A 72,089-nucleotide genomic window follows, 5' to 3' on the forward strand; every position below is an offset into this window, starting at 1 on the left:
TCTGGGTGTCAGGCTTGGGCACTGAGGGTCTAGGCATATAAATGAGTGTAAGAACGGCCACACTGGGTCAGACCAAAGGTCCATCTAGCCCAGTGTCCTGTCCAATGACTGTGCCCAATGCCAGGTGTCCCAGTGGGGGTGAACAGATCAGGCAATCAAGTGCTCCATCCCCTGTTACCCATTCCAGAGTCTGACAAACAGAGGCTAGGGACACCCTCCCTGCCCATTCTGGCTAATAACCGTTGAGGGACCTGAGCTCAGTTAATTTATCCAGCTCTTTTGTGAACCCTGTTATAGTTTTGGACTTCACAACATCCTCTGGCAGCGAGTTCCATGCCTTGACTGCATAGTGTGCAGAGAAAAACTTCCTTTCGGTTGTTTTAAACCCACTACCTATTCAGTTGGTGGCCCCTAGTTCTTGTGTTACAGGAGCAAGCAAATCACTCTTCCTTCTGTCTGCACACCACTGATGATTCTGTCAGCCTCTGTCATACCCACTGTTGCAGGTGGAGCAACCCTGTTTGGGAAAAAAAGTGTAGAGGGGCTATTTCCCTTTCTAGCTATCCCTGCACCTTGTCCCCAGTGGTAGGGCCTGTGGCCTCAGTTTAGGACAACACTCTCCTTCCTCAAGGCAGTGTGGCCTAGTGGCTAGAGTCCATCTCAGAACTCCCTTCCTGGAGGGCAGCATGCTGCCCAGTAGCCAGGCTCAGCAATAAAGCCCCATTCCTGCCAGTAGCATGGCCTAGTGGCCAGAGTCAGTCACAATGGGTGCTGACCCTTGCATGAAGTCAGTGGGGTCAAGAGACCTAGGCCCTTCCTCTCCACTGGGTCCCATTCCAGGGCCCTGTCTGCAGGGGACTGGTCCATCACTAGCTTGGTGAGGAATCCCTCCAAAACAAGCTGAGTACCCTGGGTGCAACTCCTCATCCTGGGCTATTTCCTACCAGCTTCTCTTGCACAGTCCTTATTGCCTCTTCCCTCCACACTGGGGTGGGGCTTTGCCTGTCAGTCCCCACTGACTGACCTCTTCATCCTTGTCCATTGTCAGTTCCTCCTCAGGAGCTCCAGCAGCATCTCCTCCCCTGTCAGCAGTTAGGCCAGACTGAGCACTTCTCAGGCCTTTTATACTCTGGTTCCAGCTGGCGAGTGCCCAGCAGGTTTGTGGGAGGCGGGACCTCCCCAGCTAGATGAGCAAGGTTAACCCTTTCAGTCCCAGAGTGGAGTTGGTACACCCCACCACACCCAACTCCTTTCCTGAGTCCCAGTCTTTTAAATCGGTCTTCATATGGCAAAGCAGCGGGAATGTAGCACTTTAAAGACTAGCAAAATGATTTAGTCGGTGATGAGCTTTCGTGGGACAGACCCACTTCATCAGAGCTGTCCCACGAAAGCTCATCACCGAATAAATCATTTTGTTAGTCTTTAAAGTGCTGCATTTCTGCTGCTTTGTTTTGTTGGAGTACAGACTAACACGGCCACCTCTCTGTTACTGTTCTTCATACAGCAGTCTTTCCAAACCCCTAATAATGTTTGTTACCCTTTTCTGAACTTTTTCCAGTGCCAAGATATCTTTTTTTTTTGAGATAGGTAACTACAGCAGCACACATTGTTCAAGATACAGGCATACCGTGGATTTAGATAGAGGCCATACGGCATCTTCTGGTTTATTCTCTATCACTTTTCAAATAATTTCTTACTTTCTACTTGCTTTTTTTGACTGCTGCTGCATATTCAGTGAATGTGTTCAGAGAATCACCCACAGTGACTCCAAGACCGTTCGTGAGTGGTAACAGTTGTTTTAGTCCCCGTCATTTTATACATAGACTTGAAATTAGCTGTGTCTACACGTGCACGCTACTTCGAAGTAGCGGCACTAACTTTGAAATAGCGCCCGTCGCGGCTACACGCGTCGGGCGCTATTTCGAAGTTAACTTCGACGTTAGGCGGCGAGACGTCGAAGTCGCTAACCCCATGAGGGGATAGGAATAGCGCCCTACTTCGACGTTCAACGTCGAAGTAGGGACAGTGTAGACGATCCGCGTCCAGCAACGTCGAAATTGCCGGGTCCTCCATGGCGGCCATCAGCTGTGGGGTTGAGAGACGCTCTCTCCAGCCCCTCAGCTCACTGGTGGCCGCGTGGAACGGCCCCTTAAAGGTCCCCTCCCCCTCCCTGCCTCTGCAGGAAGCTGAGGCAACGTGCAGGCTGCAGCCTGCACACGCGGGCAGCCTGCTGCACCCTCAGCCACCCACCCAGCAGCGATGGCTAGCCGGCAGCCCCCCCAGCGCCCCCAGGGGACCCCCCCCAAGGGGAGCCAGGGCAGCCAGCCCAGCCAGAGGGCCAGCCAGGCTGGGAAGCGGCAGCGGGGCCCCTCCTGGACGGAGGCCGAGCTGCGGGACCTGCTGGGACTCTGGAGCGAGGAGGAGGTGCTCCAGGTAATGGGGAGCAAGAGGCGGAACGCGGATGCGTTCGCTCGGCTGACCGATGGCTTGGCTGCCCGGGGTCACCCTGCCCGCACTCCTGATCATGTGAGGAGTAAGGTGAAGGAGCTGCAGCAGGGTTATGCCCGGGCCCAGGATGCAGCCAGCCGATCTGGGGCCGCCCCCGTCACTTGCCCCTTTTACAGGGAGCTCAGGGACATCCTGGGCTCCCGGCACACCTCCTCCCCTCCGGCCACCCTTGACACCTCGGCTGACGAGCCCGAGCAGGCCCTGCAGCCAGAGTCCGCCCCGGAGGCAAGCCCTGCACCCCGGGGGCCCCCCCCGGAGGCCATCCCCGGGACATCGTGGCAGGAGGAGGAGGAGTAGGAGGAGGGGGGCTCCTCCTCCGCAGAATCCAGGCTGCAGATCCTCCTCCTGCCCTCCCGGAGCAGCAGCAGGGCCTCCGACCCCCGGGGATCTCCGGACCGTGGGAGCGGACCGACAGGTAGGTACCCCCCTCTGGTGGACACCCCTGGGCTTGAGGGGCAGGGGTAACAGAGATGTGTTCAGGGCCCCCCACATGCTCACATGGCCATGGCCCCAAGGACACCAGGGCCATGGCCCTCACAGCACTGCAGCCATCAGCCCGTGCCCCCCACCCACCCTGCATGACAGTGCCATGCCCCATCCCCGGGCCAGGGGGGAGCGGAACCTCGAGGGGCCCCCAGGCGGAGTGGGTGGGACACCCCGCAGCAGCAGCATGTGATGGAATGGGGGGAGTGCCAAAGGGAGACTCAGGCTACATATGAGCCACAAGAGCCGAAGAGCTCCCAGGGCCAAAGGAGGATCCTGGCGCTACAGCTGGCAGGTGACACCTCTGCCCTGAACAAACAGGAGGGAGGAGCCGAGCTGGCTTGGAATTGGGGGGCGAGGGCGGGGCCCACAGGTAGAGGCTAGGGGAAGGGAGAGCTGGAAGGCAGCCAGCCTGAGGAGGGGGAAAGCTGCATCCCAGAGGGGCCCCCCTTGGGGTCTTCTCCCCAGGACGGGTTGGAAGGACTGTCTCTTCCGACAGCTGGTGCTGACACTCCTGCCAGAAAGTGGCCATCTGTGGCCTAAGAAACCTCTCCTGCTCTCAGACCCTGCGGGGTGAAGTGAGAGTTGCTCCCACCGGGGGACGGGGTGCAGGGCAGGGGGACCCCTGAACCCCATCCATCACAGCAGCATCTCCCGGGGACGGGGATGGGGAACCTGCAGCACAGGGCGGGGGGGACAAAGGCCACGGCTCGGGGCCCACACTAATGCCTGTCTCCATTCTTCTTTCCCCCCTCCTCTCCTGTGTCCTGCACCTGCACCTGCACCATCAGAAGGACCGGAAGAGAGCGCCGGCGAGGCTTCAGTTGTCCCAGAGAGCCCGCCGGGACCATCACTCCAGGGCAGCCCCTCGGCCGAGGAACGACCGGCCCCGCGGAGGGCTAGACGGCGGACCCCGCGCCTACTACCGCCGACGGCGACGGACCCCCAGCTGCTGGCCATCCTCCGCCGGCAGCTGGAGGTCTCGGAGCAGCACCTCCAGCTGCAGGAGCGGGCGCTGGCCTGGCGCCAGGAGGCATGGGTGGCCTATATGCAGACATTTAACCGCCTGGTGGACTACCTGGCCCCCCATGCCGCGCCAGCCGACCCATCGCCCGCCCTGCCCACTCCTGCAGCCCCACCACCAGCTGCTCCGCCCATCGCCGGCCCGTCCGCCGTCGCCCCACCACCCACCCGCGAGGGCCAGAGCGCCGAGGGACCCCTGGAGCCACCTGAGACTCGCCGGCCCCGATACCTTCCGGTCCAGCCAGCTCCCACCCAGCCGCGGACCAGGCTGCGAGCGCGGCGGGGCTCCCGGCCGGGCACGCCCAGTGCCGGGCTATAGGGGCGAGGGGCCCGGGACGTGGCCCCCCCCTTGTATATAGTTGGACCCTGTTTATTTGGTCCCCCCGTTTGCCCCGTCCCCCCCATGTAAATAGTTCTCCCCTTTTTCCTCCCTGGTTTTCTTTTTATTATTTATGGCACACAGTTGTTTCTTTGGATTGTTTTATTTGTGTACATATTGCTTTGGTTGAACATTTGTACCTAGTTTTCTGTTTGTGCTTCACATATTTATTTACACCCAAAAAAAAAGGTTCGGCCAGAAAAAAGAAAATTTACGTTCAGCCACAAGTTCGTGCTGTCATTTGTCCAGGACAAGTGGGGGGGGGGGGGGCGGTGGGGTGCTCCATGGCGTGGGCGTTGGGGCAGGAGTGTGGGGGAGGAAGGGGCGGGCAGTAGGGGGTGTGGGCAGAGTTCACCTTGCGGCCTGTTGGTCGAAGTGGGCCCGCAGGGCCTCCCGGACCCGGGTCCCCTCGGGGTCCACCTGCCGACTGGGGGCAGCAGGTGGCTGGACGTGCGCCCTGCCGGCCTCCGCGGCCCAGCCCTGCAGAAAGGTCTCCCCCTTGCTCTCCACGAGGTTGTGCAGGGCGCAGCAGGCACCCACAATCTGGGGGATGTTGTTGGGGCCCTCATCCAGGCGGGTCAGGAGACATCTCCAGCGTCCCTTGAGGCGGCCAAATGAGCGCTCCACCACCTGGCGCGCACAGTTCAGGCGCTCGTTGAAGCGCTCCTGGCTAGCGGAGAGATGGCCCGTGTAGGGGTGCATGAGCCACGGCCGGAGGGGGTATGCCGCATCTGCGATGACGCAGAAGGGCATGGTGGTGTCCCCCAGAGGGATCTCCCGCTGGGGGATGTAGGTCCCCGCCTCCAGCCGGCGGCACAGGCCCGAGTTCCGGAAAACCCGGGCGTCGTGGGTGCTGCCAGGCCAGCCCACGTAAATGTCCTGGAAACGTCCCCGGCTGTCCACCAAGGCCTGAAGGACGACAGAATGGTAGCCCTTTCGATTGAGGTATCGTCCGCCACTGTGATGTGGGGCGCGGATGGGGATGTGAGTCCCATCCAGAGCCCCGAAGCAGTTGGGGAAGCCCAGGGTGGCAAAGGCGGCAACGGTGGCATCTGGGTCCCCCAGCCTCACGAGCCTGTGCAGGAGCATGGCGTTGATGGCACGCACAACCTGCAGAGAAAGCACATGGGACAGCCCCAATGAGGGGTGAGCAGGGTGTGCGTGGCCCTGCCCTGCTCTGGCCCCCCTGCCCTGCTCTGGCCCTGCCCTGCCCTGGCCTGCTCTGGCCCCCCTGCCCTGCCCTGGCCCCCCTGCCCTGCCCTGCCCTGCCCTGGCCTGCCCTGCTCTGGCCCCCCTGCTCTGGCCCCCCTGCCCTGCCCTGGCGTCCCCTTGTGGGTTCTCTTATCTCCATGAAGACAGCCCCGACGGTGGCCTTTCCGACACCAAACTGCTGTCCCACGGATCGGTAGCTGTCCGGAGTGGCCAGCTTCCAGACAGCGATGCCGACCTGTTTCTGCACCGTGAGGGCACGCCGCATGGCAGTGTCCTGGTGCCTGAGTGTGGGGGTGAGCCACTGGCACAGCTCCAGGAATGTCTGCTGGCTCATCCTGAAGTTCCTGAGCCAGTGGTCGTCGTCCCACTCCCCAAGCACCAGCCGCTCCCACCAGTCGGTGCTGGTGGGGTAGCTCCACAGCCGCTGGCGTGTGAGGCGGGGGGTGGAGTGGGGTGCTGCAGGGGTAGGGGTTGAGCCCTGCTGCCCTGGGGGCATCTCCTCCCCTGGGGCAAGGAGGTGCTCAGCTGCCTCCCACATGGCATGGGCCAGGGCAAGCCCTGCTCCTGCCGGGAGGGCTGGGTGGACCTCTAGCTGCTGCTGCTGCTGCTGCTGCTGGGGGTCCATGACTGCGGCGCCCGGGGTCTGTGTGCCTATGGCTCCTCAGACCGCGTTCTGTGCAGGCTGTGTGTGTGTGGGAGGGGCCCTTTAAGGGAGCGGCTAGCTGTTGCCCCGGAAGCGCTAGTCCGCCCGTTGACCCTGTCTGCAGCTGTGCCTGGCATCCCAATTTCGATGTGTGCTACTTGGGCGTGTAGACGTTCCCTCGCTGCGCCTATTTTGATGTTGGGCTGAGCAACGTCGAAGTTGAACATCGACGTTGCCGGCCCTGGAGGACGTGTAGACGCTATTCATCGAAATAGCCTATTTCGATGTCGCAACATCGAAATAAGCTACTTCGATGTAGGCTTCACGTGTAGACGTAGCCATTATGTTTTCTGATATACGTTGGCCTCATCAACATTAGAATTCATCGGCCACTCTGTTGCCCAGATACCTAGTTCTGAGAGATCCTTTTGAAGCTCTTTGCAGTCTGTTTGGGGCTTAACTGTGTCGAGCAGTTTAGTATCATCTGCAAATTTTGCAACCCCATTGTCCATCCCTTTCTCCAAATCATTATGAATATGTTGAATAGGATTGGTCCTAGTACAGACCCTGTGGGACACCACTAGTTACTTCTCTCCATTCTGAAAACCTACTATTTATGCCTATCCTTTGTTTCCTGTCTTTTAACCATAAATTACAAGCAGTCCCATAGCACCTTAGAGACTAACAAATGTATTAGGTCATGAGCTTTCCTGGACAAAAGTCACTTTCTCAGATGAAAAATGGAGGTGTAACCCGAGGTGCTGAGACCACTGACAAGGGAGAGGGAAGTCTCTGCTCCACAGCCTTGGCGAGAGCCAGCTAGCTTTTAGCTCATGTGGTAGAACACAGGGCGTTAGCCTCTAAGGTAGTAGCTTTTATTCCCTTGTGCTAATGGCCTGGGTGCGAGCTGCCTTCCAGAGGGAAAAGAGAATCCCCAGTTATCGCCCCAAGCATGGAGCTTCCCTGGTATTTTATTTGAAGTGAAGAGGGATGCTAACTGTTAGGAAATTTAAAAAAGAGACAGATGCTTAGTTTTATACGTAAGTATAAGGCACTTCCGAATGACTCTTTCTTCTTTCCCACCTGGTCTCCAGAGTCCTTTCAAAATAGTATCCACTCCCTTGGGCACTGCAAAGCCATCATATTTTACCCTGATTATGCAACCTGCTCTTCAGCAGGGCTCCTTAAGGATGCGAGAGTCTGCTCAAGCAGGTGCAGGATTGGGGCCTTTGTTTTTGCAGTCTGTGAAGATCATCCTGTTACCAACAGATTGAGTAGAACTCCCTCCTCTCATGACACCACAACTCCTGCTTGAATCCTGAATGTCCTGCTCTGTGCAGAGCAGCGTTGGAATTTTCAACCAAGAAGGAACCAGAACAGATTATTCTCCTGCTTTAATTAGGTGTCTGAATATCTTTAGGCTTTTTATGTAAATGTCAAGCCATAACTTACCATGGATGTTAAATCTACAGTTTCGGCCTGAACTGTATCATCCATACAAAGAGAGGTTTAAGAGCTTCGGATTCTTTTCCTTAGAAAGGATAGTAATAAGAGGGAACACGGTAGACATATATAAGCTGTGTCTACACGTGCACGCTACTTCAAAGTAGCGGCACTAACTCCGAAATATCGCCCGTCACGGCTACACGCGTCGGGCGCTATTTCGAAGTTAACTTCGACGTTAGGCGGCGAGACGTCGAAGTCGCTAACCTCATGAGGGGATCGGAATAGCACCCTACTTCAATGTTCAACGTCGAAGTAGGGACCGTGTAGACGAGCCGCGTCCCGCAACGTCAAAATTGCCGGGTCCTCCATGGCGGCCATCAGCTGTGGGGTTGAGAGACGCTGTCTCTCCAGCCCCTGCGGGGCTCTATGGTCACCGTGGGCAGCAGCCCTTAGCCCAGGGCTTCTGGCTGCTGCTGCGGCAGCTGGGGATCCATGCTGCAGGCACAGGGTCTGCAACCAGTTGTCGGCTCTGTGTATCTTGTGTTGTTTAGTGCAACTGTGTCTGGGAGGGGCCCTTTAAGGGAGCGGCTTGCTGTTGAGTCCGCCCTGTGACCCTGTCTGCAGCTGTGCCTGGCACCCTTATTTCGATGTGTGCTACTTTGGCGTGTAGACGTACCCTCGCAGTGCCTATTTCGATGTGGTGCCGCGCAACGTCGAAGTTGAACATCGACGTTGCCAGCCCTGGAGGACGTGTAGACGTTATTCATCGAAATAGCCTATTTCGATGTTGCTACATCGAAATAAGCTATTTCGATGTTGGCTTCACGTGTAGACGTAGCCATAGAGTGACAGATGATCCAGAAAAGCAAACTCAGGAGTTTCTCTGCTATGAGAACAGAAGCATGGGGACATTCAATGAAATTAAAAGGCGGTGAAAGTGTTTCTGACCAACGAACAAGCTGCAGATGGCGGCATTCAAAACCAAGAGAAAGAAATACTTTTTCACGCAGCTAAGCTGTGGAATTCATTGCCTCTGATTTGCTGGAACCGAACAGCAGCCCCGTTTTCATACACTGCGCAAGGTAACTCAGAGATCTATCAATTTACTCCTAGCCCTGGCTCTGCTGTTGGACTGAAGGAAAAGGAAGAAAGAGGCTGACAGGTCTTTCCAGTCACATTTAACGGTGGCTTTAACTAAACAGCATTTTAATGAAGTCTGCCAGCAAAATGTCACTTTTTCCCACATTTCCACAGAGCACTGGTTCCTTGTAATGCTCCCATATCACAGCACCTGCTCCTTTGTTACAGGTCCTGTGGCACCTTACAGACTAACAGATATTTTGGAGCATAAGCTTTCATGGGCAAAGACCCACTTCATCATCTGCCAAAAGCTTATGCTCCAGAATATCTGTCAGTCTAGAACGTGCCACGGGACTTCTTATTTTTTGAAGATACAGTCTAACTTGGCTACCTCTCTGATACTTGTTACAGGTGGTACACCATGGTTTCGCAAACTGGGGAACGTGCCCCCCTTGGTGGGTGTGAAGAAATTCGGAGGGGGGGTGAGGCGACCCAGCCGCCCCATCTATCCCCTCTACCCCGTGAAAGAGCCGGCCTTTGCTTCAGGCTCTCAGCCCCTGCCATTTCACATGGGCTACCAGGCTCAGCTGCTATGAAAAACAGGCAGTCAGCAAAGGCCCACGTGGAGCTAGCTGCTTCCTGCAAAGGTGAGCGAATGTGTGTGGGGAAGAGGAGGACGTTGGGGTTAGATGAGGGGCTGCTGGTGCCTGGCTTTGGAGGAGGGGAGGGGTTCTGGCAAGCAGCCCTGGAAGTGTGGGGCTTGGGCTTCTGGCCAGCTTGGGTTGCACCCGGCACCCACAATGTGAGGCCTGTGGTCCATAGTTGGTCTAGGATTTCCCAACTTATGAAGAAAATGCAGAGTCATCTTCCACATTAAATTCATTTGTTTCTGCTGTTTCTGACGTTAAATTACATTTTTTATTAAATTTTTGGGCCAAGAAAATCTGTGTTTAGTTTTAATTTTAAATAACATTTTTATATCATGATTTTGTTTATTTTAATTTGCAAATTGACTTTTTTGTTAGAAGGGGGTTGGCTGATGGTTAAGAAGAGGAAGGGGGGCATGAGGGTTTCTCAAAAATGGGGCGTGACGCTGAAAAGTTTGCGAACCAGTGTGTTACACAAGGGCAGGCAAGACATGTCTACACTGTTCAATTCATCATCATTCCAAAGTTTGTTAGCGCAGGAGCTCTACAGATGTAGCAAATAGGTAGCTACCTGCGGCGGTCTGAAAAAGGCACTGACATCAGCTTGGATTAGGCTCCTGAAGTTATAGATTTATCGGTCCCGAACAGTTACCTTGCACCATGCAGCATTCTCTTTTGTTTCAGCTAAAGTTAAAGAGGGAGAGGTGTAGGTTAGATATTAGGAGAAACTACATCACCAGGAGGGTGGTGAAGCATTGGAATGTGTTGCCCAGAGAGGTGGTGGATTCTCCATCCCTCGAGGTTTTTAAGTCCCAACTTGACAAGGTCCTGGCTGGGATGATTTAACTGGCGTTGATCCTGCTTGAAGCAGGGGGCTGGACTAGATGACCTCCTGAGGCCCCTTATGATTCTATGATCTGCAGAATAAATCCTGAACTATCAGGAGGGTAATTCAATCCCTTTCTTTTTTCCAGATTGTACGAGAGGGGAATGTCAGACTTTGGATACCACTGTAATCAGTCATTTCTGGTCATATCTACCTGCAAAGTAAGAAGAGAAGCCCACTTCTAAGAATGGCCTTGGCACTGGAACAGCACAAACGGCTCAAGGTCAGTAGCTGTAAAACAGAAACATTACTGAGACTCTAAGTAGAATGCCCAGTGCTGAAGGCAGAGAGCAACATATGCTAGTGGAGGTAATTTCTCCTTCCTATAGATTCCCTGATGCTAACTATTATTCCCTGTAAGCTGAGTGCTTGGGCAGCCACTTAGGAGAGATTCAGGTGCTGTCCGCTCACTGCAGGCAGCGTGGGTTTCTACAGGCGGTGTCCATCCAAACATGCATTGCTGCACAAAACAAAAATAATTCCACTCATGGATGGAAAAAATGGAGGGAACATTGATCCTAACTCCAGAACTCAAATGCTATTGGCTCAGCTCCCTTGATTATCTCGTAATTTGGGGAAATCTCTCAAGACCCTCAGACAACTGGGGCTCAACCAATACCTGTATGTATACGTCACTGGGGGGACACATTCATACATATACCTTGCAAAATTCATAAGCAACATGTGATTATATAAGGACAGTAGCCTTCAGGGACACACTTTTTTCCCTCATCACTTGTGTGTTTATTAAATCAACTACTCCCTTAAACGCAGGAGCTTTTATCGTCTGTGCCAGGGGAACTAGCTATCTAGTAGCTCATAACAACTTGGAATCCATCACCTTTCTCATTCATCCCACCAGCACATGATAAAAATATATTCAGACCCTCCTGATTGCCAGAGTCACATGAGTACTTGTGCTGACTAGAGTTGGCAGTCAGAAGTTTTCATTCACAGACTTTCTTCCAACTGGGCTTTGTGCAACGTTCCCTATGTTTCTTCCTAGTGTCTCCAATATTTAAGAAGTTCATAGTAAGAACCTGTTGATTTTCCAGCCATGATTGATGCTGTTTTATTTACTCATCATCTGACGAAAGTAAGCTTGAGGATATGTTTCAGGGTTGACTTTATGACACTTGTGGGCCAGACAGTCTGTAGTTGGAAGTAATTTCTGTAAATCCCCGTCATTTTCCTTTATCCCTCTTCTGTGATCGAAAAAGCAGCATCTCCTCTGCAAAGCTGCCAAAGTGGGTTGGATTTTATTTGCCCGCTATAAGGAAGGATGATCCTGTGGTTAAGGCACTGGCTAGGTTCTCAGTAGGTCAGAGCTCAGATATCAGGTCAACCACAAACTCCCTCTGTGATTTTGGGAAATTTGCCCAAGTGAGGCTGTGTGCCTTTTCCATTTGTGAAATGATGTGAATACAAAGTTCCTCATCCTGTCCATGTAGACAGTAAGGCTATATCTACACTAAGAGATACATTTGTCTTTATTAAAATTGATTTTTTAATTCTGGGTTTGATAAATTTGAATTTAAGCATCCTCGCTTCCCAAAGCTCCCCACAAGTTCAACTTATTGCTGCCACACACAAGTCACCAAACATCGACTGTTACAGCGGTGTGTTGTGGGAGCCTAGCCCACAGTTCCCTGAGCCCTGGTGCATTCTGGATATTTTCAGTGGTGCAGTATGGGGGAAAATAATGACTTGCAAGTGGCTGTGGGTATCTGACGCCATCTTCCTACACTTAATTTCCCCCGTTCCACTGTTGTGTTAAGCAAACGTCTGTTTTCCAAGCAGAATCTTGCTTGTGTAAGTGATTTGTTTTTTATAAGTGAGGGGAGGGGAGGAGAGGGAAGGGGCAGCAAAGCGGTTAAAGCATTTGCCTGCTGAACCCAGGGCTCTCTGCTTTTGATAAGAAGGTCTTCCCACTGCAGACCAGTGATCTGGAGTGAATTAACCCGTAACTCTGAAAAGAAATTCTGTGTCACTGAAAGGCCTGAGCCAAAGCCCACTGAAATCAATGGGATTTTTTTCATTGACTTCAATGGCGTGTGGCTCAAGCCCCTACTGAGGTAATTCTAGAGCTGATACATTGACTTCAATCACCTTTGGATCTAGCCCATACCGAGTTATTGCTCTGTCACGGTTATTTCTTGATGCTTCATAACCTAGAATGTATTACATTGATGGTCTGCCCTCTCCACTTTCATTGGCATGTCCTGTGCCTAACATGGCACAAGCCCCCAGATTTCTTAGCCACCAGGGGAGACTTCCCCCCTGCAGGCTGCAAGGCCCCAAAAATCTTTCCCACCCTTGAAGCCCTTAACCACTCACAATCCAGGCTAAGGTGCTACCTGGCAGCGTGGTCAGCACCGAACAACAGGCACGTCCTTTTCTTGGGTCGGGGGCTACCCATGTGACGTGGCTGAGTGCGGGAAAGACCCCGACTGCGTGGCGCTTGGTGGGGGAGGAGAGTTCGCACACAAATGTAAACCGCTGAGAAGAAGTTTCTCGGCCTCTTGTACAAGCATGACCCTCACAACAGCCTTGCTGCCACGTGGTGCAGGGGGGCAGTGGCTGGCCCTGGGCAGCACAGAAAACATACCAAGTGCGGAGAAGGCACCACAAACTCCCTGCAGAGGCTATTTGTAATGGGTAGAGGCACTCGCAGTGCTAATTTCAAAGAAAGACGTTTCTCAGGCTCTCATACAAACATGAGCCCAGAGCCACAGGCTTCCTGGTCCTGATGTGAAATTCAAGATCTTCCTGTTACCTCATTCCAGCACACTTGGGCTACGTCTACACGTGCAGCCAACATCGAAATAGTCTATTTCGATGAATAACGTCTACACGTCCTCCAGGGCCGGCAACGTCGATGTTCAACTTCGACGTTGCTCAGCCCAACATCGAAATAGGCGCAGCGAGGGAACGTCTACACGTCAAAGTAGCACACATCGAAATAGGGATGCCAGGCACAGCTGCAGACAGGGTCACAGGGCGGACTCAACAGCAAGCCGCTCCCTTAAAGGGCCCCTCCCAGACACAGTTGCACTAAACAACACAAGATACACAGAGCTGACAACTGGTTGCAGACCCTGTGCCTGCAGCATAGATCCCCAGCTGCCGCAGAAGCAGCCAGAAGCCTTGGGCTAAGGGCTGCTGCCCACGGTGACCATAGAGCCCCGCAGGGGCTGGAGAGAGAGCATCTCTCAACCCCCCAGCTGATGGCCGCCATGGAGGACCCGGCAATTTCGACGTTGTGGGACGCGGATCGTCTACACGGTCCCTACTTCGACGTTGAACGTCGAAGTAGGGCGCTATTCCTATCTCCTCGGCTACGTCTACACGTGCAGCCAACATCGAAATAGCTTATTTCGATGTTGCGACATCGAAATAGTCTATTTCGATGAATAACGTCTACACGTCCTCCAGGGCCGGCAACGTCGATGTTCAACTTCGACGTTGCTCAGCCCAACATCGAAATAGGCGCAGCGAGGGAACGTCTACGCGTCAAAGTAGCACACATCGAAATAGGGATGCCAGGCACAGCTGCAGACAGGGTCACAGGGCGGACTCAACAGCAAGCCGCTCCCTTAAAGGGCCCCTCACAGACACAGTTGCACTAAACAACACAAGATACACCAGCTGAGAACTGGTTGCAGACCCTGTGCCTGCAGCATAGATCCCCAGCTGCCGCAGAAGCAGCCAGAAGCCCTGGGCTAAGGGCTGCTGCCCACGGTGACCATAGAGCCCCGCAGGGGCTGGAGAGAGAGCATCTCTCAACCCCCCATCTGATGGCCGCCATGGAGGACCCGGCAATTTCGACATTGCGGGACGCGGATCGTCTACATGGTCCCTACTTCGATGTTGAACGTCGAAGTAGGGCGCTATTCCTATCTCCTCATGAGGTTAGCGACTTCGACGTCTCGCCACCTAACGTCGAAGTTAACTTCGAAATAGCGCCCGACGCGTGTAGACGCAACGGGCGCTATTTCGAAGTTGGTGCCGCTACTTCGAAGTAGCGTGCACGTGTAGACGCAGCTTTGGAGAGCAGGAGCTGGAGCAGAGCACTGAGGGGCATCGTGGATCACATACAGGACACCTCTGGAGGTTAATAAATTCGATTTTAAGATGTGGTGCTTCCACATTGGCCTTTAATCGAACTTCTGAATTCGAGCTTGATGCTACACCCAGCAGGTACCGCCAATATTGTAATATTGATATTAGTGCTCCCTAAATTGAGCTAATAGTATTTAGTGTGAAGAGAGTCATGTGGTAAAATCAAGCTAGCTGCCTTAAATTTGAATTTATCTCATAGTGTAGACATAGCCTAACATCAGGACAGGTGTTGTTTCTTAGGGTAGGTCTACATCAGGGGGTTTTAACTGGTGTGCCACGGCACACTGGTGTGCCATGAGACCTGTCCGAGTGTGCCACGAAATTTTGTCAGTTTCTCCTTCCTGTGGCTGGTGCGTGATCTGTCATTTCCCCTCCCAGCGGTTCTTTGCAGAGCTGCCGTAAGGGGAAATGCCAACCCCACAGGAACCCTTTTGCACAGAGAGGCAGCTGAAATGCTGCTTCCTGGCTTGAACGAGCTGGTGTGGATCCCTCCTACATTTCCTGCTGTGGCAAGTGGGGAGGAAGGGCAGGAGCCTGTTGGAGCTGGAATGTCTTCTAAATGCCACATCCCAGCCCCACTGGGCTGACAGGGAGGGGAGCCTGTTCTCTGGGCCACCTCCCACCCCACCCCCACAAATAATTGAGTAACCACTAAAATTTTGAGCAGTGACTCAATTACTCAACATTTCATATGATCCCGGTTTAGCTTGTTGCCTGCACTACGATGTTGCAAACCTCTTTCCTAAGACTGTAACCATAGTAAATATATGTAAGTGTGACGTTTATGAGCAATCAATTCAGCTGACAAAAATGGGTGTGCCGTGCAATGCCATGTCACATTAAAATAGTGCCTTGTTACTGCAAAGCTTGGGAACCACTGCTCAGCGCTACGGGAAAAGTTGGTCTAAGCTGTGCAATTTGTGTTGCATTGATAGCATACAATCAATGTAGCTTAGGGTACATCTACACTTACTGGGAGATCTAGGGTTCCATTCTGCATGCTTAGTTGGGGGCATGCCAAATCAAACTATAAGGGCTCAACAGTCAACCCCTGTACTCCTCATTATCACCAGGAGTAAGGGAGGTCGATGGGATATATTCCCTCAGTGAAGGTGGCCAGATAAGTCAATACTAGATAAGCTGATTCCAGCTACTCGGTTGTCATAGCTGGAATTACGTATCTAGGATTGACTTTCAGGTCTACTGTACGCCCACTCTTAGAGCTGCTTAACATTGGGTCCCCACCATGCTGGTTGACAGAAGAAATTCTCCCATTGACTCCCCTTACCGATTTCCTTCTGGTGGAGTACTGGAGTTACACGAAAGTAATTGGCAGTTGATTTAGCAGCTCTTCACTAGACCCACTAAATCAACCCCTGGTGGATCAATTGCCACAGCATCGATCCGCCCCATAGTAGAGACACCCCCATACTGTCCAGATGTGTAACTGTGCCTGGCCCAATAGGTCTCTGGGTGCTCTGGTAATATAAATGATTATTAATAATAATTGTGGGAGAACCAGCACTAAGAGGAGATGGATTATTTCCCAATGCCTTCATTAGCTGGATTTCTGTTTGAAATGGTCCCTTAAACTATGATTCAGCAATTCCCAATGCCATCCCACAGAAACGTTTATGCCAGTTAGAGCCAGAAAATAAAACCTTGTCTTTGAGACCGAGAAGAGGTCTGCATGGAAGCTTCAGCTTTAACTTCAGTTTTTTATAATAGTACATTAACAAAAAGCAATTTACCAACAGCTGCACTTCTAAAGACCAAGGGACTGATTAAAACTGCCATGTGGATTACACAGAACCCTTTCAATGAGAGGTGTGTACCCTAGCACACAACATGTGTCTGACCAAGGAGCAAACTTCAAAGACGATGGTGGGTGGTGGTGGGCTGAACTGTGGGGAGGGGAAGGGTGGGTAAGCAGTAACTCAAGTGTTTTTAATAAACCTCATGTATTTCACACAAAGATACTTTAAAGCACTTTGACAAGCTTAGCACATTCACACCTATTTTCGGTTATGCAATCGTCACTATTTGTAAACAGGTTAAGTAAACAATACACGTGAATTGCATTTAGAGTTTAAACAGAAAGCCCAGCACTTCAAATGCAAATAGGAGACATCCTGTCTACAAGGACATTTAGCCAATTACTTGATGCATGTGGTTTCAAAGACGGTTGACTTTTATCCAAAAGACACAGATGGGCAGATTTAGACATAAACAGCTTTTAATTTACTACTGATGTTTTGTCTTGACTATACCTATTCCTATCAGAGCACTGCGTGAGCAAGAAGGTACTCAGAAAGTGCTTTTCTAGCAAAGGTCTCTCGTGGTGATGTTAAGAAATATTACATGAAATGAACAATCGTTCTGTGCAGAAATTCTCCACTTAAGAATGTAAAGTAGCTGGGGAACTAAGTGGATTTGAACAGCACCCATGTAAATTTCTGACCCAATTGAAAATCAGGTCTGATTTTTTTCTTCTAAAATTGAGGGACAGAGCTCTCTTGTTTTTACACAGCAAAGCTATTTCAAAATAACTATCTAGTGTCTACACGACACAATGGTTATTTCGAAATAATTTGTAAATAGTGGTTGCCTTATTTTGAAATTGGTAAATCTCATTTCACAGCTATGTCTACACATGCCCCTCCCTTTCAGAGGGGGCATGTAAATGAAGTGGGTTGAAAATGCTAATGAGGCACTGATGTGAATATTCAGTGCCTCAATTGCATAATGACAGCCACCCCGGGGAACTGAAAGTGTGGCTTTTGAATTGCAAACTAGCTGTGTAGACAGGGTTCCTTCAAAAGGAAACCCCGATTTTGAAAGCACCCTTCTTCCCAATTTTTATTTTGGAATAGCTCTTCTGGAATAGCTTAATTCGGAATAAGATTGCTGTGTAGATGTATCCTCAGAAATACTCTGTTTATGGTATGTTTCTCCCTTTTGCTTCCTCCCTCGCACCATTTAATCTCAGGAAACACAAGTAAAAATGCCTTTCAAACTATGTTAATAAACAAAGATGTGCTGTGGATAAGTAATAAACCAGATGAGTAATGCACGGTCAATACCTCCAGATACATTATTGATATGATCCAGAGCTCATTGAAGTAAGTATAGAGACCTCCATCAGCTTCAATTGGCTTTAGATGAGGCCCTAAAATCACCCGTCTGAAGAAAAAAAGTCAAGCTAATGTTCGTTTAACCTGATAAGTGAAAATAGACAAGCTATGTCAGAATGAATGTCCAATATGCGCAGGCAGAGTGTACACGTTTCCATGCATCTCCCCATGCCAAAGAGACACCAAATCATTGCAGTTTTCGTTTGCCACCCTCCCTGTCCCTGATAATGGGAATCGTTAAAAACTACAAACCCAACCAATAAGTCAGATGTGACCAAATCAGGTGTGACAAAGGTAAATGAATACCATCAGGAGGTAAACAAAGCGCATGTTCTCTAAGACTTTAAATAACGCACTACGAGTGTGTCTACACTACAAAAATAACTTTGAAGTTGCTTACTTCGAAGTACGGCTATGAAGTAAGCAACTTTGAAGCTGAGCGTCCACTCACACCCTACTTCGAAGTTAATGTAAATGTAAACAAAGTGGGTTGAAAATTCTAATGAGGCATTGATATGAATATTCAGTGCCTCATTTGCATAACGACAGACACCCATTAAACTTCAAAGTAGAGCACTACTCCATTCCCAGGAATGGAGTAAGAACTTCAAAGTTGGGCTCCCTACTTCAAAGTTAACTTCAAAGTAAGGGAAAAAGTGTGTAGACTGTCTTGTTGGCTACTTCGAAGTAGTGCCTCACTTTGAAGCTAATTTTGAAGTTAGCTCCTAGTGTAGACACACCCTAAATGAATATTTTGGAGCTTGGCTCCATGCAGGTGTTAGGATGCTTTATGCTTAGAATGCCTGGAATACTTTCTCTGCTAAGGGAAATTAATAATTACTGGTACGCTTAAGTATTTTGTGCCAATACTAACCATTAGCTCTTGGCTTATGGCCACAACTGCCTTCTCTGCACTGGATTCTGCCACCAAGGGAAAGGTCATTAAGGACTCTATTTTATTCTTGTTAGTATGTTCCAACATAATTAAGAGAAGTTGCTTGCCAGCTGGTTTCCTTTCTGTCAGCAAGTACCTACAGTTTAATGGGCTATGTGGGATTCTTTATTTTAAGTGGGTGAGGCTGGAAGCAAAATTAAAATATATAATCTTTGATCCACCCATTTCTAATTAGTTTTTAGGATTTTACATAACAGAAAATGGAAAGGAAGTGGAGGGGGATGGAATTATCATGAACCAAGTGATCCCAGGCAGCCAAATTCCTTTTTGATTCTGCTTTCCAAAGACAAATTGTGGCTATAAAGACAAAGTTGTAACTTTTTGGATTGGGGATTTTTTGCTGAAAATTTACCTGTTTTGCACATTGGTGCTCTCTCAAGATACATAATAATTTGCAGTCGCTAAGATCATGCAGCTCAGATTCTTTGGCTGCTGTATAAAACATCTGTATTACAGTCCAGCCTAGAGGACCCAGCAAAGATCAGGGCTCCCTTGTGCTACGGACTGTACAAACACATAGCAAGAGACAGGCTCTGCCCTGGGGAGTTTACAATCTGAATAGTCAAAGCGCAGGAGAAAGGAAGAATTATTATCCACGTTTTACAGTTGGGGAAGTGAGTTCAATGAATTCAGTGCCTTGTGGAACCCCAAGGGAACTACACCTTCCAGTGATACACTAATCATCCCTCTTGGGGAGGTGAGGTGGTACATCCTAGGAATCACATGGCCATGGTGCGTCATGGGAGAGGTAATATGGGTGTGAAGCCTGGCCCATGGAGGAGAACGAGGCCATAAAAACATAAGAATGACAGCATTGGCACAGAACAATGGCCCATCTAGTTCAGTTCCTCTCTTCCAACACTGGCTAGTGTTGAGGTGTCAAAGAGAATGAACAGAACAGGGAAGTTATTGAATGATTCATCCTCTGTTGTCCAGTTCCAGCTTGCAGAAGTCAGAGACTGACAGAAATCCAGAGCATGGGTTTGTGTCCCTGAGTGTCTTAGCTAATAGCCGCAAATGGACTTAACTAACATGCACTTAGCTACTTCTTTTTTGAATGCAGTTATAGTTTTAGCCTTCACAACATCCCCTGGCAGTGAATTCATGAGACAACTAAACTTCAGCTACCACGTGGCGCTGCGGTGGTCTTTCCACAGTGACATATTTTGAGGACCCATGAAATTGCTTTAGTTGGCAGCCAACAAAACTAGACAAATGTTGGGCATGTTTTTTTGTTGAATTGCCACAGTGGCACTGCTGCAGGTGTCATGAAGGATCTGGAGGGTGGGGGGCCAGCACCACCATCCAGGTGGTGCCGAGGGCCGAATGGCCTAGGTTCCGCCCCTTCTGTCATTGACCCCGCCCCTTCCAGGGCACCAAGCTGGTCCCCCTCTCACCTTTCTCCCAGGCTCGTGGCAGCTGCTGGCACCACTGCACACCCACTCCCTGAAAACCAGTCTCTTGCAAGATGAGCTGCTCCCAAAGCGAAGGAAGAAAAATGCTACAAAATTTCTCATCGTGCCTCAAACCATGTCCTCCAGCTGCACTCCCAAAACATGTCAGAAAGTGAAGTCCCTGCAATGTAGCTGAGAAACAGCTTCTCCTTCCTTCTAGTTTGCCCAAAGAATTATCCTCCATCAGCCACCCGCTATCTCTGGAAGATGGCCAGTGACATGACCCTTTGTTTGTCAGCGAGAAGTTGGACAGGGCGGGTGGGGAAGTAAGCGTTCTCCCATTTTAACTCTAGAGTCTGCACTGCAGGTCTGTGACCTATAGATGGTTTGTGGCTTTCATCTGGAACAGGATTCGCATCTGAAAACTGCTACCTCAGTGGCTGGGCAGCTGATTCACTGCATATGTTTCCTGAATAGTACTAATACTGGGACCTCCTCGTCTGTCTTTATCAGCTTGTTGTGTTTGTACTTATCCTGAAGGCTCTTTGGGACAAGAACTGTCTTTTAGCTGTGTGGTTGTACAGCACCCAGCACAACAAGGTCCTGGGCAAGGTTTCCTGTAAGCTGAGTGCTTGGACAGCCACCCAGAAGAGATTCGGCTGCAGCCCAGGTAATTAGCAGATGCCACCCAGCTAATTAACGCAGTCAGCATCCTGTGTTTCTATTGCTGGCGCTTACATCTGCACATGCCACGGCGCACATAACAAAACTGATTCCCCCCATGGGTGGCAAAAATTAGAGGGAAGATTGGGCCTGGGTCCCTGTTTAGAGCAAGTTGGGATATCAATCAATAATAAAAATAAATTCACCTACCTTCCTAACTCAGCCCCAATTCCCTTTGGGTGCGTCTACACTTGCATTCCTCTTTTGAAAGAGGTATGCAAATGAGGTAAATCAAAAATGCAAATGAGGTATAAATTTGCATAGTTGGCGCCTCATTTGCATATTCTAATTTTGAAAGAGCTTCTTTCGAGAGATGAAAGCCAGTGCAGACGCTGCTCTTTCAAAAGAAAACTGATCTTCGAAAGAATCCTTCTTCCCTTTATTTAATGGGAAGGATTCTTTCGATGATGGGGTTTACTTTCAAAACAGCAGCTTCTACACTGGCTTTCTTCTTTCGAAAGAAGCTCTTTCGAAATTAGAATATGCAAATGATGTGTCAAGTTTGCAAATTTATGCCCCATTTGCATTTTCAATTCACCTCGTTTGCATATCTCTTTCGAAAGCGGAATGCAAGTGTAGATGCACCCTTTGTGTTTAGTTTTCCAGCCAAGCAGTCAGATTTTTTTCAGGAAAAGAACACTTTCTAGCAATCTTCCAGCCCCCTGCTCCACTCACACTCCCCACCCCCAAAGTTTTATGTTTAGTTTCACACGTTAGCCTGGATTCTGCGATACGGCAACTTGATAGGAGCCACCCATCTACAGTACTGACAAGTTTACAGTCTGCAATAATATTTTCCTACCTGTGTGAGCTGCACTGGGTCAGTTTTTCTGTGCCCAGGGCCCTTTCCCATTGGTAAAAACAACAGTGTTGGAGATAATTTATGTTTTGGTCAAGGCCGACATGACTAATTGGGATGTAGTGACTGGACATGTGATAACCAAGTCTTGCTGATCTGCTGCTAGAGATACTATGCTTCGTACACTGGCTATGTTCAGGAACTGAGATTCAAGCAGGAAAAAGTGTTTTGTTGACTTACAAATTCTGCTGTTCCTTAATAGGAGCATTCACTGTTTCTGGGATTCCGTAATCGTTTCCTTAACAAAAGTGCATGACAAACCTGACCTTGTAATGAAAAATGATGAGAGCTATATAAACATGGTATTAAAAATAAATGAAGCTTTTAGTGGAAGGGGTTAGCTGGGGGTCTTCTGCTGTACAATTGGGGCCTGGGAGCTTGAATATAAATAGAAAATAATTAAAAATGGAGCCCCAAGCACTGCTCTGCTGATTTAGGGAGTCTATAATTAGCTTTCCTTTGCTGTTAACCTCTTCCCCAAGTGGATGGTCATAAATTACAAAATGTGTTCAGAATCTTCCCAGTTCATAGACTACAAAGTTTTGTCCTTTGACTTGCTTGTAGAAAGCTTGTTTGAATAACAGGAAAGTCACTGATATGTTCTCCACTCCCCCTGCTTCCCCATCCAGCTTTTTAAAAATTATTAATGAGGCTTCTAAATGAATGGGGGAAGCAGAACCTGAAAATAAACTAAACTTCACTATTACTCTTATCCCAGTAATTTGTTTTTTCTTTTTGATTGGCCAGAGAAAATGTTGTCCCCAAACATCATATTAATTTCATTAGCTACTGGTGCTTTTTTGGAATCCACTTATAACACGTGAAGATAAACAGTCGCTGAGTGATAAGGGTGTGTTTATAAATGGTGTTGGGGATGAAAGAAAGCCATAGCTGGTGTGTTTTTAGAGTAAGGTTAATGGTGCTTTACTAATCCCTAGCCTGTGACCAAGAAGCACAGACATTTTGATTTGACTGGGAGACCCACATACATTTGCATTCTTCCGTCAGTTCATACGCGGGAATACAATGCTAACCTCCCCCTGACTCTGTTAGAAATGACCTGCATAGCAAAAGCATCACATTCCAATTCCTTTACCAATAGACTCTGAATGTCCCCTGCCAGCAAAGTTAATTCAACACATTGCTGCTTTATTTAAGGTTTGAGTACCCGCAGAAAACCTCTTGACTGTGGCCAGCTAACTCTGACTCCATTATAATTCCACGACACCCAATATGACTTTTGTGGTACCCACTGGAGCAGAGAAGTGCCTAAAGGAAGCCAGGCAAAAGTCCATCTTGTGCATTAGTGCGTTAACGCTTGTGTAGCATGTTGTGATCCTTACATGTAAAACATTGCGGTGAAATCTTGACCCTGTAGAAGTCAATGCCAAAATTCCCACTGACTTCAATGGAAACAGGATTTCACCCTTTGCATCAATTGAAGGCCTCAGTAAAACATTGGTGGCTGAAATCCCCGTTGTGTCACTATTGTATTGTACCAGGAAAGCAAAAGGAACTGGAATGTAACAGGATGGCAGTGTATGCTGACCCTGTGAGCTGCTGAGAAAGGAGATACAGAGTTCTCCTGTCCACTACAGCAGGTATCTTGTTCCCCTGCCTCAGTATGAGAACAGAGGAAATGTTGCTACATTGGAGGGAAGATCTAGTATGTGAGCTGAGCAGCCAGCAAGGAGGAACCAGAGGCACAGCCTAGCTAAGGGAGAAGATTGGAGTCGTTGTATGGATTATCTTCGTGATGCGTGGGGATGTCTTGATTTTAATAGGACGTGTCTAGAGAAGGGCCGTAGGTTATTTTCAACCATATTTAGCTACTGCATGTTAACTAACAGCAGCTAATGTCAGATAGTGTCTTTGAAACCGTGTAGCTGATCATGGTTAGCTTGCACCTGCGCATCCCATCCCTGTGGCACCCAGCCCTGCAGCAGCTATAAGGAGGGAGCTTCTTGTTGGGGGCGAATAAAAGCAGGCTCCATGGATCTGGGCTGTGTGGGGGCCTATGGATATTACAGCATCCATGCAGATGGGCCCCTCTGACAGCGTGCATGGGAGCAGCAGGTAGCACGAAACACCGAGGGACCGAGGAATGCTGGGGCTTGTAGTGTTAAGCTTGTAGAGTGATGCTGTGTGCCCCAGTCTGGGGAGGCGGAGCGGTAAGCAGCCACAGGTGGGGCTACAGACAACTGGGGTTGTATAAACAGGGACTCCTGGCTAAGAGGAGAGCACTCCTGCCCCAGCTGTGGAGCAGGAGGGACTTGTCTGCAGGGAAGCTTGTGAGCACACCTGAGCCAGCGCAGGGCTGGGGCAGCTCTGGGCAGGCAAACTCCCAGTCTGAGGCCTTGATCTCCAGGCCTGAGGGTACTAGGGCTGCAGGGGGCGCTGCCAGGGTAGGAGAAGGCATCAAGTCCACCCTCTTGTCAGTGATGAGTGGCCATTGCAGACTGCAGTTTGCCCCTGAGACAGGGGCTAGATGATGACTGGCAGTGGGTCATGGAGACAAGGTGGGTATAAGGGCTTGGGTCTCTCTAGGAGCAGGGGGACCCCAGGGTGCAGAGGCTGTGCCGCAGGGCAGTACCCCAAGGGAGGGCACAGTGGGCTGGGAGGAATACGGAGCCTCCAGTGACAAAGAACATGGGTAAGGGAGGGTGAGACGCTGGTCAACATGGGGCATGCCAAGGCGAAGAGCAATTCCCCAAGAGACCAGCAGGAGGCATCATGCCCGTGAATCTCAACCAGGTACAGAAGCCCTTGGGTTAGGCGGGATTCAGGTTTATGTTAATCCGTTTGTGCACTTAGGGCCCTCTCCTGCTATTCCTCTCCACGCATGCAAGTGATTGCGTGAAACTCCTCTGGTGGAGCAAGGACTCAAACCCAGAGCCCTGTGTTCCTAGCTCTCTGCTTTTACTACAGCAGCCCTTCAGCTAACCTGCCTGGCAAAGTCACTGACCTTAAGGCTCCTCCCTCTAGGTCATGTAAAATATTTCACTCAGCCTTTCTGAAAGTCAAGGCTTATTTTTTATCCGACCTTCTGCTTTAAATTTAAAAATAACAGTTCCTGGTTATCCCAGTGGGGGAATACGCGAGCATGGTAACTCACGGCAGGCAAGGCGGAGTTTTCCATTAACGCTGGAGTACAGGCCAAATTCTGATATTATACAAAATGACTGTCTGGCCAGAGAACATGACGGCACCGAGACAAGTACTGTGCACTTCTAGCCACTGTCCCGGCACGTGCAGAAACAAGGGACCCAGCCAGGAAATTAAAATGGAGAAAAGAACAATATTGTTTCCTACGAAGCGCCATTGCTCAGTGGTACTCCTTGCCACAGGCTTAGCTGCGGGGGATTAAAACAAGATTTGACATTTGTGAAGGATTATAAACTCTCAAGTTGCAGGGCACTAAGCTGGCCTAACTCATGGCAATTAAAAAGATAATTTGTCTGGGGCCTGGTTATTTTGCACCTGCCTCATACAGGATTTCTCGCATGTCCTTCGGTGGCCTCTTGTTCCAACCAGCATTCCCGGTCAGCTGAGTGCTTGGGCGTCTGCCTAGGAGAGATTCAGGTGCTGCCCAGTTGATGAGCAGAGTGCCCACAGCCAGCACCGTGTGTTCCTTCCGGTGGTGCCCCTCTGCACATGCCTTGACGCACATAACAAAGTGTATTCTGCCCATGGATGAGAAAAAATTAGAGAGAACCTTGGCTCTTACCATTATCAGAGCTGGGGTCCAGATGGCCCCATGCATTGGGCTGTAGCTCATGTGTCAGTGCTAGGAAAGGTGGCTAGAAGTAAAGATGGGCAAACCAGCCCTAGAAGAATAAAGAGCCTTACCCCAAATGGCAAAAAACCACCCAGTCTGTGTTCTGATTCAGATTGTGCCATGACCTTCTTATCCTGTTGCAGCTTGCAAAGCCCCTACCATGCCAGGCCAGCTCAGGATGGGTATCTGCACCAGGGCGCCTGTGAACTGAAATCAGGAACATGGTGAAGACTGTCCCTGGCAGTGACTGGCCGAGGGCAGAGCTAGTGCCAGCAGCATGGTTCGAGCATGAGAGCCCTTGGGAGATGCACCATCCCACCCCCCGCATGCTCTGGCCAAAACCTTAGATGCAAACAGGCGTTCTCCTTTGCGCCCCCTTCCCTGGCCCTCAAGGTGGCCCTCCCTGCAACCCTCTCACCCATCATCGATAGTTGTTAGTGAATAAAACCGCACTCCATTTATGGGGAACACTGGATATGATTAGGAACTTTTCTATGCGCAGTTTGTTGCAATCAGCAACTAAGCCAGCCTCAGCTTAGCTGACGCAAGAACACATCCTTACCTCACGCCTCTCTCTCAACAAAGCCGTCGCAGCCACCTTCAGATCCCGCCTCAAAACTCTCCTTTGCTGTGATGCTTACAAAGAAAGCTTAGCAGCTAACGACTGGTGTGCTGAGACCACTGTATGAGTCCTCCATCAGTCTGTTGCCTCCTGTCTTCTGCTTTGATCCAAAGAGGACTGGGTCCATCTTTCGGTCCTGTTTTGCAGCCCCCCTGGCCTAGTGGAATCCTGACCCCTGAGTGAGGGTCCTTGGTACTACTGTAAGACAAATAAATAAGAGATGTTTCCTTTCTCTTTGAAATGCAGCAGTCTCAGTGCTATGCTCACTGGTCAGAGATAACCGTCTTAGTCCAGAAAAAAAGTTGAACAGAATCATTGCGGGCTGGGCTAGGTTAAATTCTGTCCTCAGGGGAGTTCCATTTAACGTAAGAACATGCAAATGGCCATTACTGGGTCAGACCAAACGTCCATCTAGCCCAGTATTCCGTCTGCTGACAGTGGCCAGTGCCAGGTGCCCCAGAGGGGGTGGAATGAAGACAAAGTTCAAGCAACTTGTCTCCTGCCATCCATCTCCAGCCTCTGACAGAGGCCAAGGACACCATTCCTACCCTTGGCTAATAGTCGTTTATGGACCTAACCTCCATGACTTTCTCTAGCTCTTCTTTGAACTCTCTCAGGGTGTGTCTACACTTGCATTCCTCTTTCGAAAGAGGTATGCAAATGGATAAACCGAAAATGCAAACGGGTATAATTTGCATGTTTGGCACCTCATCTGCATATTCCAATTTCAAAAGAGCTTCTTTCAAAAGAAGAAAGCCAATGTAGACGCTGCTCTTTCGAAAGTAAACCCATCTTCGAAAGAATCCTTCTTCCCATTAAATAAAGGGAAGAAGGATTCTTTCAAAGATGGGTTTACTTTCGAAAGAGCAGCGTCTACACTGGCTTCCTTCTTTCAAAAGAAGTTCTTTTGAAATTAGAATATGCAAATGAGGTGCCAAATACGCAAATTTACACTCATTTGCATTTTCAGTTTACCTCATTTGCATACCTCTTTCAAAAGAGGAATGCAAGTGTAGTTATAGTCCTAGGCCATTTCTACGCAGGCCACTTTCTCCGAAAGTGGCATGGTAATACACGGCCCAAAATATGCTAATAAGGCATGGATGTAAATTCCCCATGCCTCATTAGCATACAATCATGTGATTTGGAGTCCAGAAGACCGTTCTTCTGGACTCCAAAATGCCGTTTAGAAGTGCGGCCCCAGGGGAGCTTCTGGAAGGAAGTCCTTCTTCCGGAGACCCCTTCTTCCCAAAAATTTTTGGGAAGAAGGGGCCGCGCTTCTAAACGGCATTTTGGAGTCTGGAAGAACAGTCTTCCGGACTCCAAATCATATGACCGTATGCTAATGAGGTTCAGGGAATTTGCATCGATGCCTTATTAGCATATTTCGGGCCGTGTATTACCATGCCACTTTCAGAGAAAGTGGCCTGTGTAGAAACGGCCCTAGTGTTCACAGCCTCCTCTGGCAAGGAGTTCCACAGGTTGACTGTGCGCTGTGTGAAAAAGAACTTTCTTTTATTAGGTTTAAACCTGCTACCCATTAATTTCATTTGGTGTCCTCTAGTCCTTATATTATGGGAACAAGTAAATAACTGTTCTTTTTTCACCCTCTCCACCCCGCTCATGATGTTATATACCTCTGTCATATCCCCATCAGTCTCCTCTTTTCTAAACTGAAAAGTCCCAGTCTCTTTAGCCTCTCCTCAAACGGGACCCGTTCCAAACCCCTCATCATTTTAGTTGCCCTTTTCTGAACATTTTCTAATGCCAAAATGTCTTTTTTGAGGTGGAGAGACCACATTGGTATGCAGTATTCAAGATGTGGGTGTACCATAGTTGTATAAGTGGCAGTAAAATATTCTGTCTTATTTTCTATCCCTTTTTTAATAATTCCTAACCTCCTGTTTGCTTTTTTGACTGCCGCTGCACACTGTGTGGATGTTTTCAGAGAACTATCCACAATAACCCCAAGATCTCTTTCCTGATTAGTTGTAACTTAATTAGCCCCCATCATATTGAATGTATACTTGGGGTTATACTTATCTTTCATACTGACTCACACCTCAACCTTTTTAAGCAAAACACGCTACTTATTTCTCTCTGGGTTTAATTAACTAATGAACTATTTACTTTAAAAAATCAGAACTCCTTTGGGGGCTGCTAGACGGAATTTTTCATATCACCCCCAAGTAATGTTCCCTCTCTTTTTTCCCCATCCTTGTGCAGAATAAATGTTCTGTTCTCTGAGGCATGTGCCGATGTGTACCACCAATAGAAACACAAGCTGCTGGCTGTGGGCGCTCTGCTAACCAGTGAGGCCTCACCTGAATCTCTCCTGCATGACCACCCAAGTGCTCAGCTTACAGGGAACATTGCCCCCAGGTTAGTAGACCTCATTCAGTTTATTCTTACAGCACTTTCAACTCGACTGTATTTACTCTTGGCAATAGCAGCACCTAGGTCTTAGTTCTCAAAGCGCTGTAGAAAGGAAGACCATTTCATCATCCCAATTTTACAGATAGGGAAACTGAAGCACAGAAATACCCATTCCAGTGAGAGGAACAGAAGTCACCTCTCCTGAGTTCTAGTCCAGTGCCCCGACCACTAGGTCACACAGCCTCATTGGAGGTCTTACATCAGGAAAACGTGTGTGTTTAAACCCAACAGTGAGCGTGTGCTTAAATGCTGCCCTGAATAAGGAAATCCAGCCTGAAGGAGGGCTGTGTGCTGGTGTACATAAGAGCAGAATCTGGTTCTGTGTGAGTGTTCAGACACACCCAGGACGTGAACACAGATATTTAACTTCCCAGCAATATCTACACCTCCTAGTCCAAGTTCCTTCACACAATTCGCCAATCAGTCTCATCTTCCCTGCAGAGGGGCGTGTGCTCTCTTTTGCTGGGGGCTTTTGCTCACCTGTTCCGTTCCACAGCCACTCGTTCTGGAGCGAAATTCTGGCTTGCTGATTTGCTCTCCCTGCATCAGTCCAACAACCAATAAATGCCCACAACAAACTCAAAGGACTCTTTTGGGGGGTCAAAAACATTCCTGTAATTTACAGTGGGAGCAGAGGGTACACATCCACTACAGCTGCCAGCCGATGGAGTTAACACCTTCTGCAACGCGCAAGTCAAATCATTGCTGGGTCTTGGATATCAGCAGCTTAATTTATCTTCTGCTCCTGCCGTAGCTAAAGGAATGAGACCCAGACCCTGCAACTAAACAGCGAGCTCTCAGTCCCAAGAGTGCACTTAAATCCATTACAGGAATTTGTGCGATCTGATGCAGTAGCTAATCCTATACAGCAGTGAGATGCTGCACATACTCTAAAGAACATATTTGCTTGACAGGTTGTAATTACACCACAGGAGGGAGTCTGGATGGTTTAGCCTGACAATAACCCCCTAGCAAGTTTTATGACATTGACTGTTTACTAATTTTGCCACGGATTACAGCATAAAATGAGCATCGTTGTTGATTGTGACCCATGGTTTGAGGGCTATGGCACGCACCTCCCAGGTACACATTTTCAACAGAATCATCCTGTTACAATGAACACTGTAGCGGAGTACTGCATAAAGGACACAGGCTTCCATGGAACCAGCTGGGGTTGTGCCGTCCACCCATTACAATGTTTTAGGCTGGGGCGGCAGGTGAAGCTTCCACTTGGGGAAGCAGTAGCTGTCTTGAACAGGCCCCATCCCCTGCCCTGCCCAAGCCTCTTCCCTTCCCACCATCTCTCTCCTTTCCTCCCCACACCTTCCCATGTCCCTGCTCACTGTGTGCTTGTCCCGCTCCAGCCAGGTCCCTGAACCTGACCAAATATTTCAGAGAAAACCCTCCACTTGTCTGCAATTTCTTTCTCAACAAAATGGAGCATGTTTTGGACCCTGTGCCAGACAGGCAGAAGGTACCTACTTAAAAGCACTCAAACTGGGACTAAGAAACACCAGACGCAGGGGGGGTTTATATATACTCTGACAGCTGACACACAGCTCCTCCGAGCTCCTCTCGTTGGTCCTGGGGAACACATTATGGGTAAGCACCAGTTAAAGCTAATTAAGAAATCTCTGTCCTTTCTTCAAACAATAAAACAAGGAGTCAGGCCTCCCTGCGTCTTTGTCTAACCCTATGAAAAGCGATGACGGGGAAAGCCAGGCAGGGCCCTACTCTCAGGATTCCTCCCCCTTCAGGCACATTGCTCTGCATCACACAATGGGAGGAGTACCCGTGCCATAAGGTCCCAAACTGAGTTGCTCCAGTTACCCAGGAGCAGGGCTGAGGTCAGGAGTGAAGCAGAAAGGAACTGTGAAAAAATCACTTTGCAAAATTGCACTTCTCCGCGCTTTCCATCTGCCGACCTGATGCACCGAACCAACAACAATGCATTTACCCAAATGCCTGTGAGGCAGGCAAGGATTGTTATTATTATCCCTTTTGTCAGAGGAAGAAACGGAGGCATGGGATCATTAAGGTCCTTAGCCACTGGCTGCACTGAGGTGGGGCAATCCCCTAGCCTGACCCAAGTGCAGAGGGTCTTTGTGTGGAGGGGACCTGGGTGTGGAGCCGTCCGGGTGTGGGGTGCTCAGTCGGGACATCTGGACACACAGGGTGTAGGGGCGGGGGACTTGGGCTGAGCTCGGTGGAAGGGAGGTGGGGCTTGATGTGGGGGTCCAGGTGTAGGGGAGCAGACCAACGGGCATTAGGGCCCAGCCAGCAGGTTGCCTTTGGATTCCAGACAATACAGCCCCTGGGGCAGTCTGCAAGCTGAGCAGCTCTGCATTTGAAAGGTGAGCTTGTGAGTCCCATGCAGGCATTGGGGCAGGCAGCTATGGAGGCTCCCTGTTACCACTGGGTCCAAGGTCCAGTAGCCCCCCACACATCTGAGCATGGACACAGCAGGGGTTTCTGGGGCGCATCTGTGGGAAGGCAGAGCCTCCCATTGCCTTCAGCACCCACTGCCCATGGCTTTAGGTAAAACCCTACATCCTGAAGTGGGATCTTCTCCCTTCTCCCACTCATCACTTCTTTTCTTTCATTCTCTCCTGGCCAAGGAGCCTGGGGGCTCAGATGTAGGGAGAGATGGGTGGTGGCCAGTATTTCTTACCTTCCCTGCACACCAACAAAACCTAACACTGAGTTCACCTGTCGTCCTCTCTGGCAAGCCCTTAGCCCACCCCACCTCCCGCCTTTACGCCGGTCGGAGGTTTCTCAGGGTTGACAAGAGAGTTTCTCCCACCCACCTCCCTTACTCCTCGCATCTTGAGAAAAGTACAACAGTCGACTGCAACCCCCAGAGGTCCATTTCATGCATTCCTGTTAGAACCCCATCAATCTGCCAGGTTAGTGTAGGCATAGCCTCAGTCCTGTCCAGTCCCACCTCGGTAAGTCCATGATTCCTTTAGAAACCCTCTGAGATAACAGGCAAGATGAGCTGGCCCCAGCCTTTACACCAGAGCTGCTCTCGATTGACTCACACTCCAATTTAAAATGATTTGTTGTGGCATTTTACTCAGCTGGCATCCGACCTCACTCTCTGGACAATGTTTGTGTTCAAAGTCAAGTGCCGCAATAAGGACATTGCCATACTTAGCACAACACAACCACACACTTCAATGCCATCTAACCACACCCACCTCAAAGGCTCCTACATTCCACTCGCAGCCGCTCAATTACAAACCACAGCACAACTTTGTTTTAGTTGATGGCAAATGGTCGTACATGGAAGCCACCCACCTTCAAAGCCCTTTTGTTTGTTTGTTTGTCTTAGACAGGCTGGCTTTTCCCCGGGGGGGTTCTTTTCTGGTGCTCGAGTGGTCATCGGCCCTCATGTACGTGCTTTTCAGTTCATGTGTTTTTACTGTAGCTGCAGTGTCTGCCTCGTGTCTTGGGTCGGAGGCTATGAGTGGGGCCCTGGGCATGGGAGAATGAACCTCTTCTCTATTCTGTTTCAATCTAAGGAGCCAAAAAATCTTGTCACTGGAAACGTTTCTTCTTCTTTTTTTTTGTTTTTTTTTGAGAAACATTTTCCATGGGAAAACTTATAGAAGAAATTCCTCTCAGCTCCCAGAGGTCATTGAGTGTACACCACAGATGAGTTTAGTCAAGTGACTGCAAGGTTCACCTCTCGCCATGCTAATGTACTTGTCTGTCTTCTCCGCTGCTGCTCGGTTATAGTCACATCACCCCCTAGGCGAATCGTGGCAGTGCTCGTGAGGTGCACTGCCCTCACCGAAATTTTAAGTGTTAAATGGAGTGTCCTACATGTCTGCTCTGCCTGGTCTTCTCTGTACACCCCTTACCCCACAGGAACCAGCTGCTCCTGCCATCACTAAGGCTAAATATTAACATTCTCCCTTTCAGAAGCAGGCTCATGTCTTCATAGGCTTTGCATTGGAGGTAGGACACAGCCGGTGCACAGCTCAGAACGGCTCTGCTCCATAATCTGCTTGCATCCCAACTCCAGATGTTCAGGTCCTTGGCAGCTTGAAAGCCAGATCCAGTCCAGGCTTTCCCAAGCAGCCTGGTAGTCAGATCTGGTTGATGAGCTGAAATCTCTGGAGAGCAGAAAGGCAAGTGCCTTCCGAGATGGTGTAGCTAATCCTTCTCTGCCCAGAATAACCCCATAGGCCAGGGATTCCCTACCAATGGGTCAGTGATTAGATTTGTTAAGGGTCTCCAGCAGCTATGGGCCGTTTGCAGCTCCTCAACTCTGCCACATCAGCAGCTCTCTCTATCAACAGAGAAGCAATTCCGTATTACAAAGACAGCTTCTCCACCTTTAAAAACAACAGGAAGTCTTGCGGCACCTTATAGACTAACAGAAATTTAAGGCGCCACAGGACTTCTTGTTGTTTTTGAAGCTACAGACGAACACGGCCCCCTGTCCGATACTTCTTCAACTTTGACATTCGTAGTCATCCCAGGCAAGCCACTTAATGGACTCTTGCACTAAGTAATTTTCACCCCACCCCCTTTTGCCTTCCCTTCTGTTCTATGTAGCTGATTTGTCCGTTTTCCCTTTTTTTGTTTCTCTCTCCCCCCACCCCCTGAGTGTGACCACCCCCAGCCTCTCCAGCCTCTGAGTGTGGGGTTTAAGCTGGAGGAGCAGTGGAGAGCAGTTTGAGGAAAAAGGTCTTTTCCCCACCACAACTCAGATCAACTATAACAATACAATAATAACAGCGTGTTGTTATTGTATTATTAATGTATTTCCCCTTTTTCTATGAAATAACTACAATGAATATGCAAACATGAGGGGGCGCAGTTTTATATTCTTGCCTCAGGTGCAAATTTAGCTAATTACAGCACAGATTCCCCCCGTTTTTGAATTGTCGTGGGTCACCAAGTCTTCCCGAATTGTCAAAATGGTTCCCCATCTGGAAAAGGTTGGCAGGTGCTGCCATAGGCCTTAGAGGTGGGAGGAGTGGGCTAAAAAATCGCCTCTGAAGAAGGCAGCGTGAGATATTGGAATCCACATCTCCCACCTCCAGGGAAGTGCCTTCATCAGCAAGCTGGAGAGCAACTCCCTGTCTTGCTCTTTGGCCCAATGAATATTTAAACATTAGAGCAAGTGGAACAACTTCAACGGGAGACATTGAAAGCAACCCACCCCAAGTTTGCAGATGACACTAAGCTAGGGGGAGAGGTAGATATGCTGGAGGGTAGGGACAGGGTCCAGACTGACTTAGACAAATTGGAAGACTGGGCTGCAAGAAATCTGATGAGGTTCAATAAGGGCAAGTGCAGAGTCCTGCACTTGGGCCAGAAGAATCCCAAGCATTGTTACAGGCTGAGTTCCAATTGGCTCGGTAGTAGTTCTACAGAAAAGGACCAGGGAGTTGTAGTGGACGAGAATCTGGACATGAGTCAACAGTGTGCCATTGTAGCCAAGAAAGCTAATGGCATACTTGGTTGCATCAAGAGGAGCGTTGCCAGTAGATCCAGAGAAGTGATTATTCCTCTTTATATGGCTTTGGTGAGGCCGCATCTGGAATACTGTGTCCAGTTCTGGGCCCCATTTATAGGAAGGATGTGGATACGCTGGAGAGGGTCCAGCAGAGGGCGACCAAAATAATCAGGGGGCTGGAGCATATGACTTATGGAGAAAGGTTGAGGGAATTGGGACTGTTTAGTCTGCAGAAGAGAAGACTGAGGGGGGACTTGATAACAACCTTCAACTTACTGAAGGGAGGCTGCAAAGAGGCTGGAGAGAGGCTGTTCGCAGTGGTCACAGATGGCAGAACATGGAACAATGGTCTCAAGTTGTGGTTGGAAAGGTCCAAGTTGAACATTAGGAAAAGCTTTTTCACTAGGAGGGTGGTGAAGCATTGGAATAGTCTACCGAGGGAAGTAGTGGAGTCTCCATCCCTGCAGGTCTTTAAGTCTTGTCTCAACAAAGGCCTGGCGGGGCTGATCTGATGGGCTTGGTCCTGCTTAGAGCAGGGGGCTGGACTCGATGGCTTTTTTAGGTCTCTTCCAGCTCTATTGTTCTATGATTCTGTGATTCTATGAAGGTACCCTACCACCTCGTAGCTGAATTACTCAGGAAAACCTGAGTTCACACCTAAAGCCGGGATTTAAAACCACATCCCGAGCAAGTAATTGACTCTATTTTCTCCGTCCAGTGACAGAATAAAGTTTGTTATGTGCACCAAGGTACGTGCCGATGTTCCCCACCAGCAGCGACACATACTGCTAGCTGTAAGCGTTCTGCTAATCACCTGAGCAGCATCTGAATCTCTCCTGGGTGACCACCCAAGCACCCCGCTTACCGGAAACACTGCACACTTACTCTTTGCTGGCCCTGAAAAACTTTTCCCTGGCCAAAACTATCTGGTCAAACTCCCAGAATGCTTCAGGGCAACTGATACTGCATTTTTCAGCAAATACATGGTCAGAAAAATTTCACGCAGAGATCTTCTGAGCTGAGCTGAGCCGTTCTTTTGGATATATGGGGTATGGACACCAGGGAAGGGCTCACAGACGACTATCTATTTGGCCCATGCCGTGAACCATGCCCAGACCTGCTGCATATTGTATCCAAGGCTTATTGAACTTTTTTCCACTATGGAGCATGGGAGGGTTGATGAAACAAAAAGGATGCATCTGCTTTCCTTGAAAATTTGTGAGTTTTCATACCTAAAACCAAAAAAGTGAAACTTTGCACATTTGAGCCAAAAGCTTCGTGTTGGTCAAACGCTGAAATGTTGATCTGTTTGCCGGGATGGGCATCACATCGGAACATTTTTGATGGGGAATTTGATGAAAGTGAAAAATGTTTGACTTTCCTCAAAAATTTTCTCCCGGAAAAAAAAAAAGAAAGGAAGCATTTCCCAACCACCTTCTTTCAGCATCTCCACAGGGTGAAGGTGTAAAATTTGCCGAAGAATGACTGGGCAAGAAACTCCCTGTATGAAAATACCTTAGCACAGAGGGGAGGAAGGCAAGAGTCAGATGAAACAAAGTAGGTAAAAGGGTCCATATAATGACCCAGGTAATTGGTGTCCCCTTTCAAACCATATGTTAATATGTTGAATTTGAATTTGAAAACATACTGGCTATGTCTACACTAGCGCACTACATCGAAGTAGCCTATTTCAATGTAAGAACATCAAAATAGGCTACTTCAATGCGTATCATCTACATGTCCTCCACAGCTGGTGCCATAGATGCTCAACGTTGAAGTTGCAACGGAGAATGTCGAAAGGAGCCACCCCAGAAGGAAATGTGGAGCATCCACACACACAAGTGCTCCCCATCAAAATAAGGGGCCATCAAGGCCCCAAGCAGCTCCCTTAAAGGGCCCCTCCCAGACACACTCGCCCTGCACAGCACAAGATCCACAGAGCAAACAACTAGTTGCGGACCCCGTGCACGCAGCATGGACCCCCAGCTGCAGCAGCAGCAGCAGCCAGAAGCCCTGGGCTAAGGGCTGCTGCATGCGGCGACCATAGAGCCCCGCAGGGGCTGGACAGAGCGTCTCTCAACCCCTCAGCTGATGGCCGCCATGGAGGACCCCGCTATTTCGATGTAGCAGGATGCGGATCGTCTACACACACCCTATTTTGACGTTGAACATCGAAGTAGAGCACTATTCCCATCTTCAGGTAGCAATAGCGATTTCGACGTCTCACCGCCTAACGTTGATTTCAACATCGAAATAGTGCAAGGCGTGTGTAGACGCGACACATACTATTTCGACGTTGTGCCAGCTACTTGGAAGTAGCCGGCTAGTGTAGACACACCCACTTTGTTTTATCTGACTCTTGGCTTCCTCCCCTCCTACCACCTCTCTGCTCTTCTGATTTGCCCACCTTGATTACAATTTTTCTGATTTGTCAATCTTGAAAACTATTTTTGGTTCTCTGTGCCTTAAGTATTGAGTCTGTTGTGGTATGGCTGTGGGCTGAAGAAGTGGGTCTGTCCCACGAAAGCTCATCACCTAATAAATTATTTTGTTAGTCTTTAAAGTGCTACCGGACTGCTTTTTTGTTTTGATATCCTTCCTATAGCCTGTAGTTTTCAAGTAAGCGGCATCTGGAAAAATTAGGAGATTGAGGCCAGGTCCACACAATGGGAGAAAAAAACAATTTAAGATAGGCAACTCCAGCTGCGTGAATGGCATAGCTGGAGTCGAGATATCCTAAATCGATTTTTCCTGCCATCCCCACGGCAGGAGGTCAATGGGTGACTCTCTCCCATCGACTCCCCTTATTCTTTGGAACCAGGGTTGATATTGGAGCCCTGATTGTTTGATTTTAGCACCATTCCACTAGGCACTCTAAATCAAAGCCCAGAAGATCAACCGCCATGCTATTGATCTTCCAGCAAGTGTGCATGTACCTTCAATATGGGATTTGTCTTAAAGGACAAATGTCAGTCAATTGGGACCCAAAGGCTATATCCACACAGTGGCACTATTTCAAAATAAGCTATTCCAGAAAGAATTTTTCAGAATAGCTAATTTCAAAATCACGCATCTTCATAAGAATTGAGTATCGAAATAGTGCTCAGCTATTTCGAAATAGAGCATCCAGACACAATAGTGATAGCAGCTGTGTTGAGTAGAGGCTCACAAAGTTATTTCACAATAGCAGCCATTAGTTTGAAATAACTTTGCTGTTTAGACATACCCAAAGGAACTAGTTGATTTGAAAATCCTCAGAAAATGTGAGCTTTACTGGGTCCCAGAAACCATTGACAGCTACACTGCTTTCCCCGCAAACATAGAGGATGAACCCTCCAGCTTTAAGCACAAAATAGAACCAGCCCTTAATGGCTTCATTATTGCTTCTCCGTAATTTTGAAATAGACAAGCACATTTAAAATGCTGTTTGTAGCTACTTTGAGGAGGCCGTGTTTTTCATTATAAGTTTATTACATGTAGTATGTAATTTATAGTTGGCAGGACAGAAATAACCCTATGGAGCAAATGCGCTGGGAGACCATAGCAATTACCCCCGTGTTGTGGTGCTAGCTTGGTGGAACTGATACTGCTTCTTTATTGTAAAAATGACAAGATTCAGATCCAGCACTGAGTTTCCTAATGGCAGCTTTGTACCTCTAAATTTAGCTGCTCGCTGGCTTCTTTGTCACCAGCCTTTCTTGCCATGAATCTGGAGGCAAGGGGGGATTTGTCTGAGTAAGGAAGCTAGGATAAAAGCCCGCGAGCTCCGGTGATGTGGACTGTCGGACAAGTAGCAGAAGGTTGTGGAACTTGTAAGTTTCACCTCTTCTGTTGCAATTTTTATATGGGGCAACTGCCAAATACAGGGACGAGCCAACAGTGTCCGAATGCCAGTGCCAGGCTGCGTTTGGTTGTTTCCACCCTTGGCAAATGGGTGTTGGGTCGATACCGCAGTTCACTATGGCACTGAAAGCCTCTGAGACATTCCTGTCCTCTCCTTCATGCCAACATGTGGAGAGAGACCTTTGTTAACTGATACCTACCCTGGGAAATTCAGTTTTACTTATGAGTGGGCAAGAGTGTGGGACACGTAACTGGGAGAGTTTAACACATGGGCGGCCAAGATATGGTCCGTGGACTCGATCCAGCCTGCCAAGCCCTTCAGTTTGGCCTGTGGCTTCCGTCCTGGGACCCTCAGGCAAGGAAGAGTCCCAGGGCTGATAGTGGCAGGCTGTTTCATCAACCCCTCCGTGGGGGTTGGGCAGGGAGGAGACGGAAGCTTTGTGTGTTGCCTCTGCCCCAGCGCAATCTTTGAACTCCCATTGGCTGGGTCCCATTGGCTGTCCCTCCCCCGGCACACTCGCTCAGCTTCCACTGGCTGGTTGTGGCAGTGTGTGAAGCCTCCCTCACTCCTCTGTGGAGCAGAGAGGCACCTGGAGCAGCCAGCTGCTCTGAACCCTGGGGCTGCAGCAGGCAGGGAGCCTGCCTGAGGGTTCTGCTGGGTTGCTGGCCAGGAGCCACAGAGGTAAGCCCCTCCCAGCCAGGGCCTGGCTCTGGCACCCCACTCCCTCTGCCCAGGTTGCCACTCAAATCCTCGGCACCCCCCACCCCTCCCCCAGATACGAATCTCCTGCACTCAGACCCTGCACCCCAATTCCCTACCCTAAGTCACACCACCCTGCTTCACCTCACACAGCAGTCCCCTACCTTGAGCTCCTTCTGCACCCAACCTCTGACCCAGGTCCTGCTTCCCCCCCGCACAGAAAAGTGTGACCCTTGGTTCTGGAGTGGCCTCCTCATCAGAAATGATTGCCCACCCCTGTTATGTTGACATTACTATTACTCATTCTTTGCATTGTAGTAGAGACCAGAGATCTCAACCAGAACTGGGGCCCTTTTGTGTTGGGTGCTGTCCGTACACATAACAAGAAATGCCTAGAAGACTGGGGAGTTTGGGGCAGAGCCCCACTGTACAAGGGGCAGTACAAAGAGAACAAAAGGATGGTCCCTGTCCTAGAGAACATACAATGTCTGTATTATGTCCCAGTGCAGGGGGAGCAGGGGTATACGAGGGAAATAGCCCAAGAGCATTGTGATAGCTCATGCACTTGTGTTCCCAGTCAGCTGGGGGCTTGTGTAGCTGCTCCAGAGAGATCCACCAGCTGTCCAGCTGATTAGCAGAGTGCCCACAGACTGAGATTGTTTCTACTGGTGGTGCACATTCACACGTACCTCAGTGCACTGAAAAAATTATTCTGCACATGGACAGGAAAAAACTTAGAGGGAACATTGGCCTGTGCTACCTTCCCCCCTCAAGCAGCAGAAATGATGAGAATGTGGGCCTGACGGAGAAGACAGTAGGGGATAATGGAGTGTGAAGCCCAGCTGGGGCCAAGCACTAGAAAGCCAAGAGGTGGAAAGCAGAAACGAGCTGGAAGGGAAGGGGGCTGCACCCACTCCCTGGAAGGAGGGAGGAAGCTGGGGGAGACTAAGGCCTAGGATGCTGCCCTGCAGTAGGAAGTCTCATAAGGGGCAGGTGGGTTAACACAGCTGTGGAGGAAGGCAAGAAAAGGTGGAGAGTCTGGAGAGGAAGGAGCTCAGGTGAACAGTGGCAGGGACTGGGAATGAGCAGACCTGTACTGCTGCTTCTAGGTCCCTGGGCTGGAACCTGGTATCACAGCCAGCCCCAGCCTCCCTTCCAGCCATTGCTTAGCAGCAGAGCCAGAGGTAGCAGCTGGAAAGGGTCTTGCTGGACATTGTGTCCCCAGGAGGAGGGGATTGTGTATTGACTTGGCTTGAAGGGCCAAGGGACCAGAAGAAAGACTAATACAAAGGCTGCATCTACACGTGCACGCTACTTCGAAGTAGCGGCAGTAACTTCGAAATAGCGCCCGTCACGTCTACACGTGTTGGGCGCTATTTCGAAGTTGAAATCGACGTTAGGCGGCGAGACGTCGAAGTCGCTAACCCCATGAGCGGATGGGAATAGCGCCCTACTTCGACGTTCAACATCGAAGTAGGGACGTGTAGACGATCCGCGTCCCGCAACATCGAAATAGCGGGGTCCTCCATGGCGGCCATCAGCTGGGGGGTTGAGAGATACTCTCTCTCCAGCCCTTGCGGGGCTCTGTGGTCACCGTGGGCAGCAGCCCTTAGCCCAGGGCTTCTGGCTGCTGCTGCTGCAGCTGGGGGTCCGTGCTGCATATACAGGGTCTGCAACTAGTTGTTGGCTCTGTGTATCTTGCACTGTTTAATGAAAGTGTGTCTGGGAGGGGCCCTTTAAGGGAGCGACTTGCTGTTGAGTCCGCCCCGTGACCCTGTCTGCAGCTGTGCCTGGCTCCCTTATTTCGATGTGTGCTACTTTGCCGTGTAGACGTTCCCTCGCTGTGCCTATTTCGATGTTGGGCTGAGCAACGTCGAAGTTGAACATCGACGTTGCCAGCCCTGGAGGACGTGTAGACGTTATTCATCGAAATAGACTATTTCGATGTCGCAACATCGAAATAAGCTATTTCGAAGTTGGGTGCACGTGTAGACGTAGCCAAAGTGAGCAAGGAGCAGCCAGGGGCGCCTGACGCAGCAAGAGCTACATTCCCAGACAGAGCCGCAAGGAAGCGCATGAGTGGTGCACGGAACCTGATTGCAGGCTTGCAATGGGAAGAGATTAGACCAGCTAATTAGGCTCATTTTAAAGAGGGAGAACTGAAGTTCATCTGGATGAAGTGACCTTCCTTGGGCTCGTACAAAGGGTCGATAGCAGAGCTGGGAACTGAGATCGATCTCCTGAGTTCCAACCAAGTGCCTTAACTAAAATCCACCTTCTCTCTCTCAGGGCCTGTTCCTGGGTTACTGACGCAAAGCCAGGTCTGCAGTTGACTTTCAATGGACACAGCGTCGGGCCCTAAAAAGCTTATGATCTGAAGACTGTACAAAGCATGTGGCTGGCATGAAACTGTTATCCAGACGTGTTCCTTATCATCTTTGCTGGGGAGGGAATCTTATTACATTACATTTAATTTCTACTCTATTACTCTAAAATCATCTGGTCTAAATGATTTGATATTGGTAACAGATTGGCATCTGTCAACCCATGAGAAAATTGGTTTGTGATCAATGGTAGTTGACTTGCATGACTTTTGAGGACATAGGAAAAAGCCTAAAATGATTCAACACCAAAAATAGCTTTAGGAAAGCACATTGGGGCCCATTTTTGTAATTATAATGTGACATTTAGAGAGCCATGAACCAGCAGCTCATACCGTAGAACGAAACTGGATCCAGTTTGGGTCCTGTTGTCTTGCTGATAGCATTACTTAAGTACAGTTTGGTATTGTCAGCCAATATCTGCTAATTACGGCCCTCTGTCGGTGTTAACAACTTTAATTCTGAATATTGTGTGCAAACAAGTGTCCGTGCATTTTGTCTTGAAGCGTTTGTTATTGTAAAGGCAGCAAAGAAGCTCAAAAAAGAACGTGAAAGAATTGCCAGGGAGTTTTATATATATATAATTGCAGCTGTGGTTCTTGTGGTTTCTTTTGGGTGGATCAGAAAAAAACTCAAGTCTTCCTTCCTTAGGGATATAAGAAAATGAAGAGGAAAAACTCATCGCCATGTCAACTTCTTTTTATCAGTAACGGACTTGAGTGTGGCACTGGAGAAGTTGTCTAAAGAACTTGACACTGGTGTAGCTTCCTTAATGTAGCTGTGGCAGTGCAAACCACTTCTGCACGTTGCATGTTAGCTGGTGCTGATGCAAGGATCTTCTTACTCTGGTGCAGCACATCTGTAGCCTGAGGGTCTCCACTGCATAAAAAGAAATCGCCATTTAGTCCCTGCTCCAGCCGAGCAGTTAAGCATGTGCTTAACTTCAAAGTCCTTGAGCAGTCCAGCAAAACAATGCCGATTAGCAGAGCACCCATAGCTGGAAACATGTGCGTCTACTGGTGGTGCACAGCTGCACCCCTCTTAGTGAACATAACAAAATTTATTCCATCCATGGATGGAAAAAATTAGAGGGAACCCTGATGCCAACTGAATACACAAATGGGTACGTTCGGCTTCTAGCAATTCTGCAAGTACAGGGAAAAGAACCATTTGGAAGCTGTCTACAAAAGGCAGGGCCTGTGCATCTCCTAAATCCAGACCTTACCAGCATTAGGACTAATTCCTGTCTATTGCAAGAGGCCAGTTCTGCCCTGGGATACGCTCATGAAGCTCTGGAGAGAAACATCACTAAGCAGCCACACAGGGATTTGCTCTCCGCTCGTCTTCTATGACTGGGACTTTCCTGGCCTTTGGAGGGACTGGTGGGGTGGTCCCACTACAGGCACTGTGAAATAATCCATGCAAATATGGTTTACATTCTGGAAATAGTTGAGAACTTCAGTAGCTTGTGATACAGTGTGAACTCCATGACGGTGCTAACTACTGTGTAGAGCTGCTGGAAGAGGGAGAATCGAGTTTCATTACAGAGGTCGAAGTGGCTTTTGTTTAAATGCTGTGTGAAACTGGTCCTTTTCCCAGACACGTTGGTGGATAGTCTTTATTGTTTAAAATTGATCAAAGCCACCATTGAAAAGCTTACGGACATTTCAGTGCTGCTTTTGATTTTCTTGAGCATTAAAAAGAGGGATCAACAATGCACATCTGACAGGAATGACAATTTTTCCCTGGAGGGGAGGGGAATCGGGCTTTGGAAAAAAAAGTCCTTTTTGAAAAAATTAAAATGTACCTTTTCATTCACAAATATTTTAGCACATTTACTGCTGCTGCAAATACCACTATGTAATAAGGTGTAACAATACTAGGCTCTCATACAGTATTTTTCATCAATAGATCTCAAAGCTCTTTACAAAGAAGTTCAATATCATCCACTGCATCTTATAGATGGGTAAACTGAGGCACAGCAAAGGGGTGTGACTGGTAGAAGCTCATGCAGCTAATGACAGAGGCAATGGTAGAGCACAGAATAGAACCCATGTTGGAGTCCTGGTCCAGTGATTTAGCTACTGGGATGCACTGCCTTCCATTTGACTTCATTTGGCCTGGAGACCTCATTTAGCTGAAGTAACTTAGCTACATATTGCTGTTGAAAATTGAGTGATGCATCCTGAGTTTATATTTGGTACCCATTGGCTCTCTTCCATGCCATCCCAGATGTGCTCAAAGCTGTATGGGAAAGCCAAAAGGCACCAGGCTGCTCCAAATTCTCACTGCTGGGGCCTCAGTGACAAAATGTGTGGGCTGAGGTAGGCAGCAAGGCTGACAGCCACCATGGGCAAGGAGGGAGGGGGGGTGCAGATACAAGCCCCTGAAAAAGGTGGGGTCAAGGGCAGAAGGGGTGGGGCCAAGGGAAGAAGGGCATGGCCAAGGGCAGAAGGGCATGGCCAAGGGCAGAAGGGGTGGAGCCAAGGGCAGAAGGGGTGGAGCCAAGGGCAGAAGGGCATGGCCAAGAACAGAAGGGGTGAGGTCAAGGGAAGAAGGGCATGGCCAAGGACAGAAGGTGTGGGGCCTAGAGAAGAAGGGCATGGCCAAGGACAGAAGGGGTGGGGCCAAGAGAAGAAGGGCATGGCCAAGGACAGAAGGGCATGGCCAAGGGCAGAAGGGGTGAGGCCAAGGGAAGAAGGGCGTGACCAAGGACAGAAGGTGTGGGGCCTAGAGAAGAAGGGCATGGCCAAGGACAGAAGGGCATGGCCAAGGGCAGAAGGGGTGAGGCCAAGGGAAGAAGGGCGTGACCAAGGACAGAAGGGGTGGGGCCTAGGGCAGCCAGACCTTAGTGGCACCTGCTTCACCACACGGGGGCGCCCACCCTCACAGCCTCACAGAGTGGTGATACACCCCTGCCATGGCACTTCAAAGAGGCCTGGAGCTCTGGACCCCTTTGAAATGCTGGGCCCTGGGACAACTGCCCGCTTTGCTCCGCCCCATCAGAAGGTCCGGAGGCAGGTGTGAGCTAAGGCAAAATCTGGCTGTCAGTTAGAGCCTTCTATTGCCACCTTGAGCAGGACTGCCAAGGAGTGCGACTCAGGGGAGTAAGAGATGGTGTGAGCAGAGACGCCTTTGGGAAATATCTAGCTATCCTGCAGGGTGCTGGAAAGGCTGATAATTTGAATCACAGTCACAAACGCTGGATCTCAGGCTCCTTACCCGAGAAACGCCTGACCCTGCGAGATGCAGCATCCCGCACACAGCCCCAGCAATCCAGACAAAAACTTTTCACTGAAGCTTTTTTCGGGTTGGGTCATGTGATGATCTGGGTTTTTCAGTCTCTATAAATAGACATTTTTCTGGTTCATCCTTACTCGTGTTCCAAAAACTGCACACTTCATAAACTATTTTGGTTTACCACATGCCTTGGCACTTGGTATTTTTCCTATGATGTGAAAACAAAGCTCCAGCTTGGCTGTTGGTGGCCATTTATGCAAGTCGCAGGCCTTCTGATTCAATTCTCAGGGCTGCGAAGGGTTCTTCATTACCTCTCATTGCCATTGAGCTGCTCTGTTACCCAGCAGCTGGGGCAGGGGGAGAAGGGATGATGCAGCATTAATTTAACGGAACAGCTCATGAGAGCCGATGGTGCAACCGGCTCCGAAGTCAAGCAACTTGTTGGATAGTCTCCTATCACCATGGGGGCCTGAATGGAGAGCTGAGGCTGGAAGGAGCTGGTGCTTGAGTAGGCTTAGGCATTCAGGGCCAGCTTTTCAGAGGCCAGTCTCCATCTTGACAGAAGCAATTTCTGCCCATGTTTTTGCCTGCACGGTCTAACTATGGACCTTGCTTTGGGTTCTTGTGCCATTCAGTGTCCAATTCTCAGGGCTGCGAAGGGTTGTGAATTACTTCTTGTTGCCATTGGGCTGCTCTGTTACCTAGACAACTGGGGCAGGGGGAGAAGGGGAGAAGGAGAGAGGCACAACCGGTTGCATTGAAGAGGTGAAGGAGAGGGAGGGAACAGGCAGGCATGATTGTTATTCTGCACACTGGGCCTGCAGAAAGACAAGCAGACCCGTAACCAATCTGGAGCTGAACTGGGCCCAGGGGGTAGTTAGGTGGAGTAACTCTGCACCTCCCATGTCCTGGCTTGATATGGCCTGACGGGTGGGCTGGTGGTCCCTTGCTGAGGATATAACTGGGAGAAGAGCTTAGGTTGCTGTAGAGAAGTGTTGTTTGAAATGTGTTCCACAGAACGCTGGTGTTCCATGAACAACACGTAGGTGTGCCGGGAGTGTCTGACGCTTACTGATATCATGTGCTGACCGTGTGTATTTTCTGTTGTTAGAACCAGATACAATGTTACTTCTTCACTGCTGTGATGCCTCGTTAAATTACTTCATTTTGCTGTTAATGTTGTTGGTTGGCTGGTTGGTTTTTGAAGAACATTTTCCTGGATCTTCACATAAAAAATATTGTTTGATGTTCCATGGTCTGAAAAAGTTTAAGAAATACTGGTCTAGGCTGCTCTGGTGTCTCTAAGACAGAGGGAGCAAACACCTCCCCCCTACATGGCTGCCACCTTCCCTGCCCGAGTCCTGGTGGCTCAAAGACCCCTGCCTCACCTACCTCTCCCTCACTCCTGTGCTATACAGGGCATCTCTTAGCTGGCCACAGACATCTGGACCAGTGCACCTTGAGCCGTTGTGACAGCGGCCTACACACCAAGGAGCAAATTAGGGACCTTCAGAGCGAAAAGAATGAAAATTGCCTACCTGGGGACTGAAGCACAGTGAGGTAGCCAGGATGGGTCAGGTGGGTGGGCAATGCTTGGGGTAGGCGTGATGGGGCTGCAACTCCCCTGAGTCGGCCTTGGAAGAGGGAGCGCCATAGATGCTCTGCTACATACACCAACACTCACCCGTGGGCTACACAGACACATGTCGGGGCCTGAGGGGGTCTCTGTGTCCCCCTTGGAAGGGACCAGCATAAACTTCACCAGTCATGGAGCTGGTGTGAGGAAATAGGTAGGAGGGCATGTACCTCACCCTCCCAAGGCGGCCCTTGGTCGCTTAGCAGGAGGCTAGCACTAGATGGGGAGTGCTAGGTATGGGGGAGCACCCACCCCTACTTCCCTTTGAGCGCCCACCCAGGCCTGCCCCTGATGTGACCCACATGCTTTTACTGCTCGTGAACAAAGTGATAATAAAGAGCTAGTCCCAGTCACTCGCCCGGCTGGAAAATGACTGCACTCAGCCACACGGGTGACATCATTGTAAACTTAAGCAACAGGAAAATAAAACCGGGATTACCTGTGTTTTTTAGTGGTAGCAAAAGCATTGGCCTCCTCATTAAAAAAAAAAAAAAAAAAAAAAGCAGCCACTTGAAACCCTTTCATTTCTGACCTGACTTCATGTTTGTTTACAATTAGACAAGCTAGTTCAAGGTGAGAGGAACCTTTGAAAGGAGAACAGAAAGCCCTTTCAGAGCTGGGCCCATTAAATTGGGCCTCTCGAAGCTGTTACTGACAAGCAGCGTGTGGTTTGCTAGCGTGTGCTGACGTAAACGAAGAACTTGGCAAAACTTCCGCTTCTCTGTGACCTTTAACAGCGAGCTTTAAAGGTGGGTGTAGAGCACACACAGTGAGGAACACAGGGAACTCCCGGGGATTCCTCACCTGGCTTAGCCTGCTCCTCTGGTCCTTGGGTAAGTCCCTTTATTAATCAAAACGCCCAGCTTGCCTTCCGCCCAATCTATAAAGAGATCAGAATGATTTCCTCAAATATGGCCCTTGAATTGCTCCAGGAAGTAGGTGTCCAGTTAAGGCTGATGGTCTCTGTCCTGTTATGCAAACATATCATAGCATCACAGAGTGCTAGGGCTGGAGGGATCTCAGGAGGTCATCCAGTCCAGCCACCTGCTTCAATCAGGATCAACCCCAACTAAGTCATCCCAGCCAGGACCTTGTCCAGCCAGGTCTTAAAATCCTCCAGGGATGGAGAATCCACCACCTCCCTAGGCAACGCATTGAAGTGCTTCAGCACCCTCTTGGTGAAGTAGTTTTTCCTAATATCCAACCTACTCCTCTCCCTCTGTAACTTCAGACCATTGCTCCTTGTTCTGCCATCTGACACCACTGAGAACAGTTTCTCTCCATCCTCTTTAGAGCTCCCCTTCAGGAAGTTGAAGGCTGTTATTAAATCACCCCTCAGTCTTCTCGTCTGCAAACTAAACAGCCCAAAAACATGTACATGCTTGGTGTGTAAAGCTCCAAATGAACATGGACCTCCCTCAGGTGTGGCCATATTCACTCCTCCTTCTAACCCCCCAGGTGACATACTTCTATTGTGTTGCCTATGAGATGCTAGTGACCATGGATGGTGGGTATCACAGGCCTTCCCAGACAGCCAGGAGCAGCCCGGTCCACAGTCCACCTCCAAACTCCCTCTGGCTTTCTGCTCTTCCCCTCACCTAGGGCTGAGGTGGCCTAGAGCTGGGACTTTGGGTGGCTGGTCCAGTGCTCACACCACCCAGTCAGCACCTCTTGTTGGAGTCAGGGGTCATGCTGCCCAGCTGGTACTCCAGTGCTTGAGGTGTTCTACCTACCTGGGGCTGGGGGTGCTGGTGCAGCCTGGAGCTGGGGCAGGAGAGCTGGCAGTGGCACCCCCTATAAGCTGAGTGCTTTGGCAGCCATCAAGGAGAGATTCAGGTGCTGCACAGCTGATTAGCAGAGCTCCCACAGCCACCCACAGCTGGCAGCATGTTCCCATCAGCGGTGCATACCTGCACTGTTCTTGGTGCACATAACAAAATGTATTCCACCCACAGATGGAAAAAAATAGAAGAATCACTGGCTGGCAGCCATGGTGGGTGGAGAGGGCAGGGAAGGCTCTGGGCTCTGGTGGAGGAGGGCATCAGGAGAGGGTCTGTGGGCTAGCCTCTTCCAACGCGCGGCTCATGTGCCACCCGTGCTAGTCGCTTGTGGGGCAGGTTGTTATGGGGAACTGAGAGGTCTGGCACACAACCGCTCCACAGGTTGTGTGACAGACATAACCAGCCTAGGCTCTAAGAGTCTGGTCCAATGTCCTGCCAATGTGTAGCCAGCCACTGGCGTGCCATTCAATTACAAATCAATGACCAAGATCAAACTGTGTCCTTCATGGAGCTGCCCAAGAACAACGGGGGGCAAAATTTAGGCCCCATTGCTCAAAGGATCTAAATGCACAGATCCTGGGCTTTTTAAAGCAGTCTACTTTGGGTGGCTAGGCCAAAGAGCAGGCTCTGATTTAAATGGTAGCTTTGTTAAGCTTTTAAGACACATCAGATCACTAGAACAGGATAAGTTAGGGTTTTTTAAAATGTTTGCCTCAAAGCTGGAGACAACCCCAGCCAGCCAAGTAATATTGGCTTGGCTGTCTAATCAGTTATAAAACACCAAATATGCAACAAATAAATAGACCTGGCTTGTACTCTTCCAACTGGGCTTAACACCTTTGCAAACAGATCTCTTTGCTACTTAAGAAATAATAGAGTTGCTTTCATTCTGCTCAGACCTTACTTGTATCAACAGATCTGTTCAAGTACTACACTTCCTTTTACGAAACTCTGGAATTCTTTCATCTCCAAAAAGCTTTTTTCAGCCAAGTCCCAAGTTGCCCTGGCATTCTAATGTCTTGCGCACAAGCCTGGCTGACCACAGCCTCCGAATTCCCAAAGGAAAGAGCGAAAATTCCTGAAGTCCTTGGCAAGGAAACAGATGATATTTTAAATTGAGTTAATTACTTTAGCTAAAATGTTTGTAATAAAATAAATATGGGGTGGAGGGAAAGAAGGGAAATCCACTTTAGCAATGAGTGTAAAAGATGAAGAAATAAAGAGCGTCAGAAGTAAAGCTTGCTGTTTTTTATTTCAAAATTCCTTTTTGGCATCACTGCAGAATGACGCCCATGGAAATCCTCCACAGAGCAATGTGGTAGAAGGTAACAAAAGCACAACTCCTTACCTTGCACTCACTACTAAAAGGTTATGATGATCCAAAAACCTTCCTGGCGTAATGCATGCACAACTTCCATGAACTTCAGTGGGAGAGGCTGGTGGCCATTCAACATGAGAAATTAGTCCCAGACCCTAAAAATCTAAAAGGTCAGGATGACATCATTAAGTTATTTTATAGAAAACCATAAATGTGACTCACTATAAAACAAGGAGGAATCCAGTGGCATCTTGGAGACTAACAGGTTTATCTGGGCATAAGCCTTCACGGGCAAAAACTCGCTTCGTCTCTGAAGTGGCTTTCTGCCCACGAAAACTTGTGTCCAGATAAATCTGTCAGGGGCTGTTTGGACTGTCTGTTTCAAAATAATTTACAGTACTCAATTTGTGCAATGCAAATTGCGTAAATAATTTCGAAATACCTCATTCTGAACTCGGTGCACCGAAGTTTGGAATAAGCAGCTTTTCCGAAAGTTCCATGACTCCTCTCCTGATGAGGCGTAGCGGAACCGAACACTGCACTCGAAACAGCAGCGCAATTTCAAGTGCGGGGAAAAGCTGCAGCACTGCTATTTTGGGATACCTCTGTATCCCGAAATAGCACCCACAGCCTAAACATAGCCTCAGTCTTTAAGGTGCCAAAGGACTCCTTATTGGTTTTGTGACTACAGATTAACAGGTACCCCGAGACTTGTGACTCACTATGTATATTTTTTCAATTGTAGTTGGGCAAATATAGTTACTGCATCAAAAAATGCTGTGATTTTTGGCTGCTTTTAGTGAACAATTCAACATAGCCAATTGTCTGAATGCCTCTTCAGCTGATAAATAGTTTTGACAAATCATTTCCAGACTATGGGTTGTTTGCATTGACTTGCTCCTTTTTTTGCCACTCACAGTATTACCGAAATGAGGCAGGATCAAGTGTGCCTAGACTATGCCTAGAATATCCCTGACAGATGTTTGTCTAACCTGTTCTTAATATCATCACGGTTCTCCTAGGATACCCTGCTCTGGTATTTAGTAATCAGATTCCTCGACACCCAACTTTAAGCAGATTCCTTCTTTCCTTCTGGCAGACGATTCGCCACAATAAAAACGTTTAAAACAAAAACAAAAACAGTCAAGACCCAAGCCCCCGTGGAAAAGGAGTTGTTCCAGAAAAGCTGACAAACTTCATCTTTCTGCAGATTGATGCCATTGTCATCATTATTTATTCAAACTCAGTCTGTCTCAGCAATGAATCTCAAGGCATTTTGCAAAGCAAGAAATCACTATCACTATCACAAATCACTATCTTTTAATGTGATTGTAAACTGTATGAATAACTTAGATACCTAGGTATTAGTAATTGGACTGAAAAGTTCAACTAACACCAGGCAAGTCTGTAAGCTATCTGATGATAATACCCCTTTTTTGACCCCCTGACCTGGATTGGATTTCAACTCTCAATTTACAGAGAAAAGCCTCCATAATCCAGAGGCAATTTTGTCCTTGGTTAGGGCACTGAACTAGGATTCTGGGAGCTAGTCCACCTTCTGCCACTAATTTTCTATGTGATCATAGGGCAAAACACTTCATCCTGCACCTTCCTACCCATTGTTTTTCTTCGACTGCAGTCACTTAGGGGCAAAAAGAAGGCTCTTGAGTGCATTCGTACCATCTGATGCAATGGGGCACCAATCTCAGTTAGGTGCTGCTGTCATGCAAATCACCAGATCCTTGATCCAGCATGTGTTCTGCTGAATTTGTATGATTTTATAAAGGAAGTTTCTGCAGGTATTAAGCCATACGGACCTGGTGTTTTTGTGGTCTGAATTTGCATACATCCTTAGGTAACCTCTTACTCTAGTTTTCCTTTCTAGGAATTCTCCTTTTGTCACTAGAACAAGACCAGTGGGTTACTTGTGTAGAGAACATCCTGAGCGGCATGTAGAGGCTACATGTGGTACACTGGAAGTGGACGCAGGCAGTAAGACTCCTTTCCCAGATATCACAGCGAATGATTCTCTGTGGGTTTGCAATTCCCTTTCACTTCTTCCTGGGAAACAATTCTTCAGGACTGGTGAAGATTCTCAGGAAACAATCACAGAGGACCCTGTTTATTTGCCAAGCCCAATCCAAACCAAGGCCATGTGGAGGTGTAGAACTGAGTCGCCATTATGTTCTTTCTGCTCAAGCTATTGATCTGGGCATTTTAGGGAAGTTCTGTTTCATAGAATCCTAGGGCTGGAAGAGACCTCAGGAGACCCCTGTCCAACATGGCTGTTCTGAATAGTGCTGGACTGACTGCTCTGAGGCATGAAGCAAGCCATGGAACAGGGGCTGGTGTGCAAATTTCCCCTCCACTAGTCTCTCCAAGGAGGTTTGAATCAGATCGACAAGACAATGGGTTGGAGAGCAGTTCACTTTCCACCCTATTTAATATTTGGCTTCTCTACTAGGCTCGGCCAAAAAGAGAGCCAATGGATGCGAGATGTGGTGATGGCTATTCAGAGATGTTAAGGTCACTGTGATCTGAGCACATGCATAATCCAGAGCAGGAAATCCCACCCATTAATTTCTGCAGAGGAAGGAACCCTTCCTCCTGGCTACCTCAGGCCTGGTCTACACTAGGAATCAAAGTCAATCCCAGATATGCAAATCTAGCAATGGCATTTGCATAGCTAGAATCAATGTATCAGGATCAATTTTGGTCCCTGGTGCAGATCAGGGCTCTTCGGGCTCACACCAACCCCCTTTGCTCTACGTGTCAGTGTGAAATACCAGGATCAATGGCTGAGCCCAGGGAGATCCATTTTGCCACATCTTCACACACGGCAAAATTGATCCCCAGACGATTGATTGCAGAGTGCTGAAAAGTGTAGACAAACCCTTAGTGTCATTACTGAGGTTCCTCAGCACAGAGGAAGTGAGCTGATATTTCTTCGCATGGCAATGATACTCCATTGCTAGCAGCCTCAGGGCTGATCCTGCAAGAAGAGCCACCACAAATGGGTCCTCCTGCTGAGGAGAGGTACCTGAGGCACTCATTCATGACTCAGATGGGAAGCAGGGCTGCCTTTTGTCCAACTTCATATGTTCCCTCCCTGCAGCTCTGCTTGTCCCACCAAGTTGGGATCATACCCTGGATTCAGCTTGTGATTAGTCTGCAGATGACTGCAGGAGTGCCACAAAGAAGGTAGGAAAGATGCTGTAGCAGCTTACAGAACTACCTGTCAAGAGGCATCTGAGGGCGCCGAGGGCACTGTGACATTTGGAGGCAGTTGGGTGGTGTGAGGGGTTGGCTCACAGAAGTCCTCTTGGGATTGTCTCTTGAATTGATTATCCTGATCAAGCAGCTGATGCCCACCTTCCTGCCCTCTGGAGTTACCCACCACCCTGTGCTGCTGGGCCAGAAATTCTGGTCTTACACAGCCAAGGCACATAGTTAGGATGACCACCTCCTGCAGAGCAACACAGAGACTGAACTAGTTTGGCTCTGGGATGACTCAGCTATAGGGGCTCAACACCCAGGAAATCAACCTACAAAAGGGACTAGAACCCCAAACAAATCCATCTTACACTGTGTAAAAGTTTCACATAGAAAGCTCATAGAGATGTTCACACCTTTTATCTATGAGAGATATACACAATGCTGGCTCCCAGGTAACAGTTATTCACGCTGGGCTTGATAATAAACACAAGTGTTTTTATTAAGTATAAAAAGGAGGCTTTAAATGAGTACAAGTGAAAACAGACAAATCAAAGTAAGTTACTAAGTTAAAATAAACAAAACATACCAGCTAATTCTAATACCGCAAAAATGTGTTACCTGCAAATTCTTACGTTAAATGGTTTTTCTTATATCAGGCCAGAGATGGCCTTTTTCTGACCTGGGCCCAGCAACTTTGCCTTTTGCCCTTTCACTACAGATCTTTGTTTCCCAAACTCCTCATGTGTATCCTATAAGGGTGGATGACACAATTTCAAAGGCCATCTGAAGACAAAGGCCTGATTGCTTTTCATCCCTTAAATAGACTTTCTCCCGTGACAGGAACCCTTTGTTTAAGTCTTCCCATCCCCATGTAAAAATACAAGATTCAAGACAGATGTCAGTACCAGGTGGCGTGGTCACCTGTCTTTCTAAGACCAACCACAGTTCGGGCTTGCAGGAAAAATAAAACAATTCATGGGACCTTGGTTTGAGTACTGAGCCATTAAGTTCCTAAAGAATTGCTAATGACCCGAATTAACTCATTTAGAATTAAAACTAGATTCATACCTCCTGTTTCTAATGTCACATACAAAAATAGCGCACACAAAAACAGGATATAGAGATTCAGCAGATTTTAACTTTTAAGATTGATACGTTACATGACTGGTTTTGCATAAGGTATCATTGAGTTATGCATATCCATATGCCAATTTTCATAATGCCTGGGGGGTGGTGACAGATGGCAAAAGCTGGCACATCAGGTACTGGGACAGTTGCCTTGGAGCTAACTTGGCTGTGAGACACCCAGCCCAGCAGAGATGGAACAGCCCGGTAGCAGCAGCCTTATGGGAACGGTTGCTTCATTGCAGGAGAGTAGCCGAGCATGGTCTCTAAGAAATTGAGTTGTGAGGCTGACCCCAGGCTGGGGGCTGAAGGATAGCTCATTACTCCAAGCCCCTCCATTTGACTCCACAGGGGGCAGAGGTGACCAATACCAGCCAATAGTGGGGAAACAGAGTCAGGACAGCAGGCGTCATCGATGTGAGGTTCACTGTGTCATGTAGTGGCACCTAGACCACTCACACAGAGAAAGAACAAATCTCCTCCACAGCCTTAGCTGAGAGTTTCTAACTCAGACTGCAGCTGCCCATGCACTGAGCACCATATGCCCCAGGTTTGAATCCACCTGTGGGTGGTTACTTCTGCACATGCTCAGTACAAGCCCTGCAGTAAATCGGGGGTGGTGCATGTCCCTGTCTGTCCCACCCCCATGGGTCACTGCTGCATATGGGTCACTCTAGGGACTACCCTTTAGTTAGGCCTAAGGTATTGACAGCGTTTTCAACCAGCCCTAGTAAGTCATCCTTTCATTTGAGCTGCAGATGACAGACTAGGTGCTAGAGCCATAGGGTTGAGCAGCTGATGCAGTGTGAATGCCTGCCTGAGTTGTGCTACACATACTCCACCGAGCCCATGGGGAGGTTTGGCTTTATGCTTCCTAGGGGCCGAAGGCCCCACTTCCCATTCAAAGGGCACAACTCCTTAGTGCAGTGGTTCTTAACATGGGGTGCACTCACCCCCGGGGCGGGGGGGATGCCCTTTCGAGGTGTGAGACACGCCAGAATTTTTTTAGAAGGTAAATCATCAAAAACACAATTTAAGCACAGGGATGTAAGTACAATCACTTTGTTTCACCAAACCTATTTATTAACAATATATATTTTTAACGATCACTGTACCATACAAGCGAAAATTTACGTCCAAGTTTTTAAGCTAATTGCAGCGAAATTATCTTGCTGCAAAACACAGCGTACCGCCATGTTGCGGGCTATTTCTTGACGCATGCACAGATGATGAGGTGGCAGCGTGGCGGCTTTGTTTGAATTCAGATAGCCACTAACTGTTCGTGCGTCGGCTACAGTTTACTTCCACAGCAAAACTTGGCAATATATCTGGGGAGTAGTTGTATATTTTTGTACGCCTACTGTACTATTATTTGTGGTGAGTAATAACATAAAACTATTTTACACATACGTCATGTGCATTTAAATGTCCCTTTTTGATAAGGCGTGCGAGACCATATTTTGGGAACGAAAGGGGTGCAGGCTGCAGTAAAGGTTAAGAACCACTGCCCTAGTGCAATACTGACACCCATGCTCAGGTCCAAGCTGTCCCAAATTGGCCTTAGTGGCTGTATTTCCACATCAAACAGAAGGTCTCTTTTTGTTACCATAGTGCATTTGGAAAGAACTGATAGGCTATTGTGATCGAGAAATATATTATGGGGAAATACCCCAAAAGGGTGGTGACTCACAGTTCAGATTAAAAAAAAACGACCTGGAAATGGCCTGGATACCTTATTAATTTCAAAAGTAAACATCTTTGCCAACAAAAGAAAAAAAGAAAAAGATGCCCCCCCCCACCTCCCAATTCTCCAGTGTTTGCACATAGTGACATGTCAGGAAAATGGGACCAGCCGGGGTAACAAGCCAGATAAGATCTTGCCAGCAGTGAAAGTAGCTGCAGAAAGAAATGTATATTGTTCTAAATCTCAATTAATTTCATCTAGGGCATCCCCGTAAACAAACGACCATGGCGGCTAAGACAAAAGTTGAGTTGAGCAAAGCTAATGAGGCCATAATGTGCAGTTCAAAGGCATTCTGTTTACTTGCCCTATTCAGAGAGAGCCATTTCCCCCAAACACGACTTGAATAATAAAAAATGGTTTCCTATGGTGCTTTCAGACTGCTGGGGGTTGCTAACCAGGGGGCTGATATGGGAACAATGCTGAGATCTCCCTCTTGCTGATGCACATTGCTGTCTGTAAATAAACCAAGGAAATAAATACGTTCCTTACAGTAAAAGTATTCATGCTGCTTTGTTTAAGTCAGTAATTTACTTGGTGGGCATAGGAGTTGTACTGTGGTGAGTAGGCTCAGGTTGTACTTAATATACTGGGAGATTCACATTTGCAGAGAGCTACTGCTGGATTTGGAAGCATCTTGCTTCAGTCCAGACATGCACAGGCCAGGCTGAGCCCTGGAGCAGGCAGAGAAAAGAGCTACACTGCCCAAAGGAAAAGGCAGGACATGCTCACCTACTGTGTTGCCCTGTAAGAGAGCTCAGTGTGGGGCTTCCCCACATGGCTCCCTTGGCTCATGCAAGGGGCAGATGGAAGCAGGTCATGGAGCCAACTTGCATCCATGCCCTCGGAGGGATTAAGAGGGAGCAGCTCCAGTCGGCAGACCGCAGGAGCTGCTGTCTTATAAAGGGAAAAGGTGGATGAGAAGAGCAAGCCAGGTACAGGAGCCCATATGGGGTAGCTCAGGTGGAAAATCGGGTTGGGGGGTCAACACCCATTTGCCCGTATCAACCAGCGTTTGGCCTTAGGTGTGTATTTGCAGAGTCCTGTAGATCCCTCGGGATATGGAAGAAAAGGGTGTGATGTGCAATGCTAGTTGCCTCCCTGAGCAAACGGTCAAAGTCCCTGCCTCAAAGAACTCACCTGCTAGAATGTGGACATGGCCAAGCGGGCAAACAGGCAGGCAGATAGTGATGGTGCAGGAGACACTGCTCTGGTGTGAGGGTCAGGGTGATGGAGCTGCACACAACAGGGCCCTGACCCCAGAGTGAGGACCCTGAGGGCAGTACCGATAGACTCAAGAACAGTGGAAGCTCAGGTTTGGTACACAAGGCACCCTCTGGGGAAGGTTTGATCTTGGTGTCTCTGGTCTCACGCAAATGGGCACCAGCTTGGCAGGAGCCTTCTGGCTACGCATTCCCTTCCATGCCATCTTATGGGCTGCAGACTCAGAAACACACAAGCCAGAAGGCCAAACGGTGCAGGATCATTTGTGCTGATGTTTCCCCAGAGCTCCCTGTCCTGGCTTCTGGTCACCATAATCCCTTGGGTCAGTAACACCCGTCCTTTCAAGATGGACTTAGGTTCCTCTGAAGACATGAGGCTGTGTGTCTGGGAAGTCTATTCACCACACGGGCTACTACATCAGACTCTTCATTCCACCCACTGTCTGGGTAGCAAACTGGGAGTGGCCGCCTTCCCAGGACCTACGTGGTACCTTTGAAGACACTAGGAATCACCTGTGATCTCACTGAACTATGGAACTGAATGATCAAGAACCGGGGGGGTTGAAAATAACTTCAAACATTTGCATTTAACGCGAGTTCATCATCATCAATAACTGTGGGCTCAGCGCCCGTTGGTGTCTGATGCCTCTCTCACTGTTTCCTTCCATCTTTCCCCGTCCAGTGCGTAGTGGCTTAGTTTCTGTAGACTAGCTCCACACCAATCTACTATATCATCTATCCATTCTCTGTGGGGTCTGCCTCTCCTATTCAAGCCGTCCATTATGCCAAATACCAGGGTCTTGATTTTTCATTCGTCGTTCATTCTGCAAATATGCCCAAATAGTTGTAGCTTCCTTTTTATAACCTTCTGCAGCAGGTTCTCTTTCAGCTGCATCTTCCTATATAATTCCTCACTGGTGACCTGCATCCATCCTATTCTCAGAAATGCGAGTTAAGTGCAACTCAAAATCCCACTCCCCCCAGCCCTGGCTAACCCCCTGCAGACTCGAGTCAATCCCCTCCCCACACCCACCAACACCAGTTCAAATCCTCCGTGGCCCAGCTCCCCTCCTGCTCACGGCTCTGGCCCACCAACCCTCTCAAGCCTGCCAGCCCAGGTTCAAAACCTCTGACCCTCGGTCAAATCCCCTGCAGCCCAGCTCAACCCCCACACATGGCTCTGACCCACTACCCATCACGTGGGGCTCCAGCTCTGGGTCACCATCCAGGCCTGTGGTTCTGGCTCACCCCCTGAGGGCAACTCCAGCTCAACTCCACCCCCTGGCAACCCTAACCCACCCCAGGCTTAACCATCCCCAACTGCCCCCTGCCAGCCCCAGGACTTACCTTTCCAAAGGAGCTCCTGCTGCTTCCCCAGCTGCAGAACATGTGTTCCACCAGGGAAAAAAGCTGCCCCCTGACTTAGACAAAATTCAAGTTACACGTGGGTGTGTGGGAATGGATCCCTTGCATAACTTGAGGGATTTCTGTACAGCACAAGGCTGATTTTAGGCAGCTTATGTCCACCTAATTGTGTCAGTGTCTATGCTACAGCCTTGTTCCTGCTGAAGTGAGCGTCCTACTACACCATCATAACTCCAGAGGAGGACAAGGACAGGGGTCAGTGGAGTTAGGAGTGGAGTGTGACTGTGTAGACACTGCCTGTTACTTACCTGAGCTCTGGCTGTCGTTATTGTCAAGGTGGCTTCATGCTGGAGCTGTGAACTTGTCAAGAAAACCGAGCTGTCATCAAGAGGCAAGTGAGGTGCTCCAGCGGCCTGGGGGCTCCCTGCTCTCAGTTGGTCTTGCTGTCCAAGCTCCCACCTCCAAGCCAGCTGTGACACTGGGCTCCCTGGTCCCTACTCTGAGCCCGGCTGCAGCTGCCAGGCTCTCTGCTCTGAGCTGGGCTGCCCCCAGGTCTCCTTGCTGCAATCCAGTCTACATCCCACGTTCTCCCTCTCCCTGGTGCCCAGAATCCCTGCTCTGAGCTGGGCTGCCCTGTGGGCTCCCACCTCCCCCATTGGGCTGCTGCTTTGGAGCCCAGCTTCACCTGGGATCCCAGACTGCAGGGTCAGCTGCCACGCTGCCAGCAGCAGCTGGTCTCCCAGCAGGGAACGGAGAGCCAAGCTGACAGCCCTGGCTCACGCACCACCCTCACAAACACATGCTGTCTGAGTAAGTGGGTGGAGGCACCTGCGGTGAGAACACATCACCCCCTGCCCCCCGACAGAAGAGGGCAGGAACCACTGCAGTAACACCAGGGTAGCTGCAAGTCAGCCTAGCACAGGTCAATTTACCGTTATAGTGCAGGCATGCCCTGAGCGTCCACAGGGTCAATGCCACAGGAACAAGCCCGCTGGCGAAACAAAACCCTCCATGCAGAGTCATTGCTCCTGAATTTCCGTGTTCCTCTTCCGCATCCATCGTCCTGCCTCCAGCTGTCACCTGGCGGATGGAGACAATTCTTCCTTCCCTCTTGCCTTTTAAATACGAGTCTTAAGAGAAACATGGAATCAGAGGGCTGGAAGAGACCTCAGGAGGTCATCGAGTCCAACTTCCTGCTCCAAGCAGGACCAACCCCAAATAAATCATCCCAGCCAGGGCTTTGTCAAACAGGAACTGAAAAACCTATTGGAACGGAGATTACACCACCTCCGTAGGCAACCCATTCCCGGGCTTCACCACCCCCCTAATGAAATGGTTGTTTCTAAGATCCAACCTACACCTTTTCTACGGCAACTTAAGACCATTGCTGCTCATTCTGTCATCTGCCACCAGTGAGAAGATCCTGGCTCCAATCTCTTTGGTAGCCGGCAGTGCAGAGAAAAGAGGGACACAGTGCTGAGTGTCAGAGGCTGAAGAATGGTTATTTCTTTTTCCTGAGTCCTATTCTGTTTAAAATGGGTTTCTGTTGGCCTCCCAGTACGGCTGCTTCCAAGTCATCCTTGTGACTTCTGTAGAGTGCAGGATACCGGGTCATGGGGTGATGTTGCTGTGGAGCATTTGACGCAAGCGAAAGATACAGGAAAGGGCTGAAAATCGAGCCTTCTTGCTTCGTCTTTAGGTGCCGTACCTCCAGGCACTACAGAGCACATCCCTTGTGGCAAGGAAGGGGCTGACAAGGCCAAGTTGTTTGTCTGCCCCATGAAGTTCTGCAGCCTTAAAAAAATGAGGAGAGCCGCATGAGAAGACTGGCCCTATTTGGTAAAAGGCCTTCACTCACCTGGGCTACGTCTACACTAGCATTCCTCTTTCGAAAGAGGCGTGCAAATAAGGGAAATTGAAAATGCAAATGAGGAAGAGATTTACATATTTGGTGCCTTATTTGCATATGCTTCTTTTGAAAGAAGAAAAGCAGTGTAGATGCAGCTCTTTTGAAAATAAACCCCATCTTTGAAAGAACCCTTCTTCCTGAAAAAATAGGAAGATGGGTTCTTTTCACAGTGGGGATTACTTTCAAAACAACTGCATCTACACTGTTTTTCTTCTTTTCAAATGTAATGCCGACAGACCTGGGTTGCTGGCCCCAGGGATAGAACCTGTGAGCATAGGGTCTAAAGCCCTGCACTCTGCTATGGGAGCTAAAGGCCAGCTCCCTCTCAAACACAGACTTCACTCACCCCAGATGAGGTCTCTGCCTCTGGGTACTACACACTTCCTTAGGCTGCAGAAGTAAGTCCTGAGTTTCTGAGACCTTCTAGCAGTTCTTCACAGCTAATGCACCAGTTGTAATGCTGACAGACCTGAAGCTGTTAGCACTGGGGATAGAACTTGTAAGCACAGAGGCTAAAGCTCTGTACTCTACCACATGAGCTAAAGGCCAGTTGCTTCACAGCAGAGACTTCACTCACCCCAGATGAGGTCTCAGTGCCTCTGGGTACACCACAAAGAAGAACATGCAAATGACATGCCAAATATGTAAATCTGCACCTCATTTGCGTTTTGATTTCCCTCATTTGCATGCCTCTTTCAAAAGAGGAATACTAGTGTAGGCACAGCTTGGCTTCCCTGCATAGCCTGACTAAACACCCCAATAGGATTGCAAATAGTCACAGGCCGTGTCTACACTAGCCCCAAACTTCGAAATGGCCATGTAAATGGCCATTTTGAAGTTTACTAATGAAGCTCTGAAATACATATTCAGCGCCTCATTAGCATGCGGGCGGCCGCGGCACTTCGAAATTGACGCGGCTCCCCGCTGCGCGGCTCGTCCCGACGGGGCTCCTTTTCGAAAGGACCCCGCCCACTTCAAAGTCCCCTTATTCCCATCTGCTCACAGGAATCAGGGGACTTCGAAGTAGGTGGGGTCCTTTCGAGAAGGAGCCCCGTTGGGACGAGCCGCGCGGAGGCGAGCGGCGTCAATTTCGAAGTGCCGCGGCCGCCCGCATGCTAATGAGGCGCTGAATATGTATTTACATGGCCATTTCGAAGTTTGGGGCTAGTGTAGACATAGCCACAGTGTCGTGACCTCTCTCTTTGGGTCTTTTCCCCACAGACAGACTCAAAGCTCTTTCTAGCAGGCAGTGTTCTGAACTTTCTGGAACTGCTGGGTTCTCCTTCCCCGGCAGAAGACCTGCTGCTCATCCCTGTCCCTTTGTGATTATGCCCCACGCGTGCCCGCTGGCTCTGGCGCTCGCAGAAACAGCTGATTCATGTTCTGAATTAGAGGAAGCAAGAAGACACTGAAGTCAAAGAACAGTTGGTACCACAGCACTGAAATCTGTGTGAGAACGCCCCCAAAGCACAGACCACTTCAGGTCCAACTCTGTTGGTGAGGTGCCTGCTCCAACTGTACCGTGGGGGAACATGTGTGATAATAAAGGGCTGGATGGGATCTGGAGAGGCAATCCAGCCCACCCACCTCTCCTGAGACAGAGTTAAGTGTACCGTGACTATCCCACCGAAAGGTTTGCCTGACTAGCTCTCTGGCTCATGGTGAAACTAGAAGAGGGCTCCACACTTCAAGGTCTACTCTCACTGCTCGCCCGTCTCCTGACAGTCCTCACAAGAATGCCAAGGGCACTCAAGGCCACGCCAGGGGAAATGATGGGCTAGTTTGGGCAAGGGTGCTCTTAACTGAATTGGGACAGTGTTACAGGCCCCTACCACAAGTGAGCTTCCACCTTCCCGTCAACTCGGAGGACGTGACCCCAGCTCAGTTTGGCGTGACCCCACCTCTTTGCTCTGTCTCCAAAGTGTCCATGGGCCAAGCACTCAGGGGCGGAATCCAGCCACTGTTTCGCCTCTTATGTCGCCAGCAGCAGGGCCTTTCCTCAGCCCCACGAAACAGGCCTTAGGCCAGTGGTCCCAAGGGTAGGCAGGGCTGGGAGCCGGGCTGCAGTACCAGCGGGAGATGGGTGCAGATAGAGATACTGGGGCAGCAGATGGGATGAGTCTGGGGCAGGGCTAGTGCTGGGTGCAGAGCTGCAGTTGAGCCATGCTTGGGGGCTGAGGCACAGGGTGAGGCTGGGGCCAGAAGCTCAGGCCACAGTCAGGGGCAGGGCAGGAGCAGAGCTGGGAGCGGAGTGGGGCTGGATGATGCTTCTGTTCCATCCCCACTCTTCCCTGAAAGCTGGCCGGGACCATGCTGCCCCCCTAAAACATGCCCCTACGCTCTCCTCGGGGAAGCAAGCCCCACAATCTGGGGAACTCTGCCTCAGGCAGAAAATTATCCCCCCACCACCAGCAAAACAAATATTGGCAAGGACAGTGCTGCAGGGTTAAATATCAGTGTGTTCTCTCAGGAGTTCCCTTCTCTGTTAGAACAAAAAGCAGTCAAGTAGCACTTTAAAGACTAGCAAAATAGTTTATTAGGTGAGCTTTCCTGGGACAGACCCACTTCTTCAGACCATAGCCAGACCAGAACAGACTCAATATTTAAGACACAGGAACCAAAAGCAGTGAGCAAGGAGGACAAATCAGAAAAAGATAATCAAGGTGAGCAAATCAGAGAGTGGAGGGGTGGGGGGGGGAAGGTCAAGAATTAGACTGAGCCAAGCATGCAGACGAGGCCCTATAGTGACTCAGAAAGTTCCCATCTCTGTTACTTCTCTGTGAGATACCTCCATCATCTTCCAATTTTCACCTTCTTACTAGGGCCTCAGGCATTGTGCTGGCATTTCAGCCAGGGGCCTGCAAGCCCTTGTTTGTCCTGTTCACCAAACCGGGGATGAATTCACACTCAGGCCCTTCTCTGAAAGTGCCTGATCTGCTCCTTTTTCCCTCTGCTCCTGGACAGGCAGCCCTGCCAGAGAGCTGCTGCTGTTTAGGGCAGTGTTTCTTGACCTATGTTCCATGGCACACTGGTGTTCCGGGAACAACTTGCAGGTGTGCCGCAAACATCCGATGCTTTTGTGATCTCAGACACTGATGGTCTGAATTTTCTGTTATTAAAACCACCTTACTTCATTGCTATGGTACCAAATTCAATTGCTTAGTTTTGTTTTTGCTGCGTATGTTGCTAAGTTTGGGGTTTGTTTTTTTTTGTCTGACGGCAATTTTCTTTTTTTTGAAGAAAATTTCCATCAGTGTTCTGCACGGAAAAAAATATTATTGTTTGGTATTCCGTGGTCTCGCAAAGTTCAAGAAACACTGGTCTAGAGGAACAGGGTGCCAGCAGGTGTCATTTTATAGACTACATGAGCTTTGGTGATCACTAGTTTTACGTCACCGCATCAGTGACTGCACAGAGGCTGCCGGCCTTCAGGGGGCCCAATTGGCTTGGTGCCCTTCCTGCCCTTGCTGTTTGGTGTGATGAACAGCCACACTCTGGGAGCACCTCCTCTCAGAGGACGGCAGTGTGTTTTGCATGCATTAGCCTCACAGTATGCAGGGCTGGCGGCCTGCAGGAAGACCCCAGAGCACACGTACACATGCAGAGCCAGAGGTCATTCCTGCACTGAAGACTGCAGCCTCGGGAGATGCCAAGAGCAGCAGGGGAAATGGAGGCATAAACTCGAGCCACAAAGGGGCTGTGTGATATGACCAAGGTCACCAGACAGATCAGTATCAGAGCCAAGAACAGAACCTTCTCAGGGGTCCATCCAGTAGGCCCCATTGCCTTCTGAGCCAATAGAACAGGCTTCTGTGTCTATTTACGCAGCACATGAAGCAACAGCCATGTGACCCGACCGTATGTTGCATCTGTACTCAGTTAACGTGCTAAACTTAAATGGAAAAAGAAAAAGAGCAAAGGCTTAATTCCCCCTTCCCCTCTCCCCCGAACGTGGTATTACTCAGCATACAAATGTTACTTTTTCTTCAAAGTAGAAACTTCTGCTTTTTATTTATTTAAAAAAAAGACATTTTATATGAGCAATAATGACATCCTTTGGCTTTGTGCCTCAAATGCCTGAGGCACATATATGCCTTATTACAGCAACAGTACACACCCGGCATGTTTCTTACACAAGCAGCTCACTCTGTGCTCATTAAAATTTTGTAGGTACCAAACAATCCAAACAAAACCTCAAGTGCCCAGCACTCGTAATGCTCCTATCATCGCAAAGCAGGGGAATCGATTGCATGACGAATGCAGAGGCTCAGTAGCGTGGCTGTGCATCCAATACATCTGAAACTCCTTTGTGGTTCTAGTCCTATACGTTTATAACCGTGTGCCATTTCTGTACACAGTAGGTGGCGATACTACCAAATAAGCATGCAGAGAGGCTGTCATTTCACATGTATCCCAGAAAGTTTGGACTTTATCAAAGGTAGTAAAGAACATGCAACTGAATATACCAGCAAGTTTCTGTGGCACAAAAGGCCAAGTGCTTGGAAAGTCTGGAAACTTAACTACTGATAAGGGGGAAAAATATTGGACCTCACAATGGCCAAGCAAAATACGGAGAATGATCATGCTTTGTGTAGAGTAATTCCCTTGGAAGATAGCTGTAACATAAGCAAACAGGGTTTCCATTTCAATTAAGGGTTAGTGATGCTTAGTGTCAATAGTCTCTGTCAAGGCTTTTGAGACGGACTTTGAGACTGGTAAGAAGGTTGTATGTAAGGGTAGGGAAGGTGACACAAAATTATCTGACCATTTTGCAAGTTACTGCCCTGCCTCCCATCGCATGCCAAAGGGATTTAGGCACCTTCACCATTCAGGAGCTTCTGAAAGCCCCAGCCCTAAGGGCCATCATGCTGCTCAAATAAATGCTTTTTAAAACGTGTGCCTTATTGTTCTTCTGCACTGTTTGTACATGTTGAACCTCTCTAATCCGAAACTCTTTCATCCGGCAACCTCTGTAATCCAGTGTGATTTTAGTTAGCCGGACGACCGCTTATCATCAGTGTGGACAAGTTTCCCCTGGTTCCATAGTTTGCTTCCAGCCACCAGTCCTGACTCTGAGTGTTCTGTGATGTTATTTAGCTGTGACTTACTCCTAAATATCTTCTAAGAGCCCCATGTTGAATAGTAACAGAGAGGTCACCATGTTAGTCTGTACTCCAACAAAACAAAGCGGCAGAAAGGTAGCACTTTAAAGACTAACAAAATGATTTATTCGGTGATGAGCTTTTGGGGGACAGACCAATGGTCTGTCCCCCAAAAGCTCATCACCGAATAAATCATTTTGTTAGTCTTTAAAGTGCTACCTTTCTGCCGCTTTGTTTTCTAAGAGCCCCATTAGCAGTGGAAGTGTTGGCAATGCTACTAGGCAATTTTGACCTCCATCTCCTGGCAAATTATCTCATCCGCCACTGGTCACACCCCAAGAGTGCCGAACAAGAGAGGTTTAACCTGTAGTATGGTAACAATCAGGTGTACCAATCAGTGACAGTTCCACCCTGCTACCCCCCACCCCAGCTAATTCTTCCTCCTGTATAGGAAAGGAAGACATGATCCCTTTCCATTTACAAATAGCACGCACGAAGCGAAGTATTAATGAACCGCAGCCAATGGAGAATTGACAGGCAATATCCTTTTACAAGATTTAATAGGGGGAGGGCCACCTTGCTTTTAAAGATAAAAATAATACAAGAGAGTATCATGAGATGTCGTCCTGCCTTCTTTCCTACCTATTCACCACCTCCTGTAAAACCATACAATTTTGGTCCAGGAAAGCTAAAGGCATATTGGGGTGGATTAGGAGGAGCATTTTCAGCTGATTTAGAGAAGCTGTTATTCCCCTTTATTCGCCACTGGTGAGGCCATATTTGGAGTATTGCGTCCAGTTCTGGGCCCCCCATCATAGAAAGGAAGTGGATGCACTGGAAAATGTCCAGTGGCGGGCAACGAAAATGATGAGGGAGCTGGAGCACATGACCTATGAGTTGAGGCTGAGGGATTTGAGCTTATTTAGTTTGCAGAAGAGAAGAGTAAGGGATGATTTGATAGCAGCCTTTAATTTCCTGAAGGGGGCTCTAAAGATGATAGAGCAAGGTTGTTCTCAGCAGTGAAAGATGGTAGAACAAGGACCAATGGTTTTTAGTTACTGCCGGGAAGGTCTAGGTTGGACATTAGGAAAAAATATTTCACTAAGAGGGTGGTGAAGCACTGGAATGGGTTACCGAGAGAAGTGGTGGATTCTCCATCCCTAGAGGTCTTTAAGCCCCAGCTTGACAAAGTCCTGGCTGAGATAATTTAGTTACGGTTGGTCCTGCTTTGGGCAGAGCATTGAACTCAGTGACCTCCTGAGGTCTCTTCCAGCCCTAGGATTCTATAAGTCTATGGTTAAATAAAAAATAAAGAGAAAGAGCCTGATTATGCTTTGAACTATACCACTGCTCGTCCAGCATTAATGGTATTTCCCTGGAATTTCTCTGTCTGCAGGCTACCCAGAAATAGGATAAGAGACAAAAACTCCCTGTGCATCTGTCGCAGAGCAATCCCTCTATATATGACCTCTCAGGGTACATTTCCACTGCAATTACCAACCTGCTTCCGACCCATGTCAGAAGAGTGGAGATTTTGGAACTTGGTCTCCAGCTCAAGCCCAAATGTCTACTCCCTAATTAAATAGTCCCTTAGCCCAAGCCCTGCAACAGTGAGTCTGCTGGTATGGGTCATCTGGGCATTTTTAATCACAGAATTGATATACCTCAGTCCTCATCCTCAAAGGAAGCCCGCAGAACACCATGAAGAAGATGAGAGCTTAAATTCATCACTTTTCCAGCCACTAAAATTCAGTGGATTTTTGCCTTTTTGGATCTATAACACACCAACTTACCCACCCTATAGATTCAGCTTGACTGGGCCTAGAGATATGTGTGAACTACTTAAGCAACAGAGCTGAAGAAGAACTCTGGGTAAGCTAGAAAGCTGGCTTCTCACACCAGTAGAAGTTGGTCCCAGAAAACATATTCCTTCACCCATCTTGTCTCTCTAATAACCTGGGACTGACGTGGCTACAGAAACACTGCATAGATGCTCTTCTCACTTTTGAAAATACTTTGAGAAAAGTTATATATTCCTCTTGTCACAACCCAGGAAGCCCTGCTTCATTTGCGTTTTCCCACAGAGCTCTCTCTTGGGGTCAGATACTGAATTCTACTCTCACTGAGTTTTGCATTTCATGGGAGGCACTCAGAATCTTGAAGAATTGGGTTTGTAGTGTCCTCTCTTGGCACATAATTAGGAAATGGCCTTCAGGTAGTGATTGAATGCCTTCCACCAAAGCACTAGAGTAACATTTTTGCTCCATGGCATGCCTTTTCACTTTCAGCACACATAACAGTAGGCATGTTAGAAAGATCCCGTAATTGTGATATCCAGTTAGGAGTCAGCTGGGACTCACAATCCTTGTAGATATAGGCCGCATCTACATGTGCACGCTACTTCGAAGTAGCGGTGCCAACTTCGAAATAGCGCCCGTCACGGCTACATGTGTTGGGCGCTATTTCGAAGTTGAAATCGACTTTAGGTGGCGAGACGTCGAAGTCGCTAACCCCATGAGGGGATGGGAATAGCGCCCTACTTCAAAGTTGAATGTCGAAGTAGGGCACGTGTAGACGATCCGGGTCCCGCAACATCGAAATAGCGGGGTCCGCCATGGCGGCCATCAGCTGAGGGGTTGAGAGACTCTCTCTCTCCAGCCCCTGCAGGGCTCTATGGTCACCGTGTGCAGCAGCCCTTAGCCCAGGGCTTCTGGCTGCTGCTGCTGCAGCTGGGGATCCATGCTGCATGCACAGGGTCTGCAACTAGTTGTCGGCTCTGTGGATCTTGTGTTGTTTAGTGCAACTGTGTCTGGGAGGGGCCCTTTAAGGGAGTGGCTTGCTGTTGAGTCCACCCTGTGACCCTGTCTGCAGCTGTTCCTGGAACCCTTATTTCAATGTGTGCTACTTTGGTGTGTAGACGTTCCCTCGCAGCGCCTATTTCGATGTGGTGCTGCCCAACGTCGAAGTTGAACGTCGATGTTGCCAGCCCTGGAAGACGTGTAGACGTTATTCATCGAAATAGACTATTTCGATGTAGTGTGCACGTGTAGATGTAGCCATAGTGACAGCCTAGCAGCTACAAGACATGGGAGACTAGATAAGATATATATCTGGCATGTCTACACACTGGGAGTCCTAAAACCTCTTCTGCAGTATAACTACTTTGTACCATGCACCTCGCTAGCCACAATGGGCACATTTTAAAGTCAGTGGGTGGCATTTGCAGAAGCACTTACTAACGGCCTACTTGCCTCCCTGGGAATCAATGCTACAGCTCCATCTGATGTCAGCGGAGCAGACATAGACCAACCCAGAGTGCTTTTGAAGGTCCCATCCAAAGTCTCCAAAAGCAACCCCTCAATTTGCACCTCAAATTTAGGTTTGCAAGGCTCCAATGTCCGGAACATCCTGGTCTACATGCACACATCTGCTGGCAATGCCTCAAGGTACTAGGCCCCAACTAAGAACACACTTGCTGGAGAGCCAAGAAATTACTTAATTCCATACAAGCCCTTATATGGCCCTCAGCACTATACTACATTAACCAATGCAGCTGTCACTCATCTGCCCTCTGTTGAAGATCCAAAGGCATGCTTCAGGAGGAGTGTGAAGAAGATCCCGAACAATGTCGGAGCAAGCACGCATCCTTGTTTGACGCCGCTCCTGATTCTGAAAGCATCCGATAATGTGTCGTCATATTGGATGGTTCCTCTCATGTCTTCGTGGAACGACTGGATCATCTTGAGTAACCGTGGAGGACAGCCTATCTTGTGGAGCAGTTTGAACAGACCATCCCTGCTGACCAAGTCAAAGGCCTTGGTCAAGTTGATGAAAGCTATGTAGAGTGGCTTTCTCTGCTCCCTGCACTTCTCCTGCAGCTGCCTTAGAGAGAAGACCATGTCAACGGTAGACCTCTCTGCGCGGAATCCGCACGGCAATTCGGGGTACACCCTCTCAGCAATCTTCTGGAGTCTGCCAAGGATGATGCGAGCGAACAGTTTACCAGTGTCACTCAGGAGGGAGGTTCCATGGTAGTTGTTGCAGTCGCTTCTGTCTCCTTTGTTCTTATACAACTTTACAATGTTAGCGTAGCGCATATCCTGTGGAACCTCACCCTCTTTCCAGCACAGGCACAGTAGCTCATGTAGGGGTTCCAGGAGTGTGTCTGCGGCACATTTGATTACCTCTGGTGGTATACCATCCTGACCAGGGGCCTTTCCCGCTGCAATGCTGTCGATGGCTCTCTTCAGTTCATCCGCAGTCGGTTCTTGATCCAGTTCGTCCATTACTGGTAGGAGCTCAACGGCATCGAGGGCTGTGTCAACCACAACGTTCTCGTGTGAGTACAGCTCGGAGTAGTGCTCAACCCAGCGCGCCACCTGTTTGGCTTTGTCAGCAATGACTTCACCAGATTTGGATTTCAGAGGTGCCATCTTGTTCTGGGTGGGTCCTAATGCCTTCTTCATACCCTCGTACATTCCTCTGAGATTACCAAAGTCGGCACAAGTCTGGATGCTGCTGCACAGCTGGAGCCAGTGGTTGTTGGCACAGTGCCTGGCTGTCTGCTGTACTGTTCTTCTGGCCTCTCTAAGTGCTTCCTGGGTACTCTGGCTCAGTGAGCGTTTGTACTCCAGGAGTGCAGCGCACTTCTTTTCAATGACTGGAATCATCTCATCGGAGTTAGCTTCAAACCAGTCGTTCGTGTTTCTAGCTCTTCTTCCAAACACCGACAAGGCCATGTTGTAAACTGTATCCCTCAGATGTTGCCATTTGGATGTCGCATCGGCACCCCCAGGGCTGCTGCGCAGATTTTCATGGAGGGTCTCTCTGAACTTCTCAGCTTTCTCTGAGTTTGCCGTCTTTCTGGCATCAATGCGGGGCCTTCTAGCAGGTTTAGAGCGGTACAGCTTCTTGGGTCTCAGCTTGAGCTTGGAGCAAACTAGCGAGTGATCTGTATCACAGTCAGCACTATGATAGCTGCGTGTCAGAAGGACGTTTTTGAGGTTATTACGCCTAGTGATGACCACATCTAGTTGATGCCAGTGCTTCGAGCGTGGGTGTCTCCACGACACTCTGTGCTGTGGCTTCGTTTGGAAGAAGGTGTTTGTGATGCACAGATTGTGGTACGAGCACAGTTCAAGGAGATCTGATGGGAAACTGTTCAACCTTGCAAGGCTGAAAACTAAGTCTAAGGTGCGAGAAGTCCTCATCAGAGACATGCTGTTCGCAGACGATGCTGCTGTCGTGTCTCACACAGAAGACCAGCTTCAAAAACTACTGGATCAGTTCTCCAAAGCGTGCAAGGACTTTGGGCTTACCAGCAGCCTAAAGAAGACAAACGTACTCGGTCAGGATGTTGCTGAATCCCCATCAATCAGCATTGACAACTATACATTAGAGGTCATCCACAAGTTCGTTTACCTCGGGTCCACCATCACTGACACCCTGTCGTTGGACACTGAGCTAAATAGGAGGATCGGAAAAGCGGCCACAACTCTGTCCAGACTCAGCAAGAGAGTGTGGAATAACAACAAGCTGTACACTCACACCAAAATGCAAGTCTACAGAGCCTGCATCCTCAGCACCCTCCTTTATGGCAGCGAGACTTGGACCCTGTCTGCCCGCCAGGAAAAGAGGCTGAACATCTTCCACTTGTGCTGCCTCAGGCGCATCCTTGGAATATCATGGAAGGACAGAGTGACCAACACCGCCGTCCTCGAGCAAGCTGGAATCCCAACCATGCACACCCTCCTCAGGCAGCGTCGATTCCGCTGACTTGGCCACCTTCACAGGATGAATGATGGAAGGATTCCAAAAGACATCCTGTATGGTGAGCTAGCCTCTGGCAAAAGACCTCCCGGACGCCCCCATCTGCGTTACAAAGATGTCTGCAAGAGAGACCTCAGAGAGGTAGACATCAAGCTGGACAACTGGGAAGAACTAGCAGATGACCGCAGCAGATGGAGGCAGGGGTTACACAAGGGCTTTCAGAAGGGCGAGATGAGGATCAGACAGCTAGCAGAGGAGAAGCGAGTGCACAGAAAGCACAATAAGGACTTGCCAGACACCCACTACATCTGCAAGAGATGCAGCAAGGACTGTCACTCTCATGTGGGTCTTCATAGTCACAATAGACGCTGTAAATGAAGTCCTCAATTGAAACTTTAAAGGGCGCGATCCATAATCTATGCAGACTGAAGGATGCCTACTACTACTACTACTGTCACTCATCTGTGTTTATTCTTTCCACTATTCATCCCGGGAGTCTGGGGGACTGGGAGAAGAATTATTCTTTAACAAAGCAAAGGAGGTTTAAGTGGGACAATAGGAAAAACTTCCTGTTAGGGTAGGTCCACACTAGAATAAATTGCCCGGAGATGTTGTGAAATCACCATCACTGGAGATTTTTAAGAGCAGGTAAAAGATAGTCTAGATGATGCTTGGTCCTGCCATGGGTGAAGTGGACTGGACTTGATGACCTCTTGAGATTCCTTCTAGTTCTAGCATTGTATGATTCTATGACTTTTACTGTCCATTATGGGTTTGGGGAGAGAGCAAGTTGTCCTAAATTCTACCACATCAATTTGAAATGATTTCCTCTCCTTCAGGTTAACATTTTCTCAGAGGGAAGGCAAGAAAGGTTGTATACATGGTACTCAGCAACAAAATGCATTGGAAGATTCAGCTACCCATCATTATTCAAGATACAAGTGAAAATGAGTAGGTTTCATCCAACTCTTCATTTACACCTTTCTCCTAATCATCTCAGAAGTTGCAGGATCTGCCAAGGGCTGGAATAGTGGACGTGCTGGAGGAGAAAACAGACAGGCATTGGCAACACTATCTCACCTTGCTTCGTTAAGGAATAGGGTTGCCCTTGAAAATGTTAAAAGAGAAACAAGTGCCACCATGCACAAGCACTAAAAAGAGCTGGTTGAATATGGGGGCTATATTCTAATATAGGAAATGGGGGTTCACAATGGGTCAGAGTCCTGCCCCAGTGGTTCATACAGAATCCATGCTGGCGTTGGCTGAAAGCTGTTACTCTGCTACCTATCCGGTGGGGGATTTAGCTCTGAACAACACAAAATTAATTGCCATGATTTTGTTATTTCTTCAAGGGTATGTCTCCATAGAAGGCTTATTCCAAAATAAGCTATTCTGGATAGCTATTCCGAAATAGCTTATTTTGAAATAACCTTACTACATACAAAAATGCATTTCGAAATAGCGCCCAGCTGTTTCAAAATACATCATTTACACACATAGGCTGTGACTACACTGGCACCTGCCTTTCGGAAGGGGCATGGTAATGAGCCACTTCGACAGATGCTAATGAGGAGCTGTCAAGCATATGCAGTGCCTCATTAGCATAATGGTGGCCATGCATGTTTTGAATGCGCCACTTTTGAAACACATGCTGCCCATGTAGACGGGGGCCTTTTGTAAGGACCCCTGGACTTTGAAACCCCTTTTTCCCAAAACCAAATGGCAAGAAAGGGCTTTTGAAGTCTGGGGGTCCTTTCAAAAGGCCCCAGTCTACATGGGCGGCATGTGTTTCAAAAGCAGAACTTTCGAAACACGCGTGACCTCCATTATGCTAATGATGAGATGCATATTCATGGAGTACCTCATTAACATCTGCCAAAGTAGCTCATTACCATGTCCCTTCTGAAAGGCAGGGCTAGTGTAGCCATGGCCATAAA

At 48.9% G+C, this 72,089-nt stretch overlaps 1 long non-coding RNA gene across 1 annotated transcript; it reads left to right on the top strand.

Moving 5' to 3' along the window:
• The first annotated feature begins 9,367 nt into the window (after window positions 1–9,367).
• Window positions 9,368–28,269, top strand: LOC142015385 (uncharacterized). Its single transcript, XR_012646142.1, has 3 exons — window positions 9,368–9,421; window positions 10,396–10,530; window positions 28,121–28,269. It is a non-coding gene; the product is annotated as an uncharacterized LOC142015385 (long non-coding RNA).
• Window positions 28,270–72,089: the final 43,820 nt, after the last annotated feature.

This window comes from Carettochelys insculpta, chromosome 6 (genome assembly GCF_033958435.1).
Source record: "Carettochelys insculpta isolate YL-2023 chromosome 6, ASM3395843v1, whole genome shotgun sequence".
Taxonomy (NCBI): Eukaryota; Metazoa; Chordata; order Testudines; family Carettochelyidae; genus Carettochelys; species Carettochelys insculpta.